At 47.6% G+C, this 72089-nt stretch overlaps 1 protein-coding gene and 3 pseudogenes across 2 annotated transcripts; 2 read left to right on the top strand and 2 right to left on the bottom strand.

Annotated features, from left to right (window-relative positions):
• Positions 1-1103: 1103 nt before the first annotated feature.
• On the bottom strand, positions 1104-5066 carry LOC147957066 (low affinity sulfate transporter 3-like; annotated as a pseudogene).
• A 13120-nt stretch (positions 5067-18186) lies between these two features.
• LOC147957065 (uncharacterized) lies at positions 18187-28052 on the top strand. Its single transcript, XM_087531564.1, has 3 exons — positions 18187-18484; positions 20421-20827; positions 27894-28052. Exons 1-3 carry the CDS (start codon positions 18187-18189, stop codon positions 28050-28052), a joined length of 864 nt encoding a protein of 287 aa, XP_087387690.1.
• Positions 28053-40270: 12218 nt separating this feature from the next.
• On the bottom strand, positions 40271-61463 carry LOC147957064 (uncharacterized; annotated as a pseudogene).
• Positions 61464-67828: 6365 nt separating this feature from the next.
• LOC147957063 (uncharacterized) lies at positions 67829-69900 on the top strand (annotated as a pseudogene). The gene is made up of 5 exons (XR_015609671.1): positions 67829-67941; positions 67987-68313; positions 68461-68539; positions 68644-68731; positions 68826-69900. The product of XR_015609671.1 is annotated as an uncharacterized LOC147957063 (transcript).
• The last annotated feature ends 2189 nt before the right edge of the window (positions 69901-72089 follow it).

Below are 72089 nucleotides of genomic sequence, written 5' to 3'. Positions count from 1 at the left end.
TCAATGTTTCTCTCCTCTTCCCTCCCTCGCGCGCAATTGCCTAATTCGTGGTACAAATTTATGCATTTGTTAGAGAAGAGGAAAAACAGATTCCCCTCAATTTTTATGTCCTATACCTGAAACTGCTTTTAGGTCACCAAATTTACCAATTATATGCTCCAATAAACCAAATGAAAGTGAGGGCCTATCAAGTAGGAACCTTTAGTTTCCCTTCAACAAAGGATGGAGCCGCGGGCTAAATATGAGAACCTAAAGATATAACACTCAAAATGTTCCATGGTACCAGGGAAAACCATTCTAAACCTAATAAATAAAAATCTAGCTAAGTGTACATATTTGATTAATATTGCATGGATACAACAATCAAGAAATATAGTGAACAAAGAGAAAATTTAAAAAGCATGCCCAATGAACGTATCAGGTTTCATGAGGCACATATGATTGCTATTCTAACACATTACCTCTAGACTTCTGTCAGGGCAGTTAACAAAACTATTTTTCATGCAAAGTCTAATAACAAAATTGGATTATTTTCGGTCATCGCCTTCACCTGCTGGCTATGGCATTGTTGCTTGATAGTTTTCAAACAAAGTCTAACAAGAAATTTGTTAGACCATATCGACTCATCAAGTTACAAACCAAACATCCGATATCATCCTTCCTAACGTGCTTCGTTTCCTGGAAGAACCTGCAAACTATTCTGACCCGGAATACGACATGCATACAAACTTCGGCATCCCCTTTGAAGTCATCCATACAATTATATTTTCAGACCTGCGAATGGAAAGAATTGTGCATAATGAGAATGCAACTCCGAATAATGTGAGTTACCTCTAGACTTCAGTCAGGGCAGTTAACAAAATCTTTTCATGCAAAGTCTAATAACAAAATTCAATACTTTTACTCAACGCCTTCACCTGCTGGTTATGGTATTGTTTGATTCTTTTCATGCAAAATCTAATAAAATAGACCATATCGACTCAACAAGTTACAAACCAAACATTCGTTCAGTATAGAACACTTACAAGGAATATAGCAGCCTTCCTAACGTGCTTCGATTCTAGGAAGAACCTGCATACTATTCTGACCCTGAAAAGCGCAAGTCAAGGGACCATTGCCACGAGCACGTACCTGCAAAGAGCAAGTCAAGGGACCATTTACAATGTAAAAAATCATTATGTATTTTGGAAATGGCATAACTGATTAGTACTGTCAGGATTTTTCTTCTCAATCTAAGGAAAGGTTACAACTAACCCCATATACTGTGAGAACCTTTCTGCATCGACAATATATATACTCTCATTATCTTCCATTGAAGCAATGAAGAGCATGAAGACAATCTGTTCTAAGTTTGTCATGAAATGGATCTTTTCCTATACCATAGAAGAGATGCAACATGTATAAGAAACCCAAAACAGAACTGACATCATTGCAGATGACCAAGAAGAATCCAAGGCTTGTTCGATCAAAGTTTTGAATTCTAAAGAAGAATCAAAGCAACTTCATGTTAAAAAATGTAACATAAGAGTGTTTGTTCCTACATTCTCTTTAAGCCTATAGATGATGGAATTTTTAGGCTATACGCACATTCCTGAGTTGATTTTTTGCAGCCATTCCCGAGTTGAGTTTTAGGCTCTACTCTCTTATAGTACGATTTACTTATCCAAATAGCCATTCCCAAGTTGACCTTTTGCAGCACTTAACCAGGTGAAGTGCAAAGGTCTAAAGTAGCAAAAATTGAGTCGGAGTTGAATAAAATAAAATAAAATAAAATAAATTCGACCGCAGAAGACCACATAGTACACACAGAACGACAGCATCTCCTACCATGTGTGTGGTTCCCGACATATGAGATGTGCATTTTGCACTGGTTGTATTTTGTAACATACACATTAAGGATGGTCTCCAATAGAGCATGTGTGAACTAACAAAGTTGATCCTTACTGAACAAAGGGCATTCATATAGTATATGTAACCAGTAATCGAAACTATTCTAAATTATCTCTAGGTCAACTCTTTACATTGACTTGGAGATTTTTTCGACAAAAGTACAATATGATGCCCATCAGTAAATCACTCCACCTGTATGCCGGGAGACGCTAGCTCCTTGTGAAGTGCCAATGTTCGCCGCGTATGCAGACCAGAATCATAACTGAATCACATATGTCTTTGGAATTTTCAGTATAAGTTTAGCAATTATAAAACTTCTCTGTAGAAGCTTACTTGACATGTCAAAGACAACTGATTGCACCCTTTCCCTGACCTTCTCATTGGATGTGTCCACTTCTTCCCTTACTCATTCCATGATCCTGAATTAACAACACCCGTGTGAGCACTCACATCAAACTTTACACACTGTGAGGTTTGCTTTAATTTATCATATTGGCACCTTGCTTTGATGAAAGTCGCACCGCTGAAGCAGAGGAAGGACGTCGTATGACTTGTACGGCTGTTATTCGGCATGCCATGGGGTACTGCCTGACGCTACAAAAGATGTTTGTTCCTTGTAGCCTGCCTAGAACCTCCTCCTGAGCCAGAGTGAATGGATGATGATCTTTGCAAAGGATATGGCAAGTTGCAACGATCATTCCTAAGAAACTCAGAGAACTGGAAGATACCATGCATACATGATTCAATCGATCATTCAGATCAAGCAAATATCGATTGACTCCGAGCCTCCATGGACCCAAAGAGCATGCGGACGAACAGGCCGAGGCATATGAGTTAGTCCATCTTGTCGACTCTCCATAAGCTGCAAGATTCTGTGATGTCAATCAGTCCAGGGAGTGCCCCCAGAATGATGGAGGCTAGCGCTACCATGGGCATGTGGTAGAGGAGCTTCACCAAGAACTACAAAACGATGAACACCATGACGGCCGTGACGAAGTTGGAAACCGTCGACCTGGCGCCGGCACTGAAGGACACCGTGGCATGAGAAAAGGAACCTGCAAACGTCTGTCAAACACGCTGCCACACATATTTTGGTTTCTTTTTTCCAGAAGATTTATAGGCATTAGTCGATCACTTGTTGCCACATAGCATGAGGATAAAGATCCAGCGACGTTTGAGAACTCCATGGCTATCATATCCTTGTTCCCGTTGAGCTTATACACTCTAATCGTGGTGAAAGATTGTCTGGCGGCAATGGCTTTCTAAAACAGGCAACATGCACAAACTTGTTCGATCAGTTCAACCTTCATTTCGCCGTGAAAACAAACACCTGCTGAATTTTGTGTACGATGATGATTTACAATGAGCACGATGACCGCACAGATGATGGTGATCTTGGCGCATTCAGCGGCGTAGGGGGTGTTGAGCTGTATCTACTTCACGGAGCTCAGTTTCAGGCTGCCGTGCACCTCGTGGATGATCTTCACGCCGTCCTTGTCAGCTTTCGTGGTGTAGACCATGGCCGTGGGCAAGATGACCGAGACCAGAAGTGGAATCGCCGAAAAGCTTCTTTTACTTCCTCCCCTGTGATTCCAGCATATTGTATTAGACGAGCACTCATGTTAGCAAGAAGAGTATTGCAATCTACTAAGTGAAGTAGTGGAAGATAGCATAGTTAATTTGTTTCTTCTTACGATGAAGCATGCGGCCAGGATGAATATGCAACAAAATTCAGGTTCAGAACTTAGAAATAAAATGTTGCACTGCAATACATGAGCGACACATGAAAACAAGAGATAACATTAGGAACTCAGAAATAGACAAACTAAATTTCTGGTTCAAAGATCAACACACGAATTCAAAGAGAAACTGGGAGAGGGTGAAGCCAAACTCAGAGGAGAAGACATGGACCTTGACAACGAATCTCGTGTCGGCACATGTTGATCTTGCACATCGGCACCCATCATACACCACCACTACAACTGCCGCAAGCACTGAACGTGCGCCCCACCACGAGCGGTCGTGGTGCGCTGCCACTCCCACCAGCTAGCCCCACAGCATGCCGGTCGCCGTCACCGTCCCTACGATTCGTCCCACGGTGGTGCATCAGATCTGGAGGACGACGCCGGCGAAGAAGAGGGGTCTTGGCTGAGAGTGGAGATGAAGGACCGGGTGAGTGTGAGGGGGGAGCGGCATGTGCGCGTGTGCTTTTTGCCCTAACAAGGGCGTAGGAGAGGGGAGGAAGGACCTGAGGGGTGGGATGGTTTTTCGGTTCCTGTGGTTGAGTAGGCTGTATTGGAGGGCTGGTTAGGCCGAAAAAATCAGAAAAGATCGATGGTGGGATAGAAAAATCGGAGGGGGATGATCGTGCGAGGGGGTGGGGAATGAAAGGAACGAACGAACAAACGTCCTACGGACTGCTTGTTTAGGAGTAGAGATCACAATTATCCCGATCACAAATATATGGTTATAGGAATCAAGTCCTCATACACATGCCTATTTTTATCAGTTTTGCTAAAGCACATCTAGATGTGCAATAAGTATTGCACATCTAAGTCCTATGCCATTGATCTTATGTTGAGATTCGTGTGGATATTTTCTTTTTTCTTCTCTTTATGCTTGATTCACTCATTTAGATGTGCAATAACTAGAGCACGACGGAGGCTTGGAACCCCCTCCTCCCCTCCCGCGACGCTCCTGTGAGCGCCGGGGGGGGGGGGGGACCCTAGCTGCCGGTCCCCTCGTCCCCACCTCTCCCCCTCCTCCCCCGCCGCCGCCGGCTGGTGTTGACGGGCAAAGCCCGGGTGGCGCGGCGGCGGCGGGGCCCCTTCTTCTCCTCTGCTCGGAGTGGCCGGCGCAGGATGACGGCTCTTGGTGGCGGCGCGGGGCTGCCGCGGGGCCCTGCGGCGCGGCGGCGGGCGCGTGGTGCAGCGGTCGGAGGCGGCGTGTCGGCGATGCGTCTTGGTGAAGCGCAGCGGCTGCGGTGCTCCGACTCGGGAGGCGGCGCGCGGGCGAGGCTCTGCCCATATCCGCTCGATCTGGCGCAGGGGCTTGGTCGGCGGCGCCGGTGGTGGCGTGCCTGTCCTTGCGCTGGCGGCGGCGGATGCCGCGGCTGCCACATCTGGCGGGCGGCGCGGGCTGGGTCTCTGTTGGCAGCTTGGGCCGTGGTCGGCCATCTCTGCGGGTGATAGGTGGAGTGGCGGTGCGGTGGTGGAGGTGGTGGTTCGTGCTGGTGGTGGCGCTGGCGGCGGTGTGGGCTTCGGACGACCTTGCGTGCGGCGGCTGTTGGCAGCGAGGGTGTGTACGTGTTAGGGGTGGTGTTGCTGCGCTCAGCGCCTATGTATCCTGCCTTGAGTGTGTACGTGTGTTTTGGTGGCGTGTGTTGTACTGGGTTGTTGGTGGTCTTTGCTTTATATATAAAGCGGGGCGAAAGCCTTTTTCGGTAATAACTAGAGCACATCTCGATGTGCCCTAGACACACCTAGGTGTTTCAACAGCAAAGTTAATTACTATCCAGTCTAAAACTTGGAATTTAGTACTCTTGGAAAAGTCTTGGTGGAAACCTCGTCATAAGTGCACGTCCTCTCGTGGGTTCGATAATTCAGGGTCACTCCTTGTGGAAAGAGGTGGGAACTTTTCTGCTATCTATTACCAGATCACTAAAGGTACTCATCACATGTTCCACTACAGCTTAGTCACTTCAACAACAATATCTCAACTCCTAATGGAGGAGTCCATTGTCGTTTTGTCTCGTTAGCCTCCCATAGAATGATGCCTCCCCCACCGAACGATGACTTCCCACCGTTTCTTTTTCATCTCCGCCGCAAAACCGGTGGGCAAATAACCACGAAGAAAAACACCACAATAAAAACCAGCAATCCCTGAACACGCTTTCCTATCCCTAACCACGCTTTCCAAATCTATCCCCGACCCACCCAGCCGATCCTACCCAATACTAATCTTCCCTTTCAAATCTTAACTTTGCTTAGCTAGGCCACACATTCCTCAATCACAAAACATTCTACAAACTTTCCTTCGGTCTCATCCGGATCATGAGTTTGTGACCCTCTCTCCCGATCTCTTCCTCACCCTCACGGCGGCCATACGTGACAGGCATGGTGGGCGAGGGATGACGCGGCCCGGGCACACGTTGGAGATGCCAGGGAGCCACTCGAAGACCTCTCCTCCTCTGCCCCCTTGACGTCCACTCCTCTCTGCTCCTTTTATCTGCAGCCGAGAAGGTCATCGCAGGGGACATAGGATCCGGCTGTAGCGAGGCTGCCGGCGGCCATTATTGTCACCATGGGCAAGGCGGTAGGTGGCTGGATCTTGAAACGGAGATGGTGATGCTGGTGAGCCGCAGCAAGGCAAGACAATCCATCCATCCACCCGCAACTCATTACATCTGCCCTATTTCTCTAAGCTCCTGAACTATGGAAACATTAGTTTCAGAACTATAAGTACGTCACTACCAGAAAAACTTGTTTTGCCGACGGCCATATCTATGCCGACCGCCCCCGTCGGCATATATGGGCATACCCCGACGGCCCAATAAAAGCCGTCGACGTAGAAAGGCCGTCGGCGTATAACCATCTATGCCGACGGGGGCTGTCGGCATAGATAAGCCGTCGGCGTTTCTCCGAATATACCGACGGGGGCCGTCGGCATAGAGCAGGCCGTCGGCATATCGCGTGGGCCCGTCTACCCGGGCGGCGACGGCAGTTTGACGGCGTTACGCTACGCCGACGGGCTAACGGTGGCCGTCGGCATAGCTACGCCGACGGCCTAGCCGTCGGCATAGCTACGCCGACGTCATCGATCCGCCGCGCCGCCACGTCATCGATCCACGTCGTTCGCCAGTCCCGTGGGGTGGCATTTCTATGCCGACGGCTAGGCCGTTGGCATAGGCCTGGCCCATGGTTTTTGCCACGTCATTGATCCCCGCCCTACGCCACGTCATCGATCCAGGGCTCTACCGTTCCGTGGCTGTAGCTTTGCCGTAGGCATAGATTTCTAATAATATTTTTATATTTTTTGTATTTTCTCTTATTATTTTTTATTTTTTCCAATACTAATTTCATTAACATATATCGATTGCCCCCCACACGGGCTTTCTTCCGTCGTGTCACGGAGAGGTTAGACGGGACGTGCCGGGTACCTGTGGGGGGTAGCAATGCCGCCAGGTGTTGCGGTGGGCCCTCCTAGGGTTGTGGAAACATGGTGGCAGGCGCAGGCACGCGGCTCCGGGGTGTGCCCCCTCCCCCCTCACGGGCGTCGATGCCGCCGTGCCCCGGAGGGGGGAAACGGCCACGTCGGGCCGACGCAGAGGGAATCTTGGGGTGGGTTGTGCCGGGACTGTGTTGGGGGTGTAGCTATGGCTGGGCTATGACAACAAGGTGAAAAGGTCCACCGGTCAAACTACGTCCAGCGAAAGTCAAAGGGATAGACCCGACGGTCGTCTATGTCAGGGTTAGACGGGACGGCGTACCTGGGGGGTAGCAATGCCGCCAGGTGTTGCGGTGGCCCTCCTACGGTTATATAAGCATGGTGGCAGGCATAGGCACCCGGCACGCGGCTTGTATGAGGTCCCGGTGCGATGCTCCGGTGGCATTGCTACCCCCCTAGGGCCCCCGTCCCGCCTAACCCTGTAGCGTTTGACCACGGGATCTACCCCTTTGACTTTGCACGGACAGAATTTGAGCAGTAGACGTATCCACCCGGTTGTGTAAGGTCAGCCCATAGGCCCGGGGCAACATCTGGCCCGGATGTTGCTCCAAAGTGTTCCTATGGGCTGACCTAACACAACCGGGTGGGGAGGTCCACTAGTCAAAGCCCGTCCGTGCAAAGTCAAAGGGCTAGATCCCGTGGTCAAATGCTACAGGGTTAGGCGGGACGGGGGCACTTGGGGGGTAGCAATGCCACCGGAGCGTCGCACCGGGCCCTCATACATGCGGGGTGGTGTGGTGGCATGTCCGAAGAGGCGGGACGAGTCTCCGGTGCGTGGCCCCCCTCACGGACGGCGATGACACGGTAGTAGACGTTCTGCGGTAACGATGCGGCGTCAATATTACGAAATACTCGGAGCGCGATAAAATCATGAGTTTTTTTGCACGACGTGGGCACATGTGCTATAGGAACGATGGTATTTTTTCATAATTTTTCGTGATGGAGAAGTATCCGAAAAATTCCCTCTACGCGGATTGCCCTTCGCGCGTCTACGGCTGTGGCCGGCGGCCTCCGGGGGCTAGCATGCTGCCAAATCTTGCGTAGGCGGCCTCTCACAAGTCTGGAAGTGTTGTGGCGGTTACAAACGCCCGACACGCGTGTCCGGGGTGTGCCCCCCTCACGGACGGCGCCGCCGCCGGCACCTGGAGGGGGGAAACGGACGCGTGGGGTCTACACGGAGGGGATCTTGCTGTGGGTCTGGCCCGGATGTTGCTCCAAAGTGTTCCTATGGGCTGACCTAACACAATCGGGTGGGGAGGTCCATTGGTCAAAGCCCGTTTGTGCAAAGTCAAAGGGCTAGATCCCGTGGTCAAACGCTACAGGGTTAGACAGGACGGGGGCACTGGGGGGGGGGGTAGCAATGCGACCGGAGCGTCGCACCGGGCCCTCATACATGCGGGTGGTGTGGTGGCATGTCCGAAGAGGCGGGACGCGTCTCCGGTGCGTGGCCCCCCCTCACGGACGGCGATGACACGGTAGTAGACGTTCTGCGGTAATGATGCGGCGTCAATATTACTAAATACTCGGAGCGCGATAAAATCATGAGTTTTTTGCACGACGTGGGCACATGTGCTATAGGAACGCTGGTATTTTTTCATAATTTTTGGTGATGGAGAAGTATCCGAAAAATTACCTCTACACGGATTGCCCTTCGCGCGTCTACGGCTGTGGCCGGCGGCCTCCGGGGCTAGCATGCCGCCAAATCATGCGTAGGCGGCCTCTCACAAGTCTGGAAGTGTTGTGGTGGTTGCAAACGCCCGACACGCATGTCCGGGGTGTGCCCCTCCTCACGGACGGCGCCGCCGCCGGCACCTGGAGGGGGGAAACGGACGCGTGGGGTCTACACGGAGGGGATCTTGCTGTGGGTCTGGCCCAGATGTTGCTCCAAAGTGTTCCTATGGGCTGACCTAACACAATCGGGTGGGGAGGTCCACTGGTCAAATCCCGTCTGTGCAAAGTCAAAGGGCTAGATCCCGTGGTCAAACGCTACAGGGTTAGACAGGACGGGGGCACTTGGGGGGGGGGGGGGGGTAGCAATGCCACCGGAGCGTCGCACCGGGCCCTCATACATGCGGGGTGGTGTGGTGGCATGTCCGAAGAGGCGGGACGCGTCTCCGGTGCGTGCCCCCCCCTCACGGACGGCGATGACACGGTAGTAGACGTTCTGCGGTAACGATGCGGCGTCAATATTACTAAATACTCGGATCGCGATAAAATCATGAGTTTTTTTGCACGACGTGGGCATATGTGCTATAGGAATGATGGTATTTTTTCATAATTTTTGGTGATGGAGAAGTATCCGAAAAATTCCCTCTACGCGGATTGCCCTTCGCGCGTCTACGGCTGTGCCGGCGGCCTCCGGGAGCTAGCATGCCGCCAAATCTTGCGTAGGCGGCCTCTCACAAGTCTGGAAGTGTTGTGGCGGTTGCAAACGCCCGGCACGCGTGTCCGGGATGTGCCCCCCCTCACGGACGGCGCCGCCGCCGGCACCTGGAGGGGCGAAACGGACGCATGGGGTCTACACGGAGGGGATCTTGCTGTGGGTCTGGCCCGGATGTTGCTCCAAAGTGTTCCTATGGGCTGACCTAACACAACCGGGTGGGGAGGTCCACTTGTCAAAGCCCGTCCGTGCAAAGTCAAAGGGCTAGATCCCGTGGGCAAACACTACAGGGTTAGGCGGGACGGGGGCACTTGGGGGGTAGCAATGCCACCGGAGCGTCGCACCGGGCCCTCATACATGCGGGGTGGTGTGGTGGCATGTCCGAAGAGGCGGGACGCGTCTCCGGGGCGTGGCCCCCCGTCACGGACGGTGATGACACGGTAGTAGACGTTCTGCGGTAACGATGCGGCGTCAATATTACTAAATACTCGGAGCGCGATAAAATCATGAGTTTTTTTTGCACGACGTGGGCACATGTGCTATAGGAACGATGGTATTTTTTCATAATTTTTGGTGATGGAGAAGTATCCGAAAAATTCCCTCTACGCGGATTGCCCTTCGCGCGTCTACGGCTGTAGCCGGCGGCCTCCGGGGGCTAGCATGCCGCCAAATCTTGCGTAGGCGGCCTCTCACAAGTCTGGAAGTGTTGTGGCGGTTGCAAACGCCCGACACGCGTGTCCGGGGTGTGCACCCCCTCACGGACGGCGCCGCCGCCGGCACCTGGAGGGGGGAAACGGACGCGTGGGGCCTACACGGAGGGGATCTTGCTGTGGGTCTGGCCCGGATGTTGCTCCAAAGTGTTCCTATGGGCTGACCTAACACAACCAGGTGGGGAGGTACACTGGTCAAAGCCCGTCCGTGCAAAGTCAAAGGGCTAGATCCCGTGGTCAAACGCTATAGGGTTAGGCGGGACGGGGGCACTAGGGGGTAGCAATGCCACCGGAGCATCGCACCGGGCCCTCATACATGCGGGGTGGTGTGGTGGCATGTCCGAAGAGGCGGGACGCGTCTCCGGTGCGTGGCCCCCCCTCACGGACGGCGATGACACGGTAGTAGACGTTCCACCTCTGCCGCATCGTTACCGCACCGGGCCGTCCGTGAGGGGGGGCCACGCACCGGAGACGCGTCCCGCCTCTTCGAACATGGCACCACACCACCCCTCATGTATGAGGGCCCGGTGCGACGCTCTGGTGGCATTGCTACCCCCACCAGGGCCCCCGTCCCTCCGTGTATACCTCACGGGCGTGGCTGCCGCCGTGTCCCGGAGGGGGGAAACGGCCACGTCAGGCCGACACGGAGGGTATCTTTGGGTGGGTTGGTCTGGGATGGTGTTGGGGGTGCAGCTATGGGCTGGGCTATGAAAATCAGGTGAAAAGGTCCACCGGTCAGACCCAGTCCGGCGCAAGTCAAAGAGCTAGATCCGGCGGTCGTCTATGTCAGGGTTAGACGGGACGGGGTACCGGAGGGGGTAAAAATGCCGCCAGGTGTTGCGGTGGGCCCTACTACGCTTGTGGAAGCATGGTGGGCTATTTTTTACATTGTGCTGAGAGTCACACATATGTCGTAATAAAAAAATAAAAAAAATGCAAAGTATCTATGCCGACGGCTTAGCCGTCGGCATAGCAGCGCGCACGGCCACGGATCGATGACGTGTCAAAGGGCCAGGCCTATGCCGACGGCTTAGCCGTCGGCATAGGCTCACCTTATCCACTCCTCCCGCTGCACTGACTTGTGGACCCATCCTATGCCGACGGCCAGGCCGTCGGCATAGGGGTGACCTTATCCACTCGCTACTCATCCTCCTCCACCCATTCCCTCTCTGTCTCACCCCGACCCCAACCTCTCTCTCGACCCCGATAGCCGCCGCCACCCAACGCCGCCCAACGCCGCCCCGACCTCTTCTCCGCCTCGGCCGACGCCCCGCACCGCCCCAACCTTTTCCACGCCGTGGCCGACGCCCATCCTCGCCCCGACCTCGTCCCCGCCCCGACCTCGTCTCCGCCCCGCCCAACGCCCCCGCCCCGGCTCGACCTCGTCCCCGCCCTGGCCGCCGCCCCACCCCGACCTCGTCCCCGCCCAATGCAGCCACCCCGCCCCGACTCGACCTCATCCCCACCAACTCCGCCGACGCTCAGTGGTGAGGGGAGGGCCTCCTGCCCGGAGTCGCCGCGCTCCCTCCCTAGAGCAGCCGCCGCCTCGACCTCCTCTCCGTTAGGTCCGGCTCCCAAGAACATTTTTTTTGTTTTTTCATGATTTTGCAGAGGATAAGAGGGCTAAATGTGATAGTTAGACACATAGATGGTAGTTAGATAGATAACTTGTTCATACGGATTTGTTTTGAGATGATGATGATTGTTAGATGAGAAGTGATAATGATGATTTTTATGCTTCGATGATTTTGAGATGATGATGATGATGATAGATGATAGATGATTGGTAGATGATGATGTTGATGATAGATGATGGTGTTTTTTATGCTTCGATAATTTTTAGATGATGATGATGTTTTTTTATGATTCGATGATTGTTAGACGATGATGATGATATTGTGATGTTCTATGAGTTGTGATGTTCTAATTTTTTGTCGCGATGGAATTTGCAGGCTTTGTGGTGTCGCATTTCATCGGAGTGACCGTTGTACGACGCGTTGGTCTCCCTGAGCATCCCTCTGCTATTCGACTACTTCCTCTATAGCCGAGGGTGAGCTACAAGTCCATCTCCTCCATTTTTTCATATCACTAGATTTCATTCTCAAGTCAACTGACGTAACCTAGGCGTCTCCCATCCGAAAGGGTTGCATGGATAAATATGCATTCAATTGCATATTTATCACCGCAGCTCTTTCGGATTGTCCAGCGTTTTCCACGGACAACCCGAGGATGTGTATATTGGGTATGTTCTCCATGTTCTACCCCATTCCGAGACAGGATTTCGGCGGCGCCTCCCCATTGTTCTCCGGAGCACATTCTCTCGGCTATTTGCCGAGACGTGTATCTGGAGAACAACGGGGAGGTGCTGCCGAAATTTTGTCTCGAAACGGGGTAGAATGGAGAACGTACTCAATCTACACATCCTCGGGTGGGATTAGGACCCATCTTTACCTATTAGAGATGTAGGTGGATTAAACGCGGTAGAAACTGAAAATTTGATGTGATTAATTTAAGTGAATCCTTAATTATGTTGCGTGGGTTGAAAAAAAGCAGAGGATGGCAGATAATCAGTGGATGTACAGTGGTTTTATCCGTCGGAATCGAGTAACATCAGAGTGGATCGCGAAAACTGATGTGTATTTGAAGGAGATATTCCGTCGTCCAATGAGAATTATCCCACCATGCCCCTGTGCGAGATGTGCCAGACGTCACCGTAGAAATCAGACGGACATGAGTGAGCACCTTCACACGCACGGATATATGCCAAACTTTGACATGCCGCCGATAAACATAGCCGAGCAGGACCGTGGTAGAGAGGAGGTGATGCGACAACGCATCGATGGATATGAGGACGATGGGGTCAGGGACATGCTAGATGATGTCATTGTTGCAAAAACGGCAAATGCGACACCTTCAGAGAATGAACCAGAGGAGCCGGAGGCAACCGCAAAGGCCTTCTTGGAGGTCTTGGCCTCGTCGAAGAAACCTCTTTATGCGGGTGCGAAAATATCTCAGCTGGATGCCATCTCGCAACTGATTGCAGTCAAGGCTGAGTATGGCTGTAGCCAGAAATGCTTCGAAGCATTCCTGGGAGTATGGGCTAACAGCCTCCCTGAGGGTCATGAACTGCCGAAAAGCATGTACGATACAAAGAAAATCATGAAGGAACTCTCTATGGATTATGAGAAAATAGATGTTTGCCCAAAGAATTGCCTTTTGTTTAGGCACGAGTATGCGGATGACAAGTACTGTAGGAAGTGCGGTTCGTCTCGGTACATTGAGGTGGTCGGTGAGGATGGTGAGAAAAAGCAGCTAACCATCCCCGTTAAGTTTCTTCACTATCTTGATTTTATAAAAAGACTGCAACGCCTTTTCATCACGAAGGAGTCTGCAAAAATGATGAAGTGGCACAAGGAAGGTATAAGGTACAATCCAAAAAAAATCATACATCCATCGGGAGGGGAAGCATGGAAGTCATTCAATGAAGAATACCCCGAGGAAGCAGCCGAGGCTGGGAATGTCAGAATAGCCATATCAGGTGATGGGTTGAATCCATATGGTATGTCGTCCAATCCATACAGCTGCTGGCCTGTGTTTGTAATTCCGCTCAATCTTCCTCCCGGTGCCCTAATGCAACGGAAGACCATGTTCTTGTCGCTCATCATTCCGGGGCCTGACTACCCGGGGAAGCAATTGGGTGTGTTTATGCAGCTGCTTGTGGATGCTTTGCACCATTCTTGGTACTTTCCGAGGTTGACATACGACCGGGATCTGCAGAGAAATTTCTTGATGAAAGTTTGGTTGCACTATTGCATGCATGACTTTCCCGGCTATGCTCTATTCTGCGGATGGTGTACAAGTTGTAAGATGCCATGCCCAGTGTGCATGCAGGCTCTGCGAATGATTTGGCTGAGTAAGGGTGGCAAGTATGTAGCCTTTGACCTGCATCGACAGTTCCTCCCTCCAGACCATCTAGACAGGGAAGACAAGAAGAACTTCACGAAAGGCCGGGTTGTTCATGAAGTAACCGAGATTCCAACATTTTCGGGGGCAAATGTTCTTGCTCAGCTAAAAGCTCTCAAGCCTAAAGTCAAAGGCAAAGGCAAAGCCAAAGCCAAAGGCTTCGAGGGATATGGTGAGACGCACAACTGGACGCACATTACCCCCTTCTCGCAGCTTCCCTATTTCAGGGACCTCAAACTTCCTTACAATATTGATGTGATGCACACCGAAAAGAATGTGGCAGAGTCCCTTTTCCACACGATCCTCAACATTCCTGATAAGACGAAGGATAACGTAAAAGCTAGAGCCGATCAACAGAGAATTTGTGATAGACCACGCCTGAACATAAAGCCTCCCACAGGTGGTCGAAAAAACTGGTTCAAGCCAGATGGTGACTTTGTCCTTAAACCGCCAGAAAAAAAAGTACTTATCTGGCTGAAACAAATTTTGAAGTTCACCTATGGTTATGCATCGAATATAAGTAAGGGAGTCAATCTTTCAACGGGCAAAGTGACCGGCCTGAAGAGTCATGACTACCATGTATGGATTGAGCGGATAATGCCGGTGATGGTTCGAGGCTATGTCCCCGAGCATGTCTGGCGAGTGCTTGCCGAGCTTAGCCATTTCTTTCGCACGCTCTGTGCTAAAGAAGTAAGTAAAGAGGTGATTGAAAAATTGCATAAGAAGGCACCGGAGTTGATAGTCAAGCTAGAGAAGATCTTTCCGCCAGGCTACTTTACTCTGGTGACACATCTCATTCTGCACCTCGCGAACGAGGTATTGTTGGGGGGCCCTGTGCAAAATCACTGGCAGTACGGCCCTGAGAGGCAGAACAAGCAACTCCAACGGAAATGTTGAAACAAAGCTAAGATTGAAGCTTCCATAGCTGAGGCAGTTATCCTAGAGGAGGTGTCAGACCTCAGGACATCATACTATCCAGACCACGTTCCCCATCTGCATAACAAGGTGCCTCGATACAATATAGAAGAGCCCAAGTATCAACCCAGGCTCGATCTATTCAACGCGCAAGGTGGGAGGGCTGGGGCCTCGAAATCTTATAACATGCCACGACAAGAGTGGGAGGACCTCATGTTCTATATCTTGCACAACATCAAGGAAGTTGAGGAAGTGTGGATGAGGTAATACCACTACAGCATTCCTTTATGTCTTCCACATCATCATGTTTCATGTTCACTTAGTCCCGGTCTAACACCGCTTATCTTTTTTTAGTGATTTCGTTCAAGAGGAATGGACGGGAGTGAATCCTCCTACTGAGGCGGCGGCACTTACTCTTCTCCGTCATGGAAACCCTGGACGCAAAATTTTTGTTGCTTGGTTCATGGAGAAAGTAATTTTCCACACTCCCCTATTAAATACCTACTTCAACATTTATTAGTTAACCAAACTAATGCACGCAACAATTTCCATTATACTTGTAGGGAAAAGATCTGAACATATCTATGTATGATGAATTGAGATGGGTTTCCATGGGTTTTGACCCTGCCGTCATGACATGTAAAAAGTATGATGTGAATGGGTATCGCTTCCATACAGAGGAGCACCAAAACAGCCGCCCCGATCCCAAAAATTTAAATACTGGAGTGTACACCCCCGGTCAAAATTCAGTAGACTACTACGGAAGGGTACAAAATATATACGAGGTTAAATTCCGCTAGGGGCGTGAGACCCTAAGTCTGCCTATGTTCAAATGCCGATGGTTCGATCCGCGGGAGGGGGTAAAACATACGCCTTCCATTGGTTTGGTCGAAGTTAAACCATCAACCGTCTATGCCGGAGCCGATCTCTTCATTGCGGCTACCCAAGCTACACAAGTATATTATCTGCCTTACCCATGCTAGAAAGTGTATCTAAAGGGTTGGGAAGTTGTGTTCAAGGTGTCGCCACATGGTAAGCTACCAGACCCGAATGAAGACGATTACTACAACATTAACCCCATGACATACGAGGGAGTGTTCTATCAAGAGCAACCTGATGATGATGATGATGATGTGGTTAGAAACGATGACACTAGACCATTGGGTGATGATGATGTGGACCCAAACATCGACGATGCACGGAATGATGGTGAGACCATTGTCAATGAAAATGAAATACTTATGCTAGAAAAGTTAAACGAAGACGCTGATGACGAGGAAGAGCCTCCACCTTCGTCGGACAACTAAGATGATATCATTGATAGTGATGATGAGACTGACCGAGAAAGAGATTACAACAATGATGATTCATATGGGTTCTAGCAGATGTACGTTTCAAGTATTTTTTTTCTATAGTTTAGGAATATGCCTTTTTATGCATTTTTATTAATGTGTTTATTATCATGCCTTTTCCTTCGTTTCATTAATTTACTAATTGCTTTTTCTCTTTTCAATGCAGGTTCGTGGAACATGGGCAAGGGGAAGGCCGACGGCGTGGGTTTCCTACGCAAGGTCGTCGGCCTGCCTAGTCGGAGTGGTCGAGCACGTAATCCTCCCCCTCGGCTACTTGACGATGACTCCTCACAGGGAGGTCGAGGGAGAGGTGCCCCTAGAGGAGGAGGGGGCGGGGGGAGAGCCTCTAGAGGATGAGGTGCTGGGGGGAGAGCCACTACAGGGGGTCGCGGCCAGAAAGAGCGCACCCTCACCGACTTAGGGGTGTTGTCTTCGAGGCCCTCCTCTAGTGAGGTACCCTCCTCTAGTGAGGTACACTCTAGGGAGGAGGAGGAGGAGGAGGTGGTGGTGGTGGTGGAGGAGGAGGAGGTGGAGGAGGAGGCAGGCGAGGAGGAGGAGGAGGAGGTTGGGGAGGGGGAGGCAGGCGAGGAGGAGGGTGGTGGCGGGGATGATGGTGGTGACGGGAAGGGGGTTGACAAGGAGAGGTGGCTGCGTGGTAACGCAAAGCTACCAAAGCAGGTTCCGGCTACTGAGGAGCAGAAGTGGCTCATTGAGCCCACGGGAAAAGAGTAACTAGTTCATTATTTTGCTTGTCACATGCTTATTCCGGTTGTTATTTATTTTGCTTGTCACATGCTAATAGTTCATTCTTTTGCAGCAACAGGATATATTCTAAAGGGGTCCGTATTCCCAACGGCCTCATCACCGTCTTGCTGAAGTTATACTGGCCGGGGTTGTACTGTCCGGATCCAGTCAGGCAGCCGGCTCGTCGGGTTTTGGCCACGAGCTGGGACCACTGGGAAGCGGCCCGCCATGCGGACCATGAGACCCATGCCAAGGCCGTGATCACTACTTTCTGGGTGAGTTCTCTTCAGAAGAACAAGTCCATTCTAGTTTCATGAAAATGATTTAACTCATGGCTTCTTCCATTCTTGTTTCATGCATGATTGTAGAAATTCTATCGAGTTCTTCCGGAGCACAGGGCTAGAGCGGAGCAGATCGTGCTGCGCCAATGCAAGAAGAAGGCCCGCCAGATGCAGTACGAGGTGCGCTATGTGGCCATCTCCACATACTACCACGACTATCTTGGTGTGAAGATGACCAAGGAAGAAGCGCGGAGGATGGGCATTACCTTGGAGAGGCCCGAGTTCTTGGCGGTAAGTATAAAAGATTTTTCATTATGCTTCATATATTATGCTTTCATTATGCTTTCATTACCTTGTGGTACATTATGCTTTATGCTTTATGCTTCCATAACACCAATTTGGACACACCTACATGCCATTATGCTTTTATTATGTAGGTGTGTCCAAATTGGGGTTATGGAAAAGATGAGTCCTGGGCGGCATTGGCGGATCTTTGGTGTGATGAGGCTGGAGCCTGGGCGGCTATGAGAACCAAAAATAAGGCTAACCGAGGGACGGAGGGAGTACATGCTCAGGGAAACCGAAACCACTATCTCCACAAGGCAGTTAATGTATGACTAATCCCATTAAACATTCTTCTTCTTCTATTTACCATCACTTTCTTATGTATGACTAACCTCTGTTTGGTGGTGCAGGAGGAGAAACTAAAGTGGCCGCTCTCACACATGCAGGAGTGGGAGATCGCCCATACGCGGAAGGACCCCAAGCCTGGCGAGCCCAAGTACTACGGCAAGAAGACCGCAGGGAGGAAGAAGGCCTACTCCGAAGTGTATCTGAAGTTACATCCTGACACACCTGACCCCATTGCGGCGCCTCTGGACGACATGGCGGTGGTGAGGATGGGGCCCAAGGAGCACGGTCGGGAGGCGGTTCTTGATGCTGTGATCACTCCTAGTGTCTCCTACACACAGCTTCGTCGGATCGACCCGAGCCTGAGCCAGCGCACGAGCCAGCCAGTGACCAGTACACAGTCCCTCTTTCAGGAGAAACAATCTGTAAGTATTTTCCCTCTTATCTTCATTGCTCACTTCATTTTCCGCATTTAGTAGTTTTATGAGTTCCATCATGTCATACCGTAGGCCTACCTGGAGTACACACGCCAGGAGACCATGGCGTGGCATCAGAGGCTTTATGAACACCAAGTGCAGAGGGATAGCCAGATGCAGCAGGCTTTTCAGGATATGGCGGCCGGCAGGTGTCCTCAGTTCCTCCAGCACAATGCCCTCCAGCACAACCAGTGCTGATGAGCTTTGAGGAGTTTGTGGCACAGAACGCTGGCCCCTTACCGGTTAGTTCATCCCCAATCTATTCACCCAAAGCATGTCATGCCTTTCAACACAGTCATATATCCCGTGCATATGTCTTTTCAACATCCAGGGAACAGGTGGATCTACCGTTGGCGGTGATCTTCGCAGCACTCCGGAGACACGGAGCCCGACCACTCCGATCCACGGAGGCGGAGGCGGAGGTGGAGGCGGTCTTGGCGGTAGCGCTGCCGCTAGCAGTGACGACCTGGGCTTCGGCGGTCTTGGCAGTGACGACCTCTGTGGTGCTCGACGTCCTGGCGCTTAAGCCTTTGGGTCACATTGTGGAGGTCTTGGTGGTGATGATACTTATATGCTTGTGATGTTTCTTATTGTTGTTTGTGAGATTCTTATATGCTTGGTGGTGATGATACTTATATGTTTATGCTTTGCGATGCTTCTTATGATGTGTGATGATGAATTTGTTGTGTGATGCTGCTGGGCCAGCTGTTATGTGATGCATATATTTGTTGTGTGATGCTGTATATATTCAAATGAATTGAGCTGAAACAAAACAGAAAAAAGAAAAAACAGACAGAAACTATGCCGACGGCTAGGCCGTCAGCATAGAGCTGCCGTGAGCCCCTAGTGGCTGCCACGTGGCAGGTCTATGCCTCGGCATAGTTTCAAACTAGGCCGACGGCTAGTCCGTCGGCATAGGCCTGCTCCAAGAGCTCCCAGTGGCTGCCACGTGGCAGGTCTATGCTGACGGTCTAGCCGTCGGCATAGTTTCAAACTAAGCCGACAGCTAGGCCGTCGGCATAGACCCGCCCCAGGGGTGACGCCTGCTCGCCACGTGGCACGTCTATGCCGACGGCCTAGCCGTCGGCTTAGTTTGAAACTATGGAGATGTCTATGCCGACGGCCTAGCCGTCGGCTTAGTTTGCCACGTGTCGAGCACGCGTTGGTCAACACTAGACGGCGGCCGCCGTTAGGCGATAACGTTGCCGACGGCCAGGGCCGTCGGCATAGATGTACAGACACCGTCGGGATAGGTCCTATGCCGACGGCCTTCCTGGCTACGCCTACGGATATGTTGCCGACGGCCCTATGCCGACGGGGGCCGTCGGCATAGGCCTGTCCCGACGACCATTCAGGGCTATGCCGACGGCCCTGGCCGTCGGCATAGGGTGCGATTCCGGCATAGGGTGCGTCTACCTGCTTGCTAATGTGCTTGCTGCCACAGCTGCGTGTGTGTGTGTGTGTGTGTGTTGTCCTGCTGCCGCTGCTTTGCGCCAGCATGTATTTTTTGGCCGCTGTTGGTGTATATGCGTATGTACGTTTTCCAAGCTCCAGCGCATAAAGCTCTAGTGCAGGTTGCATCGTAGTGGGTTATTAGAAGTTACAAATTTTTTACTATGTTGTACAGAGGTAGTAGAAAAGCATTTGGTGTGGATGAATCTGATGCATTGACTTCACACAAGTGTTTATATAATGGTAACTGCTAATACAGGAAAATTACATAACCAATGGAGATTTTTAGATTGAAAGACTAGCAAGAGACCAAGGAATTTAGTTTCATGGAATAAACCAACTCATTTGTTTCGGATGGTCAAGGGCAGCAATTCCTGGTTGTATTGTTTCGCCTACGCCAGGATGTCGCACGCCCGCCTGCCCGAGGCGCTCGCCCGAGCGACTGGGGGGGGGGGGGGCGACAGGAGGGGGAGCCGCACGCGCCCTGCCTCTCCTCTCCGGCGATCGTCGGCATGTTGGAGGCCGGTTTTGGGCGCTAACGGGTGTGGACGAGGACGACGTGGATGGGGAGGCAGACGATGCTCCGCCATCACCGCCATCGCCGAGTCCTTCTGATCACGTCAATGATTGGTTCAATGCCGGCTACACGGAGGAGGAGGTGGCCTCTTCTATCGATTATGTTTTACCCATCAATGATCCGGCCAGGATGGGGCTTGACGCGGGCGAGAAGAGGGAGATGGTTCGCCGGATAGTTCACCGGAGAACTTCGTCGGCGGTGGTCAAGCCGTGGAAAGGTCCTCTACCGAAGGTATATCGTCCAAATCTTACCATTTTTGATCTAATCAAGCCGGAATCATGGATCGTTGTTAAAGGAAGAGGAAGGATCGCCGGACGGTGGCCAGATCGGAGCCGCCAGCGCCTGAGCTGGTAACGCCCGAAAATCCGGGTCTCGGGATCGCTGTGGAACGGGAGCGTCGTTTGAAAATCTTGGTAGGCCGAGAGGGGCTGGACCTGGATGCTGGTAGGCCGGCTCGGGTTGGGCCGGAGTTAGCTGGGTATGAGGCCCAGACTAACCCGGGTCCGACCGACTTTTTCCTGGAGCTAGCTCGATCGGGGGTGGACGCGATCAGTGGGCCGGGAGTGCATGGGTATGAGGCCCAGAACCAACCGGCACCGATCGCTATCGAGGGCGAGGCGGTCTCGTTTCTTCGATCTTCGTCCTCTCTCGAGTCGCCTGTTAGGGTTCATCGTCGTCGCCTGAGTCAAAACTTGCGATCGGCTGGGACTGGTCGGGCCAGGCTTATTCCACCGCTCCGTACGATGGCGGGTCGCGGAGGACCCTTGCCACTGGGGAAGAAGACGGTGGTGCCTCAAGGAGCCGGCCACCCTGAGACTGTGCCGCAGCAGGGCAGCGGCGGAGGCCGCGGCGCTGTGCTGCCGCCAGCCGCGGGGGCTGGTATGCCTCCTTCAGCCATTGGCAGTGGCCGCGGCGCTGCGTTGCCGACGCCTGGGGCTGGCCGCAGGGGAGTACTCTCTCAGCCCGCCGGTAGGGGCTCGGCTCCGGCCGGGACTGCTGTGGGCTGGGGCGGCGTGTTGCCCGGTGCCAGACCGACGGTGCCAGCTCTGGTGGGTCAGCAGCCTCCGGCGCCGGGTGCTTCAGGAACCAGCAATGCGGGCCGGGGAGGCGCTGCGCCGCGGCCTCCTACTTCGGGGTTGCAGACCGGCCAGCCGAGGCCAGCACCGCCTCCTCACCTCGTCGCTAGGCCTCCACAAATCATAGCTGGAACGGTGCAGCAACAGGCAATTCCAATGACTCAAGCCACAGTTGCGCCTCAGGGTCTGTGGGGTGATGATGGGGTCAATGCGTATGGAGCTGGTAAGCACCGCGGATCCTCGTCGACTGGCGGTGGTCGAGGCTATGCTTGGCACAGCGATGGCTCGGCGGAGCGCCCGTTCATGGGGCTCCTAGGAGGTTTTGTTGAGGGAGCGTCTAGCCCTGGTCTCCGGCCGCGGGGTGGTTTCCGCGGTCATCGTGGTGGGCGAGGGGGTCGAGGTGGCCAGTACCGCCCATCACCGCATACTACGTCTGTGATTGATCTGATGGTGGTTGATGGGGCTGTTGAGCAGCAGGTTTTGACTCGCCAAGTGTTGGAGGTGGACTCGGCGCTTGCCAATGCTGAGATTCCCGGGAATGAATCCGGGTTGACTGTGTCAGTGGAGGATTCTTCTAGGGCTGAGTCTGAAAGAGCATCCAAATATGCATGCAAGAAAGAGAAAATGCTCTGTTATCATTGTGGTGGTAAGGGACATTTTATTGCTGAGTGTGTGGCTGAGCTGTGTGGCACTTGTGGCAAACCGGCACACGATTCGGGGGAATGTCCGTTTCTGAGAGATCAGGCACCATCACTCATGATGTATGGAGTGTATTGTGCTGAACTTACGTTCTTTGAATCTCCAACGGAGATGGAGGTTCCTGACGAGACTTTGAGATTGACGACTGGGTTAGTTAAGATTGCTAGAGGAGAGGTCTCGAAGGCACAAATTATTCAGAGGCTCAAGGAGTTAGCCCCTGGGGATTTCAGGTGGGAGCTTGCTAGTGTCGAGGACAAACTGTTTCGGGTTGAGTTCCCGTCAGTTGAGGACCTTCAGAGACTACTGAGTTTCGGGATGTGCAAGGTGCCAGGTACTGATGGCGTGCTTGAGTTTCACGAGTGGAAGAGGATTGAGCCTACGGGCAAGCCTCTGACTCAGGTTTGGCTGCGATTCTCTGGGGCTCCATCGAAGCCGATGCTGGATGCACGGGTAGTGGCCAGTTTGGGTATCATGGTGGGCAGACCAGACCACGTGGATATGGACTTTACCAGAGCCCACGGGATTTCCCGTTTAGTGGTCAATGTGTTGAAGAGTACGTCCCTGATGTGGTTAAGTGGGCATATCGAGGCCACATATATAACCTTGTCATTGAGTTCGAGGATGAGAGTCTGTTTGCTGAGGCGGCCAACGAGTCTGATACTGATATGCACGAGGATGATGATAGTTCGGCACTTAAGGAGGCACCAGGAGCTGACAGTGGACGTGAGTTATCCACTCCGCAGGGTGCTGACTCTCACACGTCTGCGGATGGGATGGCTCCTCCTTCTACGGTGCCTACGACTACTCTCAGATTCGGTTCTTTCGAGCTGGCATCTGCACCCCTGAGACTGTGGAGTGATCGGGTGGAGTCTGATGAGGTATTCGAGCACTCGCTTCCGGTTCTGGAGCTTGAGGAGCCAGTGATTCCTCTTCTTGGGGAGTCGTCGATCTCGGTCAGGGCTGAGGCGGAGGAGGTCGTTCTTGCAGGAGAGGGTCTCAAGCTGGTGACTTCGGATTCCTCCCCTTCGGTCGCGATTTTGCAGGTGCAGCCGATGGTGCCGGCTGCTGATGGGGGCGTGGGGCAGGTGGCCTCGATGCCCTCATCAGGGCCTGCGGTGGGTGAGCTACCGATGGTGCAGATTGATTCTTTGGGAGGGAGGCCGAGGCTGCTAGATCTGGCACCTTCCTCCCCTTTTACCGGGACAGCGACGCTGGCGCCGGAGTCACTTCTCGGAGAGGACTCGGGGCAGGTGGCCTCGGGGTCCTCTTCTCTTGTGGAGCCCAGAGGGGCTTGCTCGCCCGCCTCGGGGGCGCCAGTTGGCCCTTGGGCCGGGGTGGATGGGGAGCTCGGGCAGGAGACCCTGGCTCCACCTTCCCCCGGGTTGGGGCACTCCAGTAGAGCTTCTCGGGAGGAGGTGATTGCTTTCGGTGGTATTCCGGATCCGGTCTCTGAGGGGCGACGGTTGAGTAGCCGTCTCCAGGACCATCCGGAAGTGGACGGCATTCAACAACAGTGCGTTATGAGGGCGGCCAAGCTTCATGACGTGGAGGTCACTACTGGTATGTCGATCAATACCTCTAATTCTATTTTGCATTTCTCAAATGATGAGATTATAAACAATGCAAATAAGATAGGAATTTCACTAGGTAGTAATGATAGTGAAATTTCAAACTTGGTTAATGATATGCTGGATTTAGAGGCCGAACGGGCGCTTGAGATGATTCGTAACTTGGCTGCGGTTAAACCAATGAATAACTCCGAGATTGAGCTTTGGGGGTCAGGGTGCTCGATAACTTTTGTGCGGATCTTGCTCATCCGTCTCCTGAACCTGAGGAGGAGGATGAGCGAGTGGACTTTGTAGAGGTGCGCGCCTTTGAGACTGGTTGTGAGGACCAGCTGGAGAGTTTCAATATTCCTAAACACAAATGGAAGCGGAAGATCTACCCAGACTCCGCAGTGCGTAGGAACGCGCGGATAAGAATGGCTAAAAAATTCCATGACGAGATATGAAAGGAATCTTTTGGAATAGCAGAGGTCTAAAAGACTTGGCTAAAAGAAGGTTTCTTGCTGAGGCTTCTATTGAGCATAGGTTGGACTTTATCGCTTTATCGCAAACTGGTAGAGCCGACTTTTCGCCTCAATTTCTCAATACACTTTCGGGAGGTACTGATTTTGATTGGCATTGTCTACCGCCGCGAGGAAGATCGGGTGGGATTTTACTCGGAGTTAGATGTGATTCATTAGAAGTCCGAAGCGTGGTCATGGGGGATTTCGCTGTTAAGTTTAGGGTGAGGTTGAAGACCGATGGGTTTAACTGGGCTTTGGTGGCGGTATATGGAGCCGCACAGCCCGAGCTTAAACCAGATTTTTGGCTGATCTGGTTAGGATTTGTGGTTCTGAACAACTTCCTATCCTGGTGGCGGGTGATTTTAATATCATCAGAAGGCGTGATGAGAAGAATAATGATAATTTTGACAGTAGATGGTCATTCATGTTTAACAAAATCATTGAAAGCCTGGATCTGCGTGAGATAGAGCTTTCGGGCAGGAAGTTTACCTGGGCTAACGCCTTGCCAAATCCGACGTTTGAAAAGCTGGATCGGGTTCTGGCTAGCGTCAAATGGGAACAGAAATTCCCATGTGTAATAGTCCAGGCACTTTCTCGTGGTATTTCTGATCACACGCCGTTATTCCTTGACTCTGGGAAGGCTACCCATGTGGGAAATAAGAATGTTTTCTCTTTCGAGCTTGCGTGGTTTGAGAGAGAAGGTTTCTTAGATCTCGTAGCCAGAGAATGGGCTATGGATGCAGGAGGTAGAACTGTACTTGAGCGCTGGCAGAATAAAATTAGGCACTTGAGAAGTTTCCTACATGGGTGGGCTAAGCATCTTAGTGGGGTCTATAAGATTGAGAAGGAACAACTCCTTACGCTTATTCAGTCCGTTGATGTAAAAGCCGAGATCATGATCCTGCCAGCCTCGGAGCTTCATGCCAAGATCGACGCAGAAATGAGGCTGAAAGAGCTCCTTCGTGAGGAAGAATTAAAGTGGGCGCTTCGGGCTAAGGTCCGAAGGGTCGTCCAGGGGGACGCGAACACATAATTTTTTCACATGATCGCCAATGGTAAGTATAGAAAGAAGAGGATCTTTCAGCTTGAACAAGATGAGGGAACGATTCTTGGTCAGGAAAACTTAAAGCTTTATATTACTGAGTATTACAAGCAGCTGTTTGGGCCTCCAGAGGATAACTGTGTGTCGCTGGATGAGTCTAGGATTGAGGATGTGCCTCAACTGACGGCTGTCGAGAATGCTATTTTAGTTGCTCCTTTTTTCTGAGAAAGAGGTGTATGACGCCATTTCCTAGATGAAGAATAATAAGGCTCCTGGCCCGGATGGTTTCCCGGCAGAGTTCTACAAGAAGTGTTGGCACATTATTAAAGGAGATCTATTGCCTTTATTCAATGATCTATTCTCTGGCCAGCTTCACCTTTTTCAGCTGAATTTTGGAACGATAACACTTCTTCCCAAGAAGACAGAGGCAGTGCGGATTGAGCAATTCCGGCCAATCTGTCTTTTTAATGTTAGTTTCAAATTTTTTACCAAGGCCGGGACGAATAGGCTCACACAGATTGCGCATACTGTGGTGCAGTCTACTCAAACTGCTTTCCTGCCGGACAGGAACATTCTTGAAGGGGTGGTGGTACTGCACGAAACGCTCCATGAGATTCACACGAAAAAACTGGATGGAGTGGTTTTTAAGGTGGATTTCGAGAAAGCGTACGATAAAGTCAAATGGCCTTTCCTTCAACAGGCATTATGCATGAAGGGTTTTGATGAAGCTTGGCGACGCCAAGTAGAATCCTTCACGCAAAAAGGGAGTGTTGGAATTAAAGTGAATGACGATATATGTCATTATTTCCAGACACACAAGGGCCTCAGACAAGGTGATCCAATGTCTCCTATTCTGTTCAATATTGTCGTTGATATGTTGGCAATCTTGATAGGTCGGGCAAAGGAGGCCGGACAAGTAGGTGGCTTGGTGCCTCATCTAGTTGATGGTGGTGTGTCTATCCTACAGTACGCCGATGATACAATCAACTTTATGGAGCACGACTTGGCTAAGGCGAGAAATATGAAGTTGGTACTGTGCCTTTTCGAGCAATTGACCGGTCTGAAGATTAACTTCCATAAAAGCGAGTTGTTCTGTTTTGGTGGAGCCAAAGAGGAACAAGATGCATACAAGCAACTATTTGGTTGCGAATTGGGGGCTCTACCGTTCACTTATCTAGGAATCCCCATTCACCATCGTAAGTTGACTAACAGCAAATGGAAGTGTATCGAGGATCGGTTTGAGAAGAAACTGAGCTGCTGGAAGGGCAAACTCATGTCGTATGGAGGCCGATTGATTCTCATTAATTCGCTGCTCACGAGTATGCCTATGTTTCTTTTATCCTTTTTTGAAGTACCAGTTGGAGTTAGGAAAAGGCTGGACTTCTATCGGTCACGTTTCTTCTGGCAGAGTGATGAACTTAAGAGAAAGTACTGTTTAGCCAAATGGGATGTCATCTGCCGACCAAAGAACCAAGGGGGTCTTGGGGTTGAGAACCTTGAAGTCAAGAACATATGCCTTCTCAGTAAGTGGCTATATAAGTTATCTGCCGAGACTGAGGCAACTTGGGCGCAGATTCTTCGTAACAAGTATCTATACTCTAAGACATTATCGCAGGTGACAGTTAGACCAACTGATTCGCATTTCTGGAAGGGGCTAATGAGGGTCAAAGCTACTTTCTTTAATAGAACAAAGTTTATTGTCGATGATGGCAATAACACTTGATTCTGGGAGGATACTTGGCTTGATGATACGCCGCTGGCTCTTCAGTATCCGTCACTATATCGTATTGTGCAGCGACGTGATGCTCTCATTGCAACGAGTTTGCAATCCGCTCCCCTTAATACTCAATTTAGGAGGGTGCTTGTTGGGGACCGATGGGAGGCTTGGATTCATCTGGTGAGTAGACTGATGGAGGTTCAGCTTACTCATCAGCCCGATCAGTTGTGTTGGAAGCTTACTAGATCTGGGAAATTCACAGTCAAGTCGATGTACATTGATGTCATCAACTCTAGTGTTATTCCTAGTTCAAAACATGTTTGGAAAGTTAAGGTTCCTCTGAAAATCAAAGTGTTTATGTGGTTTGTACATAAACATGTCGTTCTAACGAAAGATAATTTGATTAAGCGCAACTGGACAAGTTCTACTAGGTGTAGTTTCTGTGATCGGGATGAAACTATCCAGCATCTTTTCTTTGATTGCCCGTTGGCGAGAGTGTTGTGGCGCTCGGTGCAAATTGCCTTTAACATTACTCCTTCGAATACGGTCAGGTCGTTATTTGGAACGTGGCTTGTTGGTATAGAGGCCGAAACAGCTAGACAAATTCGAGTAGGAGCATGTGCGTTGTTATGGGAAATTTGGAACTGCAGAAATGATTTGGCTTTTAACAGAACAACAACTATTCTTTTTTGCAGGTTTTATTCCGGACTACTGCGCTAATCCGTATGTGGTCCTTACTCACTCCGACGGAGGCCAGGGAGTGTTTGCTTACTGGATCTGTCCGGTGGGAGGTGGTAGCGCGGGATATCTTCAATCGGTTTGGATGGCGGTCATGTAATAGGATAGGCGATTAGTTTACCTATCTATCTATCTTATGCCAGCCGGTTGTGGCTTTTGGGCCTTTTTTGTTTTTCTAGCTCTTTGTGAGCCAGCCTACTTTTTTGCAGTAGATTGCAAGACCTTGTTAAACTACTTTATTTATTTATAATTATGACCATATGCATCGCTTTGATGCAGAGGCATGGGAGTCCCCCCTTTTCGAAAAAAAATTTGTTTCGGATGGTACTTAAGCCATCACTGTGCAGCATATACTAATATATTTTTATTTTTCTGTTTACTTGTGTACAGGACAAAGCAATGAACAAGATTTTGTGACGCAACTTTACATATCTTGAAGCTTTTCCTGTGGAGGGCCCTCATGAAGGAGAAGCCATCAGTTCTACATAAAGTTTGAAGGTACATGCAATTTCTTTTGGGTTGTCACTTCTGAGTGTAGTCTAACGAACTAATAACCATGGAAAAATCCGGGCAGAGGACCCTATGAGGTTCATGAGTTTCTAAGAATCTTTGATATCTAAGATCTCGAGTAAAGGGGAGTCCTATGTGTTAGCTTAATCAAAACAAGTTCAAATTTGGCTACAAGTGTGCTAGTTGTGTCTGGTTAGGATTAGTAGTGTGATCAGTCGTTGCCGGTGATTATTAGATTAAGGAAAACAAAGCTATGCAAGAGTACTAGTATTTGGAGAGTATGGGAGTCCGGCTAGGATTGGGCAGTGCTAGTTGGAGTCTAGGTCGGTTTAGGCGTCTAGAATTTGCACGAGCAGGATTAGAACCTTTTGTGCTGGTCGCCTGTGTATATATACACAGGGTGTTGCGTGTGTTTTGTAGTAACAGAGAGAAAATAAGAAAAAGAAATAAAGAGAGGAAAACAAGGTATGATACAGGCCCTTGGCTATCAGTTTTTGTGCGCGTGTGTTCGTGCAGTTTGATGTGATCGATCCTGTGAAGAATTTCCAACAATTGGTATCCAGAGCCAGGCCGATTTGAAGCCGCGCTTTCCCCAGGGTGGCGACCTACTAGCGCCTCGGGGCAGGCCCTATAGTCGTTGGTTGGTGCAGCGACGAGGAAGAGCTGGCGATATAGTCGCTGGGTGGTCAAGCGACGAGGAGGAGCGGGCGATATAGTCGGTGGGAGGTGCAGAAGTTTGTGAGGTTCCGTCGCAAGCGAGGCGGCATGCAATTGTCGTTCGGCGGAACAACCTGGAGGAGGGCGACAGGGTTGTCGTCAGCAAGGTATTGGTGACCATTGATGGTTATGGAGGTGCCAAAGTTGCGACACCAAGGAAATCATCAAGATCATCGCAGAGGGAGCGAGGAAGAGGCGACAAAGTTGCGGGCTGTCGTCAAGGTGTGCACATGAGTTCTTGTAAGGTGCGTCCAGGAGCTTAGGTGTGTGAGTCTTCTGCTGCAGTTGAGATGCGTCACTGGCGGAAGAGAATTGCGAGTGGAAAAAGGAATTCACGCCTTGCGTTTCCGTTTATGGTCGTGGAGTTCCGGTGAGTTCATATACGGTGGAGATGAGTTGCACGTATATGGCGAGTTGTGTTGCCGCTCGACAGGATGTGTCATTCGATAAGATGTGGCATCGGTGACATTGAGAGATATTTTGTGGCGGGTGAAGTGATGTGTCTACCCGTGTGCGAGCGACCAATGGAAGACGAAGATCAACGTGAAGATGAAAGTGCACCAGTTAAGTCGAGTTCCTGCATGAGACTATGTGTTTAGTCTGCATGTAGCACGCTAAGATGCGACAACGTAGCCGGTAGTCCGGATAATCGTTGGTTCCAGTCTACAAGTTCGCATGAAAGGTTTGAATGGTGATAAAGTGGTGACCATCGTTGCAACAATAGAGAAATTGCGGTCCGGTAAGTCGCGTCACTGGAGGGAACCGACGTGACAAGATGAGTAGGTGGTTGTCTGCGTGTCTCGTTGAGTAAAGTGTCGAGTGTTTGGATTAGGGGATGAATGTTAGCTTAATCAAAACAAGTTCAAATTTGGCTACAAGTGTGCTAGTTGTGTCTGGTTAGGATTAGTAGTGTGATCAGTCGTTGCCGGTGATCATTAGATTAAGGAAAACAAAGCTATGCAAGAGTACTAGTATTTGGAGAGTATGGGAGTCCGGCTAGGATTGTGTTGCCGGGCAGTGCTAGTTGGAGTGTAGGTCGGTTTAGGCGTCTAGAGTTGGCACGGGTAGGATTAGATCCGTTTGTGCTGGTCGCCTGTGTATATATACACAGGGTGTTGCGTGAGTTTTGTAGTAACCGAGAGAAAAGAAGAAAAAGAAATAAAGAGAGGAAAACAGGGCACGATACGGGCCCTTGGCTATCAGTTTTTATGCGCGTATGTTCGTGCAGTTTGATGTGATCGGTCCTGTAGAGAATTTCCAACACTATGAAGGGGTCACTCTATCGACAAATCTTCCCCCGAAAGTATTGTCATACTTTTGATAAATAAGCAGTGGCCTCCAAATCAAAGCACCTTATGTTGATTTGCTTATAAAAGGTAAAAGGGCTTCATAGCTCTTTCAAATTATTTGATGTGAGGCAACTACGTACCAGACTCCACAGTTTTTTAGAAAAGGAGGATGATCCCCGGCCTCTGCATCTGGTAGATGCATGCGGCCATTTTATTGATTATTCTCGAGGACCTTAAAAAGTAGAACAACAATAAGCCTGAATCCGCCATCTCGGCAACATCTGCCGCTACTCCTATCTAAATGATGAAGGGGTGCAAGCTGGACCACTACCATACTCCATAGTACTCAGTAAAGATGTACAAACCGGCAAATTCACTAGTAGAAAAGGGGCCTATTGTCCCGGTTATAAGGCCCATTTGTCCCGGTTCCTGAACCGGGACTAAAGGGTCGTTACTAAAGCCCTAGGCCTTTAGTCCTGGTTCTTACACGAACCGGGACAGATGGGCCTCCACGTGGCCGGTGTTGCGAGCCCAGGCAGAAAGTCCTTTGGTCCTGGTTGGTGGCACCAACAGGGACCAAAAGGCATCCACGCGTCAGCTGTTCAGGGGCTAGGGTTTTTGTTTTTTCTGAAAGGGGGGGGGGAGGATTTGGGAGTTTTGTATGGTTAATTAAGGTATTTCATATATTGTGTTAGGTAGCTAATTAATTAATAGAGAGAAGTGTCCTCTCTTATCTCCGTGCTTGGTCGACGGTACGTACTATACGTATAGAGAGGCCCTCGACACGCTAGCTAGTAAGCAAATGAAGGAAACCATTAAGTACAGAAGTTCATCATGCATACCGAGAGAAGTGATCGACCTCTTCTTCTCCGAGAGATTGGTCGAACAACAAGTTTTCGTATTATCTATCCGACGCTACATATACAATATGTAAGATCTCTTACAATCCCCTAGCATCTGAACTCAAGTTCCACATAGTATTCTCTGGCTTTATTGATGATGTGGTCAAGAAAGAATCCCGCCAATTCCTCTTGAATTGCTTTCATGCGATCTTCTGGTAGGAGTTCATTCCGCATTTGCCACGTCTAATTTGAAGAAGGGGGTTAATACATATATATGAATGAAACTCAATAGAAATGATGGTGTAATTAAATGAAATTGTGAATATTATTGCTTACGCACTTCATATTGTATTTTAGAGTAGCACCGCTTATCTTTGCAAGTCGCATTGTAGATGAACTCGCACACGTAGTATCCACAGTAATCATTCCCTTGTTCCTGTCACAAGCACTTTACGAGAAATAGAGGTCAATCAAACTGATAATAAAGCATTATAAATGGCATTGATGAAAGTAGTTAGAATCAACGGGAGATGCGCGGAAGTAGCTAGCTAGTAGTACTTACTTTCGGGTATGTATATCGCAGCTCCCTCGGCAGTCCCGGAGCTTCTGCGGTGAACTTTTTCCAAACCCTGCAAGACAAAGAAAATAATTATTATTTGAGATATCATGAAATGAACAAAAAGTTGCCAATATGGTGCGATAATGATTGATTGAACTTACTTGTTGAGAATTTTAGTCATGTCCGCATATGTCTCGGGATCTTTTCGTCTCAAGTCTAAGATGATTACTAGTCCCTGCTCAAGCTTAATCTCTAGGAGAATATAGTGGAAGCTGTGCACGCATGCATAACTAATCAATTAATTACATTACTATAACCTCGAGTAATAAGGGAAACCGAATATGCACAAGACAGTAACACCCACTTGAAATTGTAAGGAAAGAGTATTTTATCTTTGTTTTGATTTATTACCAACGATTTGAGCAAGTTGGCCTCGGCTTCTTTGATATTCTTTTTAACCGTAAATTCATCTATAAGATTTGTGTTAATGAACCCAATATCATACATTTCTGCTTTTCTGCACTCGACGATCTTCAATCTGCATAATAGTGAGGATAATTATAAATACATGCAATGAAAGAGCTGAGCTATATATAGACTTAATGATAGAAGTAGTACTTACAGACAGTAGCAAGTGACTGTTAATTTATCGAGGGCCTTTTGATTGTAAAACTGGAAGAACTCCTCAAATGGAATAGACAACAGATCAATTCCAACGAGGTCGTGCTCCTCTTTAACTCTCAGCGTCAAAGTATTCGTCCCCCAGACTCTCTGCAGGTTTCCATGTACCAATCATGCAATCTTCGCATCATCATTGTTAGAGATTTTTCATCTTTGACGAGAGGCTTCCCGTAATGGTATTTGTGTTCGTCCACCTCCAAGAAATCATAATGTACATCGTTGGGCAGGTAATCTCCAAGATTGGTATAACTGGGCACCATCCTCGGATCATTAGCGACGATATCGCTAGACACCTTGAGCGGGGGGCACGATTGGTTCGCTTGTTCGCCGAGCTGGGCAATTTTTTTCCCAGCTCGTCGTTTTGCTAATGTTTGATCACTGATAGTACTTCCCGACTGCTCCGCTTCGATATATATCTTTTCAGTAATGCGCTCATAGTTGGTTTTCGGCGGAGACTTTGGTGGTTTCCTCAGGGCATTGATAGTGCGCTTCACTTTCACCAGATCTACCTTCTCCTCCGGAGGTGGATGTTTCTTTGCTTTCACCCCGTCAAAGAAGTCCTTCACTTCGGTTTCCACGATCTTCGCGTTTTCCTCCACGGTCCTCTCGTATGGTAACTTCTCTAGAGGCTTGAGAGATGGACCGAATCTGTATTGCCTCCCGCCTCTGGCTATACTGCTAGACGTCCGAGCAGACGGAGCGGCTACGGCTGTCTTCTTTCGTTGCTTACAAGGCGGAGGAGTGGGACTACGACGCGCCGGAGCAACCGGAGCGGCGGCGGGTCTCTTCCGCCTTTGCTGGCGAGGCGGAGAAGGAGGAGGCTGGCTGCTTGGGCGCGTCGGCGCAGGCGGAGAAGGAGGCGGAGTGCCGCCACGCGCCGGAGAAGGAGGTTGAGTGCCCTGATCACTCGCCGGAGGAGGAGGCAGAGTGCCCTGACTCGCCGGAGGAGGAGGAGGCAGAGGCGTCCAGTTCGGAAGGTTGATGAGCTCCTTCCGCTATAGGCATGGAGTCTTCAGAGAAGAACCCAGCCGAGTCTCCCCTTCACCCGTAGAGTGGTCAAGCTTGACATCCTCAAATCCGTCCATTATTTCATCCACCATCACCCTAGCATGTCCTTCTGGAATCGGCCGGCAGTGAAAAGTTGCGTCAGGATCAGGAGGTGCAACAGAGCCAACAGCCACCTTGACTGTCAATTTCATCCACTTCGTTATAAGGTGGCAATGTTGAGACTCCGTGATAGCATCCACGGGGTAGCTAGCAGGAGCCGTGAAGACAGGCTCCTGAAGCATCTCGGTGGAAGCCACGCTTCTTCTCCGCTAAGATGGCGGGGTCGCTTCGGGGGTAGCTTTGGCAGGTCGCTTGCTGCGAACCGCGTCTCGTTCCTCTAGCGCTTGTACCCTTGCGTGCAGCGCCTGTAGTTGGGTCTGCTCCACTTTCCTCTTCCTCCCCCGGCCTTTGTAACCGCCTGCCTCGGGAAACCCAGCCTTCCACGAAACGGAGTCTGGTGTGCCTCGGGTCCGTCCTGGGTGCTCAGGATTCCCGAGGGCCTGTGTGAGCTCGTCGTTCTCTCTGTCCGGAACAAACGTCCCTTCCTACGCTTTTTTGATATACTCCTGAAGCCTCGTGATGGGTGTATTCAGCTGCTCGTCCATCCAAACGCACTTCCCTATTTCAGGGTCCAATGTTCCCCCAACCCCGAAGAACCAAGTCCTTGAATAGTCTGGCCAGCGCAATGTCTCTGCTTCGATCCCTTTATCAAGCTGGTCATTCTCAGCCTTGTCCCACAACGGCCGGGCTTTCAGGTAGCCACCTGACCCCGTGCGATGGTGATGCTTTTTCTTTGCAGCATTTATCTTGTTTGTCGCTGACATCTTCTTGGCCTTCTCAGATTTCTTTTCGACGACAAATGCGTCCCAGTGATCTTTGATCTTCTCAAATCGGCCGATGAATTCTGGAGTCTCGTTATGGTCGACTGATGACCCACAAGTATAGGGGATCTATCGTAGTCCTTTCGATAAGTAAAAGTGTCGAACCCAACGAGGAGCAGAAGGAAATGATAAGCGGTTTTCAGCAAGGTATTCTCTGCAAGTACTGAAATAAGTGGTAACAGATAGTTTTGTGATAAGATAAATTGTAACGAGCAACAAGTAACAAAAGTAAATAAAGTGCAGCAAGGTGGCCCAATCCTTTTTGTAGCAAAGGACAAGCCTGGAGAAACTCTTATATAGAGAAAAGCGCTCCCGGGGACACATGGGAATATCGCCAAGCTAGTTTTCATCACATTCACATGATTCGTGTTCGGTACTTTGATACTTTGATATGTGGGTGGACCGGTGCTTGGGTGCTGTTCTTACTTGAACAAGCATCCCACTTATGATTAACCTTTATCGCAAGCATCCGCAACTACAACAAAAGTATTAAGGTAAACCTAACCATAGCATGAAACATATGGATCCAAATCAGCCCCTTACGAAGCAACACATAAACTAGGGTTTAAGCTTCTGTCACTCTAGCAACCCATCATCTACTTATTACTTCTCAATGCCCTCCTCTAGGCCCAAATAATGGTGAAGTGTTATGTAGTCGACGTTCACATAACACCACTAGAGGATAGACAACATACATCTCATCAAAATATTGAACGAATACATACAATCATACAATAGGCTAAACAATGAGTTGTTAGGGAATGATGAGAGTCCCACCTCTCCTCCCTCCGGCGCCCTAGGCTCCCCGGTGATCTTCCTCCTCAGCCAGTAAATTTGGTTTTCTCTCCACCCATCTTCTCCGGCGCTCTCTGATCTACCACCCTATACCCATCTCACATGGGTTCTCATGGTGGATCCACCTTGGATCTGGATTTCTCCAAAGGAGTGACTTTTGCGGATGAGGTTTTTAGATCTTGTGGGAAAACCATTCATCCCTCGGATGACACGAACCATTTTATTATGGTTGTGTCTTTCAGCAGACATAGATTCCGTCTTGATGAGTATTCGGTGGCGGCGGCATTGGAATGTGCAACTGGAGGATCTGCAATCGATCTATCTGTGCAACTCATTGCGGACAAGGTATTCTCATTTATGGTATCTTGCAAACGTGTTGGCATGTTTATTCTCCATTTGCAATCTTTCGCGTGTCCGCAATTCAAATGTTATTTTCATCTGTGGGGAAATGGCGGCCCTAATTGGAAACGTGAATTTACTATTTGGAAGAAAGAGTGTGATGCGGAATGGATTATCATCAGCCCCTCTAAGAGGCGTGCTTCTATTGGTCTGCTTGCTATGCATAAGCCTCCTTCCAAATCTGCCTTACGTTCGGGTTCTAGGCCTCTGAGGAACATTTCTTTCGCTACTTTCCAACAGTACGATGCCTGCAAGGGATACTCTTATCCTGCTTTGCCAGGCCTTGTTGATCTGGTTTCAGATGCTGGGTATGCATTGCTGCCTCGTGAGAGAGACATCGTGGCTCCACCGCCGGTGACTGAACTCCGATGGACGGTGGCAGAGCCACCCATTATTTTCGGAACAGTCAACGTCCAAGCTATTTCCTCGGCTGGGATTTCTAATCCAGCCATTTCGGACGTGAATCTGCATGTGCATGGGAAGGAACGGGCTGGTCCGGCTGCGGCCCAGGTGACCACTTCAGCCCAGATTAATACCCAGCCCCAGGAAGTTTCCCTGGTCCAGTTTGATTTGGTCCAAGCTGCAGCTGGATCTCAATCTACCCCTCCACCTGTTCTTGGAAATGAGGAGTCTATTACCCCGAGGGCATCGGAATCACCTATTGATTATGACAGATTTAATGATTTGGTGGATGACATGGTTTTCAAAGTCTGGAAATGTCAAAATTGTTTGTCCATGCGGCATTTATCCAGCGCGTGCAACAGCAAGGTTAGGTGCCGTAGATGTTTTCGGTTGGGACACCGGGCAAAGGGATCTTCCGATTCTAGTCTATCTCCCTCTTACAAGTGGGTCCCATGGAGCAAATCCACCGTATCTAACCGGTCTACTAGTTTATCGGAGCGGGACTCCTCGATTTCTCTCATAGCTAGCCCGGAGGGGTCTATGCCCAGTCCAATCAAGCCTGCCACCCCGTCCATCCCACCATTGCCAGTTGAGCCACCACCCACAACGCCTCTACCGCCCACCTCACCACCGCCTTCAGTCGTCTCGACTCCGGCTTTGGATCATCCCTCCCCAGCTCCGGCAATGGCCAACTTCCCGCTGGACCCGATGGATTTCCTCCCGCATGGCTTCGACATTATTGATGGAGGGGAGCTGCGCCTGCCTCGCACCTTCTTTGCGCCGGCGGTGGCTCCGGATAGACAGCATGAGGAGTATGCCATCGCCATTGTCGAGCCGGCTCCGCTACCTGAAGAAGTTGCCATCTTCCGGAACATGGTCAGTGATTTTGTTGTCAATAATCTGCAGAGAGCAGTGTTGGATGCCCAGTCGTGGATCCAAGGGGTTGGTTTGTTTAGATTGTGTAGTGCTCTGGCCCGCCAAGCATTAGTTGATCATCCTCCTTTCAACTTGGGCAACGATAGATTTGTCAGGTTTATTCCGCATGATGAAGGTATCAACTAGAGAGCTGCACAGGGTTTTAGAAGGGGATGGGTTATGCTACTAGGCGTTCCTTTGGACTATAGGCGCTCTCAATATCTTGCAGATGTTATTAGTACTTTTGGCCATTTTCATCATTGGCACCAGGATGATCCGATGATGGTCCGATCATTGGTCTATGTGTCTTTTCCTGCGCCGACTATGGTTCCGAGATCAGTCACATACAGAGAATTTGCAGACTTTGGAGGGGTTCGGATCTCTTGGTCTGCACCAGTTTATATTCTATCTACGGACTTTGCTGATATCCTACCTGCTGATGAGGACCGAATGCCCTTCAATGGCAATCCCCACCCTCTCCCTGGCAACATGCAGTTCAACAACCATAACTGGGTCTTGCCTGAGTTCCCAGAACTGGGCTGGAACGATGTGCCTGCACCTGACAATGGGCAGCCACAGAATGAGCCCCCACAGTTTCAGGAAGTTCTGCAGCAGGATAATGTTGAGGAAGTTCGGTCTCAGGAATCCATCGTGCTCCAGCTGTCTGAGGATTCAGTTAACAATGCGAATGATGCTGCTGAAATGGCTGTTCTCCAACACCCAATGGGACTGCAGCAGCCTCCTCTGATGATCGGACAAGTTCTAACTACTTTTGGGCCTGTTATGCCCCCTGTAATGTAGTGGAAACGTACTTTTGAGAAGGTACTGCCGCTTATGGGGATCTCTGATATCCCAAAGTTTGGCTTCCGATCTGATCTTGGTGCTTTTCTGAACAAGCAGTCCTGGGCGACTCTTTTCAACAGTCCATCCCCAAAATTACAGCTTCTGCCTGCACCTGTTTCTGTGACTCAGTCTATGGATGTGACACCTGTTAAACGGCCGGTAGCCCGAGCTCTTTGTTTTGATGATATTGATGAACCTGTTGCTGAAGCATTTGAGTTTACGACTGTTTCTAAAGTTACTCTAAAGCGTGGGAGAAAGCCAAAGGCTTCTCGAGTTATGGTGGATTCTGAGGTCAGGCGCAGTGCTCGTCTTAGTGCAATGCGTGATGGATATCGTCAGGTAACTGCTGGCACATCTCCTAGGAGGCCGCATACACTGAAGAAGCGCAAATCTATGCCTTCCCAGCCTGACGAAGACTCTATAGTGCCTCCTCTGATGGCCATAGTCGATCTTCAGCGAATTGGTACTCGTCTTCATATCGCGCCGGAGAAGATCACGACGGATAAGCTTGCAGCTAATCCTACCCGCTCCAACAAAAGTGCAAGTTCAGATGATTAGTTGCTTCATCCAGGGTTTAGGTCCATGGCGTACCATAATCGCCATTTATCTGTTCTTATCTGTTTGGAACATTGCTGTTTTCGTCTGTTTAGTGGGTTGTAGGCCATTGCGTGGCTTACTTTTAATTGTGTGCTCTTTTGGTTTGTAATGAATCAAACTTCGTTTAGAGAGTGGAAAGTACTTTGTTGGAATGTTAGGGGTTTGAATTCTGAAGCGCGTCAGCTCGCTGTTAGGCAAAAGATCAATGAAAGTGGGTGCTCTGTTGTTTGCCTCCAAGAAACCAAATGCATGCATATTGATCAACGCTTCATTAGGAAATTTTGTCCTCGGCGTTTTGATAACTTTGTTTATGTGCCATCGGTTGGGGCATCAGCTGGTATGGTGGTCATATGGAATTCATCCTTCTTTATAGGCAATTTAATTGAGGCTAAGTCATTTGGTATTATTATAAAGTTTCAATCTAAGCATACATCAGAGACTTGGTCTCTTGTCTCAATTTATGGTCCGTGTCAAGGACCGGCACGCGATGATTTTGTACAGTGGTTATATAATCTGGATATTCATTTTGAGGATAATTGGCTGCTTTTAGGCGATTTTAACTTTATGCGGTCGTTTGAGAACCGAAATCAGCCAGGTGGTGATGTGAATGATATCTTTTTGTTTAACGAAATAATTGGTCATTTGGGTCTTGTTGAGCTGCCAATAAAGGGTCGTCAGTACACATGGTCTAATATGCAAACCACACCTCTGCTAGAACAAATTGATTGGTTCTTTACATCTGTGGCCTGGACACATGATCACCCCAACACAATGGTCCTACCGCTTGCGCGCACTGCCTCTGATCATGTTCCGTGTGTGGTTTCCATTGCCACTTGTATTCCTAAGGCAAAAGTTTTTCGCTTTGAAAACTATTGGGTTGATCTGCCTGGTTTTATGGATTGCGTATCTGAGGTTTGGAACAGACCTGTGGATAGATCTTCATCTGCATTAATAATTTCTACTAAATTCAAAACCCTTCGTTGTGCTCTTAAGAAATGGCATCTCAACCTATCCACAGTCAAGGCTCTCATTTCGGATTGCAACAAAGTAATCATGTTTTTGGATAATATTGAGGAATTTAGGCACTTGAGTTGGCCGGAGTTCAATTTTCGCAAGATTGTCAAATTACATCTTGAAGATATTTTGCACTGGCAGTTCATTTATTGGAAGCAACGTTGCACGATCAGAAATATCAAAGTTGGTGTGGAAAATTCAAAAAATTTCCATGCTATGGCAACGGAAAGGTATCGGAGAAACACCATCTCCTCGATCAAATCTGTGGATGGGGAGGTGATTTCTGACCATCATCAGTTAGCAGGGATGTTTTGGTCTGACTTCAATAGTAGAATGGGCCAGGCAAAAGGTATTCAAATGGGTTTTGACCTTGACACATTACTTACGCGGATTGATGGCCTGGAGAATTTGTCCTTGCCTTTCACGGACTCCGAGGTGGATACGGTGATTAAGAACATGCCTTCTGACCGCACTCCGGGCCCTGATGGGTTTACTGGTCTTTTTCTCAAGAAATGCTGGAATATTCTAAAGCCAGATTTTATGAAGCTGGTCAAGGAATTTTATGAGGGAAAGTGTGACCTGGAGTGTCTAAATACATCTCTCATTACCCTTATTCCCAAGAAGTTGAGCCCGGAGTATATTGGTGATTTTAGGCCCATTTCGTTGACAAATACTTGCCTCAAGTTTTTAACTAAACTTTTGGCAAATCGTTTACAAAGTGTGGTCTTAAAATGTATTCACCGCAATCAATATGGGTTTCTTCGCTGTAGATCCATTCAAGATTGTCTCGCATGGTGTTTTGAATATATCCATTTGTGCAAGGCATCCAAAAGGCCTATAATCCTACTCAAGTTGGATTTCACGAAGGCGTTTGATACCATCGAGCATGAGCTGATTCTCAGGATCCTGAAATGTAAGGGTTTTGATGATCGCTAGACAGGTTGGATTGAGAGCATCTTGTCCTCTGGATCCTCTTCGGTTCTTTTAAATGGTGTTCCTGGTAGTCATTTTGTCTGTCGTTCGGGTGTGCGTCAAGGAGACCCATTATCCCCTTTGTTATTTGTGATTGCTGTGGATTTATTGCAGTCTGTGGTTAATGAGATGTGTGCAAGAAACATTCTCACACTGCCCATACCAACCTCTTCACGGGACTATCCGATTGTGCAATACGCTGATGACACTTTAATTGTCCTTCCTGCCGTGGACAGCCAGCTCATTGCTTTCAAGGATATGCTTGAGACCTTTGCTAAGTCTGCGGGATTGCCAATGGGTACTAGTAGACCCACAATTTATGACCTGCTCCCCTTAGTGGACCGCATAGAGCGAAGATTGTCTGCCTCCTCTTGTCTGTTGAACCAGGGCAGCCGGCTACAACTCTTGAAATCTGTTCTTTCATCGATGCCAATATATTTCTTGTGCACTCTCTCATTACCTCAAGGAATTTTGAAGCAGATTGAACGCATAATGCGGCAATGTTTGTGGCGAGGCAACTCTGATACACCAAGACAATCATTGGCAGCTTGGGAGTTAGTATGTCGGCCCAAGAGCCATGGAGGACTTGGGGTTCTGGACCTGGGCATACAGAATGATGCCTTGTTGATCAAGCATCTCTTCAAATTTTTTAACAAGTTGGATGTACCTTGGGTTTCTCTTATCTAGGACACATATTATGCTGCTGCACCGCCCCAAGTAACTCGAAGTTGTGGTTCGTTTTGGTGGCGTGACATGATGAAACTGTTTTATAAATTTTGTAAATTGGCTGTCCCTCACGTGCGCTCCGGAGACTCGGTGGTTTTTTGGCTGGATCGGTGGCAACTTAATAACGAGGTGGTTATCATGCAACAACGTTTCCCGAGGCTTCATTCTTTTGTGATTGATGACACTCTTACCATTAAGGAGGTGATGGAGTTGCCAGAACCGACCGACAATTTTCACCTGCCTCTATCAGTTGAAGCTTTTGAGGAATTCAACCAGCTCCAGGCTTTAATGCCTCTGATCAATTTGCATGAGGGAGTTAATGATGTCTGGAAATGGCCTTCAAGGACTGGGGATTATCGATCCAGGATCTACTATCAGTTTTGTTTTTCCGAAGTTGTGGTTGACCCCATATTTGGGTGGATCAGGAAATGTTCTTGCACCCTCAAACTCAAGGTGTTTGGCTGGCTCCTTTTGATGGATCATCTAAACACTAGGAATATGATGCAGCGACGACATTGGATTATTCAGGATGGTACATGTGCTATGTGCTCCTCAGGTTTGCATGAAGATAGAGCTCATCTCTTCTTTGCTTGCAACTTTAGTCAACGGGTCTGGAATTATTTGGGCATCTCATGGAGTGTTCACCCTAACCAGAATACTTTTGAAATGGCTTGCGCAGCCAGAAAGGAATTTGGCCAGCCTTTTTTCACTGAGGTTGTCTTTACGGCTACTTGGAATATTTGGACCCAAAGAAATGGAAGGATCTTCAGAAATGAGTTGCCCACTTTCAGATCTTGGAGGAGGAATTTTATTCTGATATTTCTCTTTTAGCTCATAGAATCAAGTGTAAATATAGAGATAGACTAACCTCTTGGATAGCTTCCCTTCCCTAATCCCTCTCTGTGAGTAGCCTTTCTTTATCCTTTGTAATTTTGTACAGCGTACCTATTGTTTTTAATAAAGGGCTGTGAGGCTGTTGCCTTGCAGTATATAGTCAAAAAAAATATTGAACGAATACCAAATTCACATGACTACTAATAGCAAGATTTCTCCCATGTCCTCAGGAACAAACGTAACTACTCACAAAGCATATTCATGTTCATAACCAGAGGGGTATTAATATGCATAAATGATCTGAACATTTGATCTTCCACCAAATAAACCAACTAGTATCAACTACAAGGAGTAATCAACACTACTAGCAACCTACTAGTACCAATCCCGGACTTGGAGACAAGAATTGGATACAAGAGATGAACTAGGGTTTTGAGAGGAGATGGTGCTGGTGAAGATGTCGATGGATATTGCCCTCTCCCGATGAGAGGAGCGTTGGTGATGACGATGGCGATGATTTCCCCCTCCCGGAGGGAAGTGTCCCCGGCAGAACAGCTCTGCCGGAGCCCTAGATTGGTTCCGCCAAGGTTTCGCCTCGTGGCGGCGGAGTCTCATCCCGAAAGGTTGCTTATGATTTTTCTTCGGACGAAAGGCTTCATATAGAAGAAGATGGCCACCGGAGAGCCAACAGGGGGCCCACGAGGCAGGGGCGCGCCCTGGGGGAGGTAGGGCGTGCCCCGACCCTCGTGGAATGGTGGTGGCCCCCCTAATGTATTTCTTCCGCTCAGTATTTTTTATATATTCTGAAAATAACTTCCGTGGAGTTTCAGAAATTTTGGAGTTGTGCAGAATAGGTCTCTAGTATTTGCTCCTTTTCCAGCCCAGAATTCCAGCTGCCGGCATTCTCCCTCCTTATGCAAACCTTGTAAAATAAGAGAGAATAGGCATAAGTATTGTGACATAATGTTTAATAACAACCCATAATGCAATAAAATATCGATATAAAAGCATGATGCAAAATGGACGTATCAACTCCCCCAAGCTTAGACCTCACTTGTCCTCAAGCGAAAGCCGATAACCATAAATATGTCCTCATGTTTAGAGGTAGAGGTGTCGATAAAATAAAATACGGACATGAGGGCATCATGATTACTCTCATAACAACAACATATATGGATATTGTCATATGATTTCTTATGCTCAAGTAATAATCTAATCACAATGCAAAAGTATGAATCAGAAACTTTATTGAGAACTAACAAACTATAATCTCAGTCATTGAAGCTATTGCAATGTATCATAACATCAGAAAGAGACTGTCAGAGCTCTCTAGCAAGTCCACATACTCAACTATCATTTAGTCTTTCATAATTGCTAACACTCACGCAATACTTGTGGTTACAGAGTTTTAATCGGACACAGAGAAAGATAGGGGCTTATAGTTTCGCCTCCCAACATTTTACCTCAAGTGTAATGTCAACAATAATAACTCATGCTCCCCTACATCCAATTAGATATATCTATCAGGATCTTTCCAACACACTGTGCTTGCCAAAGGATAAAATGTAAAAAGTAAAGGTGAAGATCACCATGACTCTTGCATAAGGTAGAAGATAATAGTAACAGATAGGCCCTTCGCAGAGGGAAGCAGAGGTTGCCATGTGCTTTCGGGGTTGGATGCACAAAATCTTAATGCGAAAGAACGTCACTTTATATTGCCCCTTGTGATATGAACCTTTATTATGCAGTCCGTCGCTTTTACTTCTTCCACATCACAAGATCGTATAAAGCTTATTTCCTCCACACCAATCAATCATACATGTTTAAAGAGCAATTTTTATTGCTTGCACCGATGAAAACTTACTCGAACAATCTTACTCAATCCATAGGTAGATATGGTGGACTCTCATGGCACAACTGGTTAAGGCTTTTGGAAGCTGTCGGTGTCAAAACCGGCGGATCTCGGGTAGGGGGTCCCGAACTGTGCGTCTAGGCCGGATGGTAACAGGAGGCAAGGGACACGAAGTTTTACCCAGGTTCGGGCCCTCTTGAAGGAGGTAAAACCCTACGTCCTGCTTGATTAATATTGATGATATGGGTAGTACAAGAGTAGATCTACCACGGGATCGGAGAGGCTAAACCCTAGAAGCTAGCCTATGGTATGATTGTTGTTCTGTATGTTGTCCTACGGACTAAAACCCTCCGGTTTATATAGACACCGGAGAGGGTTAGGGTTACACAAAGTCGGTTACAATGGTAGGAGATCTACATATCCGTATCGCCAAGCTTGCCTTCCACGCCAAGGAAAGTCCCTTCCAGACACGGGACGAAGTCTTCAATCTTGTATCTTCATAGTCCAGGAGTCCGGCTGAAGGTATAGTCCGGCCATCCGAACACCCCCTAATCCAGGACTCCCTCAGTAGCCCCCGAACCAGGCTTCAATGACGATGAGTCCGGCGCGCAGATTGTCTTCGGCATTGCAAGGCGGGTTCTCCTCCAAATTCCATGTACCTATTGAATAAAGTCTGGCTTCTCGTAAATTTTGCGCTCCTTGGCTTCTACGCCCAATAATGGCCGTCTCCCACGTGTCAAACGAATATGAAAAGTCTGAGTGTTTTTACATTCACACCCCTAGCCGCGTAAATGAGCCGCCCATTTAAGGGGACGAGGATTTAGATCCAAAACACACCTTCTCCCCCTCGCGAGTGCTCATCAGAGCGCATCCGACAAAGGTCCATACCACCATGGCCAGCCGTTGCAACTCCTCCTTTCGCCCTTCCAGCCCTCAGCCTGGATATTGGGAGAGATGCTCCATCCCGCATAGCGAGCTAGTGACGCTCCAGATCAAGGGATTTCTCCCCCCCGGCCTATATGGTGTCGGTTCGAGCCAGTCTTGCCATCTATAATGGCGGAGAGCAAGCGGAGAGTGCCCCTAATCCCTCCAAAGGAGAGCGGGTATGCCTCGTCCCTTATTTAATAAGAGGGCTCGGATTTCCAATCCATCCGTTTCTCCGGGGGCTCCTGGAGTTCTATGGCCTCCAGCTACACAATCTTACGCCTGCCTCCGTATTGCATATCGCGGGCTTCGTAGCCCTCTGCGAGCTATTTTTGGGTGTTGAGGCTCATTTCGGGTTGTGGAAAGAGCTATTCTGCATTGTTCCCCGTTCTTAGAAGGGGTCAATATATCAAGTGGGCGGAGCCGAAGTGTGGCGCATTGCCGGGACCGGATATCTATCCGGAACCCCAAAGAAGGCGTCCGAGGACTGGCCTTCGGAATGGTTTTACATAGAGGACGTCCCGCTGCCGGATCCTGTCCGGATCGGCCTCGCTGAGTTCGACGGTGCTCCACTAAAGAAGCGCCTAAGTTGGCGTCCACGTAGCCCTCAGAGGGAAAGTGACAAGGACGTCCTTTACCTGATGGGCCGGATAAGATTGTTAGCTCATTCCGGACTGACCATGATCGGGGTCATGGCCGCATGCATCATGCAAGGGGTGCAGCCGCTACAGTATAGAGGTCACCCCATGTGGGATTTCAGCGGGGAGGACGACGCCACCCGCTACGGCCGTAAGGGACCGGATTCGGCTGCGGCCCTAACAAAGACCTTGTCCGCTTTGTACAAGGGAGAAGAGGAGGAATTTCTCCGCGTCAACCCACGTGGTGGATTTTCTATGTACAATCCCCCAAGCTGGGTAAGTGGTCACATTTACTTGCCCATCCGTTTTATATTCCCATTGTTAAATATTCAGTCTAACGACTTCAACGCAGGAACTGCGCCAGGCTGTTAAAGAAATAAACAGCCCTCCTCCACAACCGGAGGACCCAGGACGGTGCCTCGACCCGGCCTCTCAAGAGGATCCGGACTTATCTGTGGAGCTGATTGATGGAGTGTTCCATCAATTGAGCAAGGACAACGCCTTGGTGGCCATTACAGCTGATTACCCAGGGCTAATCCCGGCCTCCCAGGTAATTGAGATCGAAGTCCCAGTACCTCGAATAGGGGTCCGCCCTCTCGTGTTTTCAGTTTCCTGATTACAACCGAGCTTTGCAGGGGAGGTTTTTGAGACGGGAGGCCGAACCTGGGGTGACAAGCCAACGAGGGGCCGCAGGGCCCCGTGGGCAGAAAAGAGATGCAGTCCGGACCGAGGCGTCAGCGCAAAGGTATGGCGCGCCCCCATATCCTAGGTGTTATACCTTCAAGGCATATTAACACTCGTTCTCTCTTCAGGACAAAGAGACCTCGCCAGACTATATCCGGAGAGGCTACCAATCGCGCCTCCACCAGCCAGGCTCCAAAGACTGGTCCGGAGGCGGAGGCGTACACAAGGCGCGCACCGGACGCTCCTCCGATGGAGGATGTGGACAGGTTGTCTGCCACCAACTCTGAGGTGGAGAGTGCCATGAACCACAGGCGTCGCCGGACAATTCTTCGCGACGCTTGTTTCTCCCGAGAGGCATTAGATGCCTTCAATTCGGGAGATGCGTACCTCCGTGCCGCTCAAAATGGTCTAGCCAGAGCCACGGAGCAATATGTAAAAGACATACGGGTAAGAAAATTTTGGTAATTATATATATATACCAGTAGCCCCTGAAACTTGAAACAGTTAGAATAACTGATTTAAGGATCATTTGTTATGCAGGTTCTTACATAAAAGAATTCCCTACTGTCCCAGGAGCTGGAAAAGTGCAAAGCCCAACTTGAGGCCGCACTAGCCGCGGCAGGGGAGCCCAAGGAGACCCCCTCTGGTAATATACACTTCGAAAGATAAGTATTTTGTGAAGCACGGCATGGGTGCGAATCTGACAAATGAAATTGCAGATGGCGCCGGATTGGCCGCAAGTAGAATTGGCCCGATGGGAAGGAGATCCCTGTAAGCTTAGTATACGACCAAGTAGAATTGGCCGCAAAGTATTCCCAGCAGGACTGTAAATTAGACAGCCTGTTAGATGGTATTGAAGAGGAATGCAATCAGTCAGAATGACTATGTAATTTAATTGACATTTATAATGCCTTCTAGCCGGATTGTAGATCGTTTGTCATGGCCGACCTTTTCTCTTCAGCCTCGGGACCTGACGGTCCGGAGTGTGTCCGAATTCCCATGCGGTTATGTAAGAACCGGGGAGTGCATGGAGACCAGGCGTAGGGGTCATTAGTGCGTGAACAGACAAGTGCCCGACTAGTTATGTTATATTACATGGTTAGTAAGAAACATCTTCCAGGGAGAATAGTTCCGTTAGGCACTACTAGGAAAAGGGCTATAGATGGAAATGATACTAATGGCGCACCAGACATGTGGTGCGCCATTAGTATATACTAATGGCGCACCATGTTTTGGTGCGTCATTAGTGTCCAAATACTAATGGCGCACGACATCCACGGTGCGCCATTAGTAACAAAAAAAAATTTTTTTTTTTCAAAACTACTAATGGCGCACCGTGGGAGTGGTGCGTGTGTATGCGCGAGTGGTGCGTGTGGTATAATCCCGCACGCGTATGTGTGCACGTGCCATTTACGCACACGCGTACATGCGTGCACACTTGGGCGGATAGATCTCTCTGCAGAGAGATCTATCTATGCGTGCATGCGTACACGGATTGATATATACATAACTGCAGTTATGTATATATCAATCTATGCGGGGGGGTGCCTACGCGCATAGGCGCATGATAGATTAGCTCTTCATGCATGAAGAGCTTATCTATTCCTGCGCGCGCGAGGACAGGGCCCTCTGCTTTCCATCTCACCTCCCGGGTCTCCGGAAAAAGCTTATCAGAAACTTGACTCACTGAACACCGCACTTGATGGGTATCGAGTGCGTTGTTGCGTTGTCACTTTGACAGGCCTTTTCCGCTTTCCGGTATGGACCCGACGGTCCTTCAGGCATGCCCTTTCAGGCGGCTTGAGTTTAGCTCAAACCAACCAGTGCCCTGTGCCACTGATCGTGATACGCGTTTTCAGATCCGGATTTCAGATAGTAATGGCGCACCGCTCCCACGGTGCGCCATTAGTAAAAAAAAATAAAAAAATTTCAAAACTACTAATGGCGCACCGTGGGAGTGGTGCGCCATTACTAGTTGAACTAGTAATGGCGTACCACTCCCACAGTGCGCCATTAGTAACTTGGCCAGCACTTCCACCGAATGCACCCCCCCTCCCCCGTGGACCGCCTTTTCAGTTTAAAAAAAATAAAAATAAATGATGGAAATTTCAAAAATATAAAAGAAAATAAGTTTCCCATGTGATATGTGGTCTAGTTGTTGTGAAAATTTACAAATATGAATTTCGACTTTATTTGCAAAATCTCCCGAGAATTTGTAAAATGGGCATAACTTTTGCGTACGAACTCGGATGAAAAAGTTTTTTATATGAAAAATCATCTACTCGAAAAGTTAAATCCGAATTTAGCCGGGGAAACCCCGTTAAACATTTTAAAAATACCCAAAAACCTAACAGAAAAACAGTTACGGGGCTTCTAAGATCCGGAGGCAAAAAAATTCAAAAATTTCAAACTTACTAGTGGCGCAGGGTATGCTAGGTGCGCCACTAGTAACAGAAAAAAATTGGTTTTGAAAAAAAATTTGAATTATTTTTCAAAATATGATACGTAATATGATCGGGAAGTTTGAAATATTTTTTCAAAATTTCATCATACTCATGAACATGAACAAAGTCCTAGACATCAGCAAGGTTTAATAGGATTGATATGATAGATATATCAACAAGTGCCTGTGAAGTGAGGTGGTGCTGGGGTTGGATAGAACTATGAAGTTAAGCGTGCTTGGGCTCGAGTAGTGTGAGGATGGGTGACCTTTCAGAAAGTTTGACCATACAGTGCGATTTGACCTGAGATTAAGCATATTGACTCGAGATTAAGCCATAGTGACCCGAGATTAAGAAAATAAATAAATAAATTTGAATTTAAAAAAATGAATTTTTTTGAAATTTTTTAAAAAAATGAAAAAAAAATCGATTTTAAAAAAAAATTGAAAAAAATTTATTACTAATGGCGCACTTCTATGTGGTGCGCCATTACTAAGTCAGATAGTAATGGCGCACCTCTAGGCATACTAATGGATATACTAATGGCGCACCACTGGTGCGCCATTAGTAAAAAATACTAGTGGCGTGCTACTAATGGCGCACCAGTAGTGCGACATTAGTACGCAAAACTGGTGCGCCATTAGTAGGCCTTTTCCTAGTAGTGAGGGGTTCCTTTCCCTAGGAGGCATGCCCTAAAGTGCATGCCCATTCTACGAAAAAGACGCGGGAAAAAGCATCTGGGGGCGCATAAATAAAGAAGTGAAAAGATCATCTTTTAGGTCACCGACCGAATATTCCCTTAAGAACGCTAGCTTTCGGCTTCACCCAGTCTGAGGTACACATCTGGCTGATCCGGCAGTAACAATCGCAGAGGTGCTCCCTTTACCGCCTAGCCGAATAATCGGGAACGTAGGGGTAAGCACAGGAGCCAGGCAACCCAGCTTGGCCAAAACTTAAGTCATATCGATGCATATAATGGTGAAATAAAAGCTACATGCGGAAGTGTAACACATGTGTTGGGCATGAAGCCCGTATAAATAAGCTTCTGTTAAAAGAAGCCCCCAGGTTTAATGAGTACGAATAGCACGTCATTTGATGAGCCTTTAAAGGCTATAAGAGAAAGGAAGGGGAGAAGGAGAGAAATGTAAGACATACAGTATATAAAAAATGGACAGAGGAAGGAGACGAACACAGAATCCGGCGCTAGGCATAGAATCTTCGGAGACGGGCTGCGTTTCATGGGTTCGGCTCGAGTCTGTTATCCAATGCATCTCGCAGGCGGTACGCTCCACCAGTCAGGACTTGGTCAATTATGAAGGGACCTTCCCACTTGGGATTGAGTTTTTCCATTTTCTTGTCCGACAGGTGTAGAACTAATTCGCCAACGTTGTAATTTTTGGCCCGTACTTCTCTGCTTTGGTATCTTCGAGCCTGCTGTTGATAGAATGTGGAACGGGCTTTTGCCACGTCACGCTCCTCCTCCAATGCGTCCAAACTATCATGCCGATCGAGCTTGGCTTCTCTTTCTTCGAACATGCGCACTCGAGGTGAGTCATGAATTATGTCGCAAGGAAAAACTGCCTCTGCATCGTACACCATAAAGAATGGTGTGTATCTGGTGGTGCGATTCAGCGTGGTCCGCAGCCCCCAGAGTACGGAGTCGAGCTCCTCTACCCAGTGCGTGTTAGATTCCTTGAGGGACCGCACTAATCTGGGTTTGATGCCGCTCATGATAAGACCATTTGCACGTTCGACCTAGCCGTTAGTTTGTGGGTGATAGACGGAAGCATAATCGAGCTTGATGCCCATGTTTTTGCACCAGAGTTCTACCTCGTCGGCCGTAAAGTTCGTGCCATTATCAGTGATGATGCTGTGGGGGACGCCGTAATGGTGTACAACCCCGGATATAAAGTGTATGACCGGTCCGGATTCGGCGGTCTTAACAGGCTTGGCTTCTATCCATTTGGTGAACTTATCCACCATGACCAGTAAGTATTTTTGCTTGTGGGTTCCGCCTTTAAGGGGTCCAACCATGTCAAGCCCCGAGACCGTGAAGGGCCAAGTGATGGGGATAGTTTGGAGGGCGCTGGGTGGCATATGGCTTTGGTTTGCAAAGAGCTGGCAACCGACGCATCGTTGGACTAAGTCCTGGGCGTCTGCCCGGGCCGTCGGCCAATAAAAGCCTATACAGAAGGCCTTGCTTACAAGGGTCCGAGCTGCAGCGTGATGACCGCCGAGTCCGGCATGAATTCTAGCCAGGAGGTTCCGCCCTTCCTCTTCGGAGATGCACCTTTGAAGGACTCCGGTAGTGCTTTTCTTATAAAGCTCTCCCTCGTGGACTTTGTAGGCTTTGGATCGCCGCACTATGCAGCATGCCTCATTTTGGTCCTCGGGGAGTTCCTGCCTAGTAAGGTAGGCGAGGAATGGTTCCGTCCACGGGGTGATGACGGCCATTATAACGTGGGCTGAGGGTGTTATTTCATTGGCAGAGCCTCCGATTGTGTCAGAATGTTCGGTGTCTGGCAGTGCGGTTGGGTCCGGGCTATTATTGTTCGGCTCCCCTTCCCATACTACGGATGGCTTGAACAACCTTTCCAAGAAGATGTTGGGGGGGACTACATCGCGTTTTGCGCCGATGCGTGCCAGGACATCTGCCGCCTGATTATTTTCCCGGGCTATATGGTGAAATTCAAGCCCTTCGAACCGAGCTAACATTTTTAGGACGGCGTTGCGGTAAGCTACCATTTTTGGATCCTTGGCATCGAAGTCTCCATTTATTTGGGATATTGCGAGGTTCGAGTCCCCGCGCACCTCTAGGCGTTGAATGCCCATAGATACTGCCATCCGGAGACCATGTAAAAGGGCCTCATATTCGGCTGCATTGTTGGAGTCTATGTACATAATCTGGAGTACGTATTGAACTGTGTCTCCTATGGGGGACGTCAAAACGACGCCAGCCCCTAGTCCGGCCAACATCTTGGAGCTGTCGAAATGCATGATCCAATTTGAATTTGTGCCATACTCTTTAGGGAGTTCGGCCTCCATCCATTCTGCGACGAAGTCGGCCAAAACTTGCGACTTGATGGCTCGCCGTGGCTTATAAGTTATGTCGAACGGGAGGAGCTCAATGGCCCATTTTGCAATCCGGCCCGTTGCGTCACGGTTGTTTATAATATCATTAAGTGGTACTTCCGAGGCTACTGTTATTGAACACTCTTGAAAATAGTGTCGTAGCTTCCGGGATGCCATGAATACCGCGTAAGCAATCTTTTGATAATGCGGGTACCGTGATTTGCACGGAGTGAGGACAGTGGACACATAATAGACCGGCTTTTGAAGGGGGAATTTATGTTCGTCCGTTTCTCGTTCGACGACGAGCACTGCGCTTACAACCTGATGTGTTGCTGCAATGTACAATAGCATTGGTTCGCCAATGTTTAGCGCGGCCAAGACTGGGTTTGTTGCCAATATGGATTTTATTTCATCGAGTCCGGCCGTGGGTGCATCCGTCCATTCGAAGTGTTCGGTGCACCGAAGGAGGCGGTAAAGGGGTAGGGCCTTTTCTCCCAAGCGGGAGATAAAGCGGCTTAGAGCCGCCACGCATCCGGTTAACTTTTGTATTTGTTTGAGGTCCTTTGGGATATCCAATTGTGACAGAGCTTGGATCTTGGCTGAATTTTCTTCAATTCCTCTACCGGATACAATGAAGCCCAAGAGCTTTCCGGCTGGGACGCTGAAAATGCATTTTTCCGTGTTGAGCTTGATGTCGTATGTTCGGAGGTTATCAAATGTGAGCCTCAAGTTGTCTACTAGAGATTCGATATGTCTTGTTTTGACGACCACATCATCTACATATGCCTCCACTGTTTTGTCGATCTGGTTTGCCAGACATGTCTGAATCATGCGCTGATATGTTGCGCCGGCGTTTTTGAGCCCGAAGGGCATTGTGTTGAAGCAGAATGGGCCGTATGGTGTGATAAATGCCGTTGCAGCTTGGTCTGATTCTGCCATCTTGATTTGATGGTAGCCGGAATATGCGTCGAGGAAACACAACGAATCGTGTCCTGCGGTAGCGTCGATAATTTGATCGATGCGGGGGAGGGGGAAGGGATCCTTTGGGCAAGCCTTGTTAAGGTCTTTAAAATCAACGCACAGGCGGTAGGATTTGTCCTTCTTTGGTACCATCACCAGGTTTGCTAGCCAGTCCGGATGTTTTATATCTCTGATGAATCCGGCCTCCAATAGCTTTGCTAGCTCCTCTCCCATGGCCTGTCTCTTAGGTTCGGAAAAACGCCGAAGAGCTTGTTTGACAGGTTTGAATCCTTTTAGGATATTTAAGCTGTGCTCGGCCAGCCTGTGTGGGATTCCTGGCATGTCTGAAGGGTGCCAGGCGAAAATGTCCCAGTTCTCTCGTAGGAACTCTCGCAGTGCGGTGTCTACATCAAGGTTTAACTATGCCCCGATGGAAGCTGTTTTATTGGGGTCCGTTGGATGGACCTGGAATTTGACTATTTCGTCCGCCGGTTTAAAGGAGGTGGACTTGGATCTTTTGTCGAGTACCACATCGTCCCTATTCACCGTGGAGCGCAGCGCAGTCAGTTCCTCAGCCGCTAGGGCTTCGGATAGTGCCTCGAGGGCCAGTGCGGCTGTCTTGTTTTCGGCGCGGAGTGCTATGTCCGGATCACTAGCGAGAGTGATGATCCCGTTAGGCCCGGGCATCTTGAGCTTCATGTACCCGTAATGGGGTATTGCTTGGAAGATTGTGAACGCTTCCCGCCCTAGCAGAGCGTGATAACCGCTACTGAACGGAGCCACATGGAACGTGACCTCTTCGGACCTGTAATTATCCGGCGTGCCGAACACCACATCTAGTGTGATTTTTACTGTACAGCGCGCTTCCCGGCTGGGGATTATTCCTCTAAAGGTTGTGCTGCTTCGCTCAATGCGGTTCCAGTCTATTTCCATTTTTTGAAGGGTTTCCTCATAAATGAGGTTCAATCCGCTGCCGCCGTCCATGAGTACCTTGGTAAGACGAAAGCCGTCCACTATTGGACTGAGGACCAATGCGGCTGGTGCTCGGGCTGTTCGGAATTTAGGTTCATCACTGGCGTCAAAGGTAATAGCCGTGTCACTCCATGGGTTTATTGTTGCTACTTGGTAGACTTCGGCAAGGCTGCGGAGTGTCCTTTTTCGCATATTATTTGATGTGAATGTCTCGAAGACTGTTAATACCGTATTGGTGTCTCTGGGGTGGCTTTCTGTGGCCTCCGGAATTAGGAGATCTTCGCCAATTTTGGCCACCTGCCGGAGTATCCAACATGCTCTAAGGCTGTGAGTTGGTCTGGTGTCCTCTGTACTGTGAATTTTACAGGGTCCATTAAGCCATCCTTCCAGTATGGTTCCATGCCTTGTAGAGGATTTTTGCTTTTTGGTGTTTGACCAAGGTGTCTGGCGATGATGCACCCTTTTATTTTGGACTGGGTTTGTATTCAGGGCCGGATCATCTCAAAATTTTATTTCGGTTTTCCAGGCGCTTTCCATCGCATAGTACTTTCGTACAATGGACGCTAAGTCAGCGAAGCGTGTAATATCACGGCGACTTATGGCGTTGAGGATTCCCTTGTCCATGCAATTATTGCAGAACATTGAGATTGCGTCTTCCTCGCGGCAGTCCCTTATCCTGTTCCTAACTAGGAGGAATCTGGCCCAGTAATGATGTACTGTTTCATCGGGCCCTTGCCTGATTTGGGATAGATCGCTTATGTTCGGGTGGGTGGAATTAAATCCGAAGCCTCACCCAATCTGAGGCTCAGAGGCCGAGGAATTTCCGAACTCGAAAATTTGGATTCCTGGATGTTGTCCAATGAATCCATCCTGTCGCCTGACTCTAAGTTCAGGTCTTGAGTGATATCCTCCCCTCCGCGGGTATCCAGCTTGGAGGGATCGGGAATCCTGACGTAGCTAGTCCTTAAGATAGATGGAGGGTCGCCGCACTACCCCTCTACCACGGCAACATGATGGGTGACTTGGGGAGAGTTAATCTCTCTCAGATCGGGTTTAGGCCCAATCTGGTCGTAATCCGTAGCGACTCCCAGGGCGGCGATGCGATCCAAGAGCTCGTTTATGGAGGAGAGCTCCCTTGGATCTAACTGCTCGGCGAGTTCCGAGCTGACATGAAGATTTTTTTCGATGGCTCGAGAGGTCATCGTCGGTGTAGAAGCCGAACAGGTGGTCATAAGAAAACCACCTAGCCGGAGGGTTTGGCCGAGAGCCAAAGCTCCCTTAGCAACGGTGCCATCTTTAAAGACGGGGCGAGGCATCCTTCCTGATGGCGACGACAGAGAGGAACTCTCAATGAAAGCACCAATGTCGGTGTCAAAACCGGCGGATCTCGGGTAGGGGGTCCCGAACTGTGCGTCTAGGCCGGATGGTAACAGGAGGCAAGAGACACGAAGTTTTACCCAGGTTCGGGCCCTCTTGATGGAGGTAAAACCCTACGTCCTGCTTGATTAATATTGATGATATGGGTAGTACAAGAGTAGATCTACCACGAGATCGGAGAGGCTAAACCCTAGAAGCTAGCCTATGGTATGATTGTTGTTCTGTATGTTGTCCTACGCACTAAAACCCTCCGGTTTATATAGACATCGGAGAGGGTTAGGGTTACACAAAGTCGGTTACAATGGTAGGAGATCTACATATCCGTATCACCAAGCTTGCCTTCCACGCCAAGGAAAGTCCCTTCCGGACACAGGACGAAGTATTCAATCTTTTATCTTCATAGTCCAGGAGTCCGGCTGAAGGTATAGTCTGGCCATCCGGACACCCCCTAATCCAGGACTCCCTCAGAAGCACAAGTAGTTTCTCTACTTGGAGCTGAGAATTTGGCTAGCATGAGGGGGAAAGGCAAGCTCAACATGTTGGATGATCCATGACAATATACTTTATCTCAGATATAAGAAAACATAACCCATTACGTTGTCTTCCTTGTCCAACATCAACTCTTTAGCATGTCATATTTTAATGAGTGCTTCCAATCATAAAAGATGTCCATGATAATATATTTATATGTGAGACCTCTCTTTCTTTATTACTTCCTATTAATTGCAAAGATGACCAAAGCTATGCTTGTCAACTCTCAACAATTTTAATCATCATACACTTTTTATGTGAAGTCATTACTCTCAATAAGATCAATATGAACTCTTTGTTTCTTTTTATTCTTTTCTTTTATTCACTCAAGATCATGGCAAAATAATCAAGCCCTTGACTCAACACTAATCTTTATTATATATAGCTCACAGACTCGATTACATAGAGGGATCATAAAGCAAAACTCAAAACTAGATCATGCCACAAACTTTATTCTACTAGATCAAGATACTACTAATAGGATCGAACTAAGAAAAACGGTAAAGATAGGAGTGTGGTTTTGATACGATACCGGGGCACCTCCCCCAAGCTTGGCAGTTGCCAAGGGGTGTGCCCATACCCAAGTGATTATGTCTCCTTCTTCGGGGATGGTGATCTGATCTTTTTGGCGATAATGCCCCTCAGGATATGGTTCTCTTCCTCGAGCTTATTGAGTTGCTGCTTGAGATCCATTATCTCCTTACGAAGTTTTCCTGTAACGGCTAAAGCTCCTTGCACCCAAGGGTGTTGTAAATTTAACATTGGAAGGGATAACCGAGTTTGGAATGGCTGAGCTTTGTAATTCTCCCATCATGAACCCATCTCGGAAGCGAGAAGTGACTTCTTAATCCTCCATAGCATCTATCCTCATTAGATCAGCCTCCATCTCTTCCTCCGTTGCTGGCCCAAAGTGGTCAGCATCGCTGTTTGTCCTTGGTTCCAATGCCGGATGAGACACCCGGCTCTCCCCAATTTACTCTTGAGAAGACATCTTGCTCTAAACCTACTACAGAAACAGCTTGAAACAAAAACAGAGGATATTTGCGTGATACAGGAGTCAAAACCTCCAGGAGATTATATAATGAATTTTTACCGACCAAAATACGTAACGTGCAAGAAAACGGAGTCCGGAGAGCACACGAGGTGCCCACGAGGTAGGGGCGCGCCCAGTAGGGTTGGGCGCGCCCTCCACCCTCGTGGAGGCCTCGTGTCCTTCCCGGACTGCTTCTTATTTTTCTATTTTTCTAAATATTCCAAAACGGAGAAATATTGCCTTAAAAACTGTTTTGGAGTCGGTTTACTTACCGTATCACATACCTATTCCTTTTCGGAGTCTGAAACGTTCCGGAAAGTGTCTCTTATGTACTCCTCCAGGGTTACAGTTTCAATAACGTTGGTTTCAACATTTATGGGATTACCTGAGATATAATGTTTAATTCTTTGACCGTTCACCAACTTCGGATTTGTGCCTTTGAAGTTGTTGATTTTTATAGCACCGGAACGATAGACCTCCTCGATAATGTAGGGGCATTCCCATTTAGAGAGAAGTTTTCCTGCAAAAAATCTTAAACGAGAGTTGTATAGCAATACATAATCACCTACATTAAACTCACGCTTTTGTATCCTTTTATCATGCCATCTTTTAACTTTTTCTTTAAACAACTTGGCATTTTCATAAGCTTGGGTTCTCCATTCATCAAGTGAGCTAATATCAAATAACCTCTTCTCACCGGCAAGTTTGAAATCATAATTGAGCTCTTTAATAGCCCAATAAGCCTTATGTTCTAGTTCGGGAGGTAAGTGACATGCTTTTCCATAAACCATTTTATATGGAGTCATACCCATAGGATTTTTATATGCAGTTCTATAGGCCCATAATGCATCATCAAGTTTCTTTGACCAATTCTTTCTAGACCTATTGACAGTCTTTTGCAAAATTAATTTGAGTTCTCTATTACTCAATTCTACTTGACCACTAGACTGTGGGTGATAAGGAGATGCAATTCTATGATTAACATCATACTTGGGAAGCATTTTACGGAAAGCACCATGAATAAAATGTGAACCACCATCAGTCATTAAATATCTAGGGACTCCAAACCTCGGAAAAATAACTTCTTTAAGCATCTTAATAGAGGTGTTATGATCAGCACTACTAGTTTGAATAGCTTCTACCCACTTAGTAACGTAATCAATAGCAACTAAAATATGTGTATATCCATTAGAGGCAAGAAAAGGTCCTATATAATCAAAGCCCCAAACATCAAATTGTTCAATAACAAGTGAATAATTCATAGGCATTTCTTGACGTCTACTAATATTACCACTTCTCTGACATTCATCACAAGAAAGGAGAAACTTACGGGCATCCTTGAAGAGAGTAGGCCAATAAAAACCAGATTGCAATACCTTATGTGAAGTTCTATCTCCAGCGTGGTGTCCTCCATAAGCTCCGGAGTGACACTTGCGTAGGATCTGTTCCTGTTCATGCTCAGGTACACAACGTCTAATAACACCATCCACTCTTCTTTATAATGATGTGGGTCATCCCAAAAGTAATGCATCAAATCATAGAAAAACTTTTTCTTTTGCTGGTATGTGAAAGTAGGTGGTATAAATTTAGCAACAATGTAATTAGCATAATCAGCATACCATGGAGTAGTACGAGAAGCATTTATGACATTTAATTGCTCATTAGGAAAGCTATCATCAATAGGTAGTGGGTCATCAAGAACATTTTCTAACCTAGACAAGTTGTCTGCAACGGGGTTCTCAGCTCCCTTTCTATCAACAATATGCAAATCAAATTCTTGTAGCAAGAGAACCCATGTAATAAGTCTAGGTTTAGCATCATTTCTCCATAAGGTATTTAATAGCAGCATGATCTGTGTGAATAGTTACTTTAGAAACAACAATATAAGGTCTGAACTTATCACAAGCAAATACAACTGCTAAGAATTCATTTTCAGTAGTAGCATAATTTCTCTGAGCATTGTCTAGAATTTTACTAGCATATTGAATAACATTTAATTTCTTATCAACTCTTTGCCCTAGAACAGCACCTACAGCATAATCACTAGCATCACACATAATTTCAAAGGGTAAATTCCAATCAGGTGGCTGAACGATAGGTGCAGAGATCAATGCTTTCTTAAGTATTTCAAATGCTTCTACACAATCATCATCAAAGACAAATGGTATATCTTTTTGTAATAAAGTAGTCAGAGGCCGAGAAATTTTTGAGAAGTCCTTATTGAACCTCCTATAAAATCCGGCATGACCAAGGAAACTTCTTATACCTTTGATGTCCTTGGGACATGACATCTTTTCAATAGCGTCAACCTTGGCTTTATCAACTTCAATACCTCTTTCAGAAACTTTATGCCGTAAGACCATACCTTCATTAACCATTAAGTGGCATTTTCCCCAATTCAAGACAAGATTAGTTTCTTCACATCTCTGCAAAACTCGATCAAGGTTCCTCAAGCAATCATCAAAAGAGGATCCATAGACGGAAAAATCATCCATGAAAACCTCACAAATCTTTTCACAAAAGTTAGAGAATATAGCCATCATGCATCTTTGAAAGGTAGCAGGTGCATTACATAAACCGAAAGGCATACGTCTATAAGCAAAAGTACCAAGAGGGCAAGTAAAAGTAGTCTTTGATTGATCATTGGCTGACACAGGTATTTGAGAGAAACCAGAATAACCATCTAGAAAGAAAAATGTGTATGTTTGGATAATCTTTCTAGCATTTGATCGATAAAAGGTAAGGGGTAATGATCTTTCTTAGTAGCTTTATTTAATTTGCGGAAATCAATTACCATCCTATAACCTGTAATAATTCTTTGCGGAATCAATTCATCTTTATCATTAGGAACGATGGTAATACCTCCTTTCTTAGGGACACAATGGACAGGACTTACCCACTGACTATCGGCAACGGGATAAATTATACCTGCCTCAAGGAGCTTTAGTATTTCCTTTCTTACCACTTCCTTCATTTTAGGATCCAGTAGTCGTTGATGATCACGAACTGGTTTGGCATCCTCTTCCAAATTTATTTTATGTTGACATAGAGTGGGACTAATGCCTTTAAGATCATCAAGAGTATATCCAATAGCAGCACGGTGCTTCTTCAGAGTTTTTAATAATCTCTCTTCTTCATGCTCTGAAAGGTTAGCACTAATAATAACAGGATATATCTTCTTTTCATCAAGATAAGCATATTTAAGAGTATACGGCAACGGTTTAAGCTCAAACACGGGATCACCCTTGGTTGGAGGAGGATCCCCTAGGATTTCAACAGGCAAATTGTGTTTCAGGATAGGTTCCTGTTTAAAGAATACTTCATCTATTTCCCTTCTTTCATTCGTAAACATATCATTTTCATGGTCTAGCAAATATTGTTCTAAAGGATCACTAGGAGGTACGGAAATAGAAGCAAGACCAATAATTTCATCCTTACTAGGCAATTCTTCTTCACGGTGTTGTCTACTAAATTTAGAAAAGTTAAAGTCATGAGACATATCACCCAAACCAATAGTAACAACATTCTTTTCGTAGTCTATCCTAGCATTAACTGTGTTCAAGAAAGGTCTACCGAATATAATGGGACAAAAGCTATCTTGTGGGGAAGCAAGAACAAGAAAATCAGCAGGATAATTAGTTTTCCCACACAAGACTTCAACATCTCTAACAATTCCCATTGCTCATATAGTATCTCTATTGGCAAGTTTAATTGTAACATCAATATATTCTAACTTAGCAGGTGCAACCTCATGCTTAATTTCTTGGTAAAAGTCATGAGGTATAACACTAGCACTAGCACCCATATCACACAAGCCATGATAACAATGATCTCCTATTTTAACAGAAATAACAGGCATGCCTTCCATAGGTCTATGTTTATCTTTAGCACAAGGTTTGGCACTTCTAGCAGTTTCACCACAGAAATAAATAACATGCCCATCAATATTATCAGCCAAGAGATCTTTAACAATGGCAATATTAGGTTCAACTTTAACTTGCTAAGGAGGTGTATAGGTTCTAATATTGCTTTTACGAACCACAGTTGAAGCTTTACCATGATCCTTTATCCTAACAGGGAAATGTGGTTTCTCAACATAAGAAGTAGGAACAATAGGATCATTATAAGTGACAATCTTTTCTTCAACTTTAATAGGTGCAGCTACTTTTACTTCTATGGGAGGATTATATTTAAACCACTTCTCCTTAGGGAGATCAACATAAGTAGCAAAAGATTCACAAAAAGAAGCTACTATCTCATAGTCAAGTCCATATTTAGTGCTAAATTTACGAAAAACATCGGTATCCATAAGAGATTTAACACAATCAAACTTAGGTGTCATACCTGACTCCTTACCTTCATCGAGATCCCAATCTTCAGAGTTGCCTTTAATTCTATCCAATAAATTCCATTTGAATTCAATAGTCTTCATCATAAAAGAGCCAGCACAAGAAGTATCGAGCATGGTGCGATTGTTATCAGAAAGCCGAGCGTAAAAACTTTGAAGAATTATTTCTCTTGGGAGCTCATGATTGGGGCATGAATATAACATTGATTTAAGCCTCCCCCAAGCTTGAGCGATGCTTTCTCGTTCGCGAGGCCAAAAATTATATATATAATTGGGATCATGATGAACAAGATGCATAGGATAAAACTTCTCATGAAATTCCAATTTCAATCGTTTGTACTTCCATGATCCCGTATCATCACATAGCATGTACCATGTCGATGCATCTCCCTCCAAAGATAAAGGGAAGACCTTCTTCTTGACAACATCATCGGGTATACCTCCAAGCTTAAATAATCCACAAACTTCATCCACATAAATTAGGTGCTCATCAGGATGCTTTGTTCCATCTCCTGTAAAAGGATTAGCTAGCAGTTTTTCTAACATACCCGAAGGAACTTCAAAGGGAACATTTTCATTTTCAGTAGGTTCAGTAGGTTGAGGAGAAACTCTTTGCTCTACTGGTCGGGGTGAAGATACCTCGAACAAGCCCCTCAGAGGATTACTTTCCATAGTAACAAGTGACAGTAAATTTCAGCACACTATATAAATTTTTTCTTACGAAATTCCGCCTACCAAAGGCGCTTCACTCCCCGACAACGGCGCCAGAAAATAGTATTGATGACCCACAAGTATAGGGGATCTATCGTAGTCCTTTCGATAAGTAAGAGTGTCGAACCCAACGAGGAGCAGAAGGAAATGATAAGCGGTTTTTAGCAAGGTATTCTCTGCAAGTACTGAAATAAGTGGTAACAGATAGTTTTGTGATAAGAGAAATTGTAACGAGCAACAAGTAACAAAAGTAAATAAAGTGCAACAAGGTGGCCCAATCCTTTTTGTAGCAAAGGACAAGCCTGGACAAACTCTTATATAGAGAAAAGCGCTCTCGAGGACACATGGGAATATCGTCAAGCTAGTTTTCATCACGTTCACATGATTCGTGTTCGGTACTTTGATAATTTGATATGTGGGTGGACCGGTGATTGGGTGTTGTTCTTACTTGAACAAGCATCCCACTTATGATTAACCTCTATTTCAAGCATCCGCAACTACAACAAAAGTATTAAGGTAAACCTAACCATAGCATGAAACATATGGATCCAAATCAGCCCCTTATGAAGCAACGCATAAACTAGGGTTTAAGCTTCTGTCACTCTAGCAACCCATCATCTACTTATTACTTCCCAATTCCCTCCTCCAGGCCCAAATAATGGTGAAGTGTTATGTAGTCGACGTTCACATAACACTACTAGAGGATAGACAACATACATCTCATCAAAATATCGAACGGATACCAAATTCACATGACTACTAATAGAAAGACTTCTCCCATGTCCTCATGAACAAACGTAACTACTCACAAAGCATATTCATGTTCATAATTAGAGGGGTATTAATATGCATAAAGGATCTGAACATATGATATTCCACCAAATAAACCAACTAGCATCAACTACAAGGAGTAATCAACACTACTAGCAACCTACTAGTACCAATCCCGGACTTGGAGACAAGAATTGGATACAAGAGATGAACTAGGGTTTTGAGAGGAGATGGTGCTGGTGAAGATGTTGATGGAGATTGCCCTCTCCCGATGAGAGGAGCGTTGGTGATGACGATGGCGATGATTTCCCCCTCCCGGAGGGAAGTGTCCCCGGCAGAACAGCTCTGGCGAAGCCCTAGATTGGTTCCGCCAAGGTTCCGCCTCGTGGTGGCCGAGTCTCATCCCAAAAGGTTGCTTATGATTTTTCTTCGGACGAAAGGCTTCATATAGCAGAAGATGTCCACCGGAAAGCCAGCATGGGGCCCATGAGGCAGGGGGCGCACCCTGGGGGGTAGGGCGCGCCCCCACCCTCGTGGACAGGTGGTGGCCCCCCTGACGTATTTCTTCTGCTCAGTATTTTATATATATTCTGAATAACTTCCGTGGAGTTTCAGGACTTTTGGAGTTGTGCGGAATAGGTCTCTAATATTTGCTCCTTTTCCAGCCCAGAATTCCAGCTGCCGGCATTCTCCCTCCTTATGCAAACCTTGTAAAATAAGAGAGAATAGGCATAAGTATGGTGACATAACGTGTAATAACAGCCCATAATGCAATAAATATCGATATAAAAGCATGATGCAAAATGGATGTATCATCGACAAACGTTGATTTCAGCTCATTCTTCCACCTCCTAAATAGCTCAGCCATCTTCTTAGGAGCATGAACCTTGATCATTGGCTCTATAACTGGCTTCTCCAGATCCTCCTCTGGCGGTAGGGTGAAATTTGCCTTCAGCGCGGTCCAAAGATCAGCTTTCTGCCTATCATCGACATAGGACACCCCCAGAGTCTTCGTCCTTAGGCTTAAACCATTGCTCGATGCTGATCGGGATCATGTCCCTAACAAGAACCCCGCACTGAGCAGAAAATGCTTGCTTGGTCCGGAGGGGTTCAATCGGTTGGCCATCGCGATCGATTTCGATGATCGTGTACCTTTCATCCGAGCGCAACTTTCTCTTCGGGCCTCGTCTCCTTACCGAAGTTTTGTTCGATCAAAGGGCTAGAAAGGAAGAAAGAAGAGATTTAATATGTGTACATACCAAAAACAATTAATGCATCAATTAGCTACAGTCAACACATGCTTAATTAATATATATACCTGGCCGGACTCCGTTCGGTCACCGGAGTTGTCATCACGGTGTCCTTCTTCCACCGGCATTCGGTCACTGGAGCCATCATAATCATGTCCTTCCTCCTCCAATGTTCGATCACCGTAGCCTGCTTCTTCACCCTGTCCTTCCAGACCATCAGTGTCATTCAGAAATGACAAGACGACATCACTTCTATTGCTTCGTCTCGGGGGTGCTCCATAGTTTTTGCAAATATTTACAACATGGCAATTATTATTCAAACATGACAGATGGATATATTAGTGGCAAACGTAGACGTCCTGTGTCGTTGAGAAATGACAACGACGCTCTTTCTTCTAGGGTTTGGGTGGCCTCGATAGTTGGTCGGGCGAGCGGTTCGCCTCTCTCTCTCATGCATGTCCGGCGTCCCCCCTCATGTCGAAGTTATCGGGGAGGGCCGGGGCAGATCGACAACGATGACGCTCTTTTTCTAGGGTTTGGGTGGCCTCGATAGTTGGTCAGGCAAGCGGACCGCCTCTCTCTCATGCATGTCCGACGTCCCCGGCCCCCTCATGTCGAAGTTATCAAGGAGGGCCGGGGTAGATCGACAACGACGATGCTCTTTTCTAGGGTTTGGGTGGCCTCGATAGTTGGTCGGGCAAGCGGACCGCCTCTCTCTCATGCATGTCCGACGTCCCCCCCCCTCATGTCGGAGTTATCGGGGAGGGTCGGGGTAGATCGACAACAACCACGCTCTTTTTCGATGGTTTGGGTGGCCTCGATAGTTGGTCGGGCAAACGGACCGCCTCTCTCTCATGCACGTCCAACGTCCCCCCCCCCCCCCCGCCTCATGTCGAAGTTATCGGGGAGGGGTAAATTTTACAAAGTTTTCATACAATAATCAAAGAACTCTATATATATCATCATCATCTATCATCACAATCAAAGAACTCTATATATCATCATCATTATCATATCATCTACAGAAAAATTCTAAAGAAAAAATAATCTATATATCACAATATCAATATTTTCTATATACATACATCCATCCATACATACATACATACACATACATATACATCTACATTAATTATATGAACAAAAATATACTAATTCTATGAACATAAAAAGGTCTATGAACAAAAAAACATCACATCAATATTTTCATCCATCCATATTTTCATCCATCTGCGCCCCTACATTATATATGAACAAAAAAACATAAACTTTACTAATAAAAAAAGACAGCGGGCTAGGGCGGGGGCAGCTCACAGCTTGGATGGCGACAACGACGGCGACGGCGGGGGCGGGGCAGGGCGCGGGCTCTGGGGCGGTGACGTACGACATGATGACGGTGGTGGCGGGGCAGGGGCGCGGGCTCGAGCGGCGACGACGACGGCGGGGCCGGGGCAGGGCGCGGGCTCGGGGGCGCTGACGGCGACGACGACGGCGGTGGCGGGGCAGGGGCGCGGGCTCGGTGACGGCGACGACGACGGCGATGGCGGGGCAGGGGCGCGGGCTCGGGGCCGGTGACGTCGACAACGACGGAGGGGCGGGGCAGGGGCGCGGGCCCGGTGACGGCGCGACGGAGGGGGCGGGGGCAGGGGCACGGGCTCAACGACGACGACGGAGGGGCGGGCAGGGGCGCGGGCTTAGAGGCGGGGCGGCAACGGCGTCGGGGTAGCCTAGCGGCGTCGATGTGCTCGGCGTCGTCGGGGCAAACTGTAGATAAACTTTGGAAAATTTCCTAAGTGTCATCTTATATAGCAAAGCCATTGGTCCCGGTTGTTGGCACCAATCGGGACTAATGCCCCCCTTTAGTCCCCGTTGGTGCCACCAACCGGGACCAAAGGTCTCTTTTCAGCAGCCGAAAGGGCGGGAAGTGGAGACCTTTGGTCCCGGTTGGTTGCACCAACCGGGACTAAAGGGGAGCATTGGTACCGGTTCGTGGCAACAACCGGGACGAATGCCACCATTTAGTCCCGGTTGGTACCGGGACCAAAGGCCTGTGCCCACCAATGCCGCGGTGCGGTGGGATGTTTAGTCCCACCTCGCTAGCTGAGGAGCTGCCGCACTTATTTATAAGCGCCGCCCTGCCATCTCTGTCGAACTCCTCTGAATTTCTGTCCTTTGGGCCTAATCTCACATTGCTATGCCTGTGGGCCTTCTAGGCCTTCTGCGGGCCTGAATCCTGGCCCAACTAGCTGGGTTCCTAGTCGTATTCAGGCCGTGGTGGCCCAGTAGGTGGCATTTTTTATTTTTTCCCAATTTTTTATTTTCTTTTTTACTATTGCTATTTTTATTTATTTTATTAAAGTTTTCTTACTTTATTTTATTTTAAAAGTTTATTTTATTTTATTTTTATTGTACTTATTTATTAAAGTTTATTTTGTGTCTATTTATTTGTTTTATTTTGTTTCTACTATTTATTAAAGTTTATTTTGTTTCTATTTATTTATTTTATTTTGTTTCTACTTGTTTATATTATTTTATTAAAGTTTCCTTATTTTATTTATTTTAAAGGTTTATTTTATTTTATTTTGTTTGTACTTATTTATTAAATTTTATTTTGTTTCTATTTATTTGTTTTATTTTGTTTCTACTTATTTATTAAAGTTTATTTTTTTCTATTTATTTATTTTATTTTGTTTCTACTTATTTATTAAAGTTTATTTTGTTTCTACAGATTATTTTCAGCTATAAGACCCTGAAATTGAAAAGCATTTCAGATGAACTCTGAAAAGGTTGAAAGTTGGCATGGTATCATCATTTCATCCACATAGCATGTGCAAGAAAGTAGAGAGGGTTTCGGCAAAAACCGGATGCACATCGTGTACAAAACGGACAATCTCTTTCGAAGTATCAGAGTTTCTTACGGAAACTAGTCTATTACAAAGGGATTTCATTTTTTTGAACTTATTTGAACTCCAGACTTTTACCGTGTTCAAAATGCACCATTCAAAGCCACATCATCAATTTTCAACCTTTCTGACTTCATTTATTATTTTTCATGCATTTACTGATTATTTTGAGCTATAAGACCCTGAAATTGAAAAGCATTTTAAATGAACTATGAAAAGGTTGAAAGTTGGCATGGTATCATCACTTCATCCACATAGCATGTGCAAGAAAGTATTGAGGGTTATGGCAAAAACTGGATGCACTTCGTGTACAAAACGGACAGTCTCTTTCGAAGTATCAGGGTTTCATACGAAAACTCGTCTGTTACAAAGGGATTTCATTTTTTTGAACTTATTTGAACTCCAGACTTTTTCTGTGTTCAAAATGCACCATTCAAAGCCATATCATCAGTTTTCAACCCATTCTGACTTCATTTGTTATTTTTCATGCATTTACTGATTATTTTGATCTACAAGACCCTAAAATTGAAGGCAACATATAGCTCTCCTGAATAGATAAGTGAACAAATTAATAGAAGTTCATCATCACATTAAAACCAAAGTACATACATAGTTCTCATTAAACAACATATAGCTCTCCAGAGCATCTAATTAAACCATACATTAAAATTATGCAAAACATTTCAATGCAACAACAAAGGCGATCATAATCGCAACCAAGGTAACAATTGATCCAACGGCATAATGATGCCAAGCCTCGATATGAATTGCATATTTTCTAATCTTTCTAGTCTTCAACCGCGTTGGATCCATCTTTATCATCAACGACATCCGCAACATGCAACTCCAATATCATCTTCTCCTCCTCAATTTTTTTTATTTTTCCTTCAAGTAATTGTTTTCTTCTTCAACTAAATTTAACCTCTCGACAATAGGGTCGGTTGGTATTTCCGGTTCAACCACCTCTTAGATAAATCTTTCCCTACTAATAAATCACTTATTGCTTCTCGTTGTACGTCGTCAGCAAGTTTGCAAAAAAGCCCCTATGTTTTTTGGTATTCAACCCGCAGTCCTATTTTAAGTGGATATTCTGAGAAAAAACGTTTCACTTTTTTAAAAAAGACCCTAGGGAGTGTTGCGCCCCTCCCGTCACAAAGCTCTGCCACTCTGGCGCATCTCGCCTGCGCAGCGGCCGCCACCCCCCTTCTCGTCCTCTCCTCGCCGCCGCCGTTTGGGTCCTCCGGGCAAAGCCCCCGCGCGGATCCGGCGACGGCAGGGCCTCTGGCACGCTGGAGCTGCTCGGCTGCGAGCGGGGGCACGGTGAGGTGGGCCAGGGAGACGGTGGCCTCGGCTGCCACAAGGACGAGCACGCGAGCGCGCGCACGCGCCGCCCGAGCCCAGGATGGGGCGAGGCGTCGCGGCGGGCGTTGGCGTTCGCGCCGCCGAAGCCCAGGAATGGGGAATGGGGCGATGCGTCGCGGCGGAGGACGATAAGGTGGCCGGCGTGCTCGCTTTGTGCGAGGCGTCGCGGCGGAGGACGATATGGCGGCCGGCGTGACCACCATCGGGTGGGAAGAGGAGGAACGGCCAGCGGCGGGGCGAGGCCAAGCCCCAGCCCAGCCCTTGCCTGGGCGCTCTGAGATCCCCAGCAGCAACAAGAAGCCCAGCGCTAGACCGGCCAGGGACAGTAAGGCTCGCCCAGCGGCGGAAGAGGGGCAGGGGCCACCGGGCCATGAGATTGAGTTGAGGAACCAGCAGCCGGAGAAGCCGAAGCGGGGGGTGCGGTGGCGGTGCTCGACGGGGTGCGGCGCCTGCTGCAAGCTAGACAAGGGCCCCGAGTTCCTCACCCCCGACAAGGACAAGGCGGACGGGGCTGACCACCTCCAGGTAGGTAAACTCAGTACCAATTAATAGCGGCGGCATTTCTTCTGTATCTATGAACATACGTACTACAAAAAGACTGGTTGTTGTTTGATAGATGCAAAATTTCGGTTAATATGATGGAGCATGCTGAATTGCTGACCATGATCGTAGCTGTACAAGAGCATGATTGGCCCCGATGGATAGTGCACCAACTACGACAAGTCCAACCGAACCTGCAACATCTACGAAGGTACGGTAGTCTTCAGAATGAGTTCTCCTGGTTTTAGTCTTCAGCGCAGCGCACATGTGGATGTTAACTGACGCTGTTATGGTTGATATTTTTGGGTGTTGTAGACTGGCCATTCTTCTGCCGGGTCAAACCGAAGGTTTTCGAAGAGTTCTTTGGTGTGCCATGCAGCAAATTCGACAGGGAAGCCTGCAGGTTTGCTGGCTCTTACTTTGTTGTTCGTGTATCTACATGTTCAGTTAGTTCTTTGCGATGCTGTGTTGATTTATCTGCTGCCTGTCATTTCCAGTGCTTGTGTGGATAACATCAAGATGGTGTATGGTCAGGACTCTCCTGAGCTTGGAAACCTCAAGCGGGTCATAAGGGAGGAAAGTAGTAAGCAGGAAGCAAGCATGAACCGGGTTAAATTGTTGGATACCACAAATACTGGTACCTGATTGATTATGGAGTGTAGAGTACTCACTCATCGAAGCAGTTGAAAACCGGAACACAAATACTGGTACCTAATTTTCACCTATGAATGAGTACATTTAAGTGAATCTTTTCTGCTCAGAGTTGGGTTTATTCTTTGTTTACCCGGAGTTTTTTTTGGCACTGCGGTGTCAAATTTTGATGGTAACAGCCTCGTGTCATTCTAAGTTTGGTTCTGAATGGTTACATCTTTTGACCCTTTCTTTTTAACTCTTCGTAGATATATAGTCCACCAAAAGCACATGAACTCACACAAGCATGCAATCTGCTTCATTGTTCCAATGACATTCAACCAATACGTGAACTCTGCCATCCAGCAAAGCAAGTTGTGCACGAAAAGGATGCCCTGATGTGTTCATAATCGTTGGTGAAATTTAGTGTGATAACGGTCGGTCAGGATATCATGGTAAATTTAGCCTTGCCACGAACAACACAGTAACCAGGCTCGCTGCTGAGAACAAGAAAAATGCGCCTACATGTAGAAATAAAAACAAACTCAAGCAAAAACATTTACTGGAAAACTATTGAGTGGTAAGTGGAACCAAAGCTCATGGGAGAAACGAAGCAACATATACTTTTGTAGAAAAAGATATACAAACCTTGGCGATAACTCCTTTCCAAACATATTTTTGCTAATGGGTTATTATTCGGTTATCACACAAGTGGGTAATGGTGGATATTCTACTTTCTTTTCAACTGGCCTACTTATGCAAGGGTTGAACATACTTACCTGCAGAGTTCCACTCCATAAGGAAGCTGAATGAATACGATATCACGAATAAACCAATCCAACTAACCAGGGTTACCAAGCTTCCTGCTATTCCTTTCATGTCGATTGAGAATATCTTTGCCACTAAACAATGAGATGTCGTCAGTTACGAACGTGGGTTCCTTGATTACCAGGAGCGCGAGCATCATCCCTAATTAACTTCATGGTGATATATCATACCTGGACATGATAACCCAAGGAACAGGTCCCATTCCAATTGAGTATGCCCCATAGTATGCCTATTCAGTAAGGAGTCAGAATTTACATTTCTGGAGTTCAAACATGTTGTGCCAGCAAAAAAAGACGTCTAGGTGGTGATGTACTATGTACACTATTTTTCATTTCTACATTGGGATCACACAAAATTATTGATGTTCCAGCTACGTAATTTGTGTACCAGTATGCCATAAAGAGATAATTTAGAAACGAATTGTGTGTACAATTCTTGTGCCTGTGATCATGAAAAGATAGAAAGCCAATACTCTGTATAGTGATAGGCACCGAACATTCTGAAATGTAAATTCAGGTTACGTTTATTCAACTTTTTTTATTTGATCTGCTTGATCAGTTGATATTTCAGCCTTCAATCATGTTTATTTAATAGAGTCTCACACATGGAAGTTGGTGCTTGTGCAGTCTGGTAATTCATGCCCCATTGCCAAATACTCCGTACTAGCTGGGAACTTTAATAACTGCGGTTACCTCTTATATTTTGCATTCAGGCACTACTATTATCAGATAGTTAAATTTCAAATGTCCGCATTGCCATTGATGCAGTTTGAGAAATACGAACTAGGTGATGAACAAATCAACTTAGTTTTGAAGGAGACAAAAGTTGACGAGAAAAAAGACCAGCTAGAACTTGTAAATACCGTGACAAGTTTCTTCCGGAAATTTCCCAATGGCTTATGTTAGTAACTTACCATCAATAAATTGGACCGCCCGATAGAATAAACAAGTTTACGCTTACCTTAAAGTAGAATGATAGCCCAGTAAGAAAGCAGCCCACAAATGTGCCAGATGAAGACACCTAATTAAAAGAAAAATTATAAAAGAAAAATGAAGCTTTCTTTTTGGTTTAAGTGCATCAGCTCAGTATTGGAGTATCCATACCAGTAGAAGGGTTCTCCTTCCACACCTATCCACGAGAAGGGCCCCGAATAATGTGATTGGTATCTGAAATAATTATAGTTATAGAAATTGATACAGCCGGTAAGCCAGTTCCAGTTATTGACCATAATATCCTATCCTGAACGAGGTGGTCCCAAGTTTACCAGAAAACCCTGAAGTTTAGGGGAAGAACAATTATGGAAAGTTCTTCTTGGCATTAAAATAAAATGGCACAATACCTGCTGATGAAAAGATATAGCTTGTATAGAGGCCTAACACGTTTATTCCTCCCAGTTGCTGAAAGGCCATCAGGCTGACACCCACCTGTGCATCAAATCAAAGCTATATATATGATCATCTCTAAACTAAACCTTTTTATCTGTTTGATGAAAAACGACATGCTACATCATCAGTTCTGAACCTCTTTCAGGATGATGGAAAATAAGATCTCTTGATTTGGAAACGAAGTAAGTTGATGAAATTTCCTTTCGGACAACATGTGAGATCTCATCACGAGAGGGAGAGATAGGGCGGAGGAGTGCTTTTTTCTCCCGTTGCAACGCACGGGCTTTTTTGCTAGTAAAATCCATGTCACGTTGGTCGGCATAATTGTCATAAACAATAAATGAACCAAATAGTTAAAAAAGATAATATATGGACAGGACGAGGGCCGACGGGGGCGGATACCAAAACCATCGCACTATATAATAACAAGGAATAATAAAAGTAAGAAAATTAGACAAGTATCTATCTGAAGTAAGAATTTTTTTTTCTTTTAGAAAGAAGATAAGAACAAGAGGCTCACCACGGTGGTGCCGGTGACGAGATCGGCGCGGGCGATCGACGGCGGTGAAGACGGGGACGGGACGCGACGGACCGCTAAACCTAGACAAATCTCAAGGAAAATGGAGCTCGGAGGTCGAGTTTCGAGAGGAGAAAGATTAACTAGTGTGGTTCGGACATTTCATCGAACACCTCATGTGCATAGGAGGTGAGCTAGAGCACCCAAATGCCCTCCCCTCGCCGGCCAGAAAAAACAGAGCACTGTGGAGTGCTCTGCTGTGGCGACGGGGTATATATAGGAAACTCATTTGCCCCGGTTCGTGGCTGGAACCGGGACTATAGCCCAGCCTTCTGTCCCGGTTCCAGCCACGAACCGGGACCAATGGTTGTGGGCCAGGAGCGAGGACCATTGGTACCGGT

The sequence above is a fragment of the Triticum urartu genome, chromosome 7A (genome assembly GCF_056163025.1).
Source record: "Triticum urartu cultivar PI428250 chromosome 7A, HENAU_Tu73, whole genome shotgun sequence".
NCBI lineage: Eukaryota > Viridiplantae > Streptophyta > Magnoliopsida > Poales > Poaceae > Triticum > Triticum urartu.
Note: the sequence above shows the minus strand (reverse complement) of the source record. Positions and strands in the feature narration are given on the sequence as shown.

What these genes read in the sequence shown, in the direction of transcription:
- LOC147957065 (XM_087531564.1), top strand. Translation starts at nt 18,187, where the DNA reads ATGCAGGAGTGGGAGATCGCCCATACGCGGAAGGACCCCAAGCCTGGC. An exon ending in CACGAGCCAGCCAGTGACCA is followed by an intron (nt 18,485 to 20,420) that starts GTACACAGTCCC and finishes CGCCTACGCCAG; the next exon opens with GATGTCGCACGCCCGCCTGC. An exon ending in GGAAAGGTCCTCTACCGAAG is followed by an intron (nt 20,828 to 27,893) that starts GTATATCGTCCA and finishes TCTTTTTTGCAG; the next exon opens with GTTTTATTCCGGACTACTGC.